A 72,089-nucleotide genomic window follows, 5' to 3' on the forward strand; every position below is an offset into this window, starting at 1 on the left:
AATATGTATTGTGTCTGTGAAGAAATAATTTAGCTTTTAGGGGCATAAAAGTCGATCAATATTTAGGAGATATTTTCGTCGTTCAATATTTAGCGTGAAACATTCGTACTTTTATAATAATATAGATAGTCAGATAGATAGATATAGATATAGATATAGATATAGATATATAGATTAATTCATTTGGGAATTCTGTCGGTTGGACTAAAAGTGCTCGACTTTTGTTAACTTAATTACTTAAAAGGATCAAATGTAATATAGCTAATACAGTAGGGATAATGTCACGACCCGAAATTTCCCACCGACGGGACCGTGATGGCGCCTAATATTTCACTTGCTAGGCAAGCCAACGTTAGAGAATCATTTACCAAATTCTTATTTCTATTCAATAATTAACATTTAATTAACTACAATGAAATATAACAAGTGCGAAATTTCATAAATCTGTATTAACTACTACCACAGGGATCTGGAGTCACAATTCACGAGCATTCTAGAATTTACTATAAGTAATAATCTGAAAGAAATACATCTGTCTGAATGAAAGAAAACTATAGGACATAAAATGATAGACGGGGACTTCAAGGTTTGTGAACGCCGACAGATCTACCTTGAGTCTCCGGACAGCGGACCAACAACGAATCTTGATCAACCTGAGCCGGTATCAAAATCTGCACAGAAAGTGCAGAGTGCAGCATCAATACAACCGACTCCATGTACTGGTAAGTGTCGAGCCTAACCTCGACGAAGTAGTGACGAGGCTAAGGCAAGGTACCTACAATCAACCTGTATAATTTAACAGTGTATACGCAAATAACAGGAATGAAGAACTAAACAAGAAATGTCGGGAGGAGAAACATATTGAGGGGAATACAAGATAAAGAACTATAACAAAATAATCACCGGAGCAGTCAATATACCATGAATCAACAAGAATATTGAATACAGTAAAGAAAAATGCACGGCATCACCCTTCGTGCTTTTACTCTCAATCTCACCATAAAATTAATAGAAATGATGCGGCATCACCCTTCATGCATTAACACTCTCCCTTACCATAATGCAATGCATAAATAACAACAGGGAGATAGAATAACAAGTACAAAACTTACTTCAATATTTGGTTCCATATTATCAATCTCAACTTGAAATAAAAACTCAATTATCACCAGAAAATTTCCGTAAACATGATAAGAACGATAATTTGAACAACATTAGTATAACACATAGCAATTTGACATAAGAAAAGACAATATACGAAAAACAGAGAAACATGGAAAAACAGGTAAGTTGGCGATGCATAGGTACTCGTCACCTCACATATACGCCGCTCACATGAATTTTCACTTAGCAAATAATCTAAGGTTCCTAATTCCCTCAAGTCAGGGTTAGACACAACACTTACCTCGCTCCGAAGGCCACTTAATTCTCAATCACAGCTTTTTCTTTGGAATTCACCTTCAAACCACTCGTATCGATTCAAAAATGACTCAATAATATCAAATATTGCTAAAGGAATCAATTATATTGAATAAATTAAAATTTATAATTTTTCCTCCAAAAAGTCGAAAAATCAACCCCGGGCCCGCTTGGTCAAAACCCGAGGTTCAGACCAAAATCTTTTTACCCATTTACCCCCGAGCCCGAATATGTAATTAGTTTTGGAATCCGACCTCAAATTGAGGTCTAAATCCCCAAATTCCCGAAATCTCTATTTTCTACCCTAACCCCTAATTCTACCATAAAAACTCTAGATGTTTGGTTAAAAATTCAAGAAATGTAATGGGTAATTGAAAGAAAATGGTTTAGAATCACTTACCAACACTTTGGGGAAGAAAAATGGCTCTTGAAAATCGCCTCTACCCGTTTGGTTCTTCAAAAATGTTGAAGAAATGGCTTAAACCCGTATTTTGATTTTGTTTTATGCACTGGGCGACAGTGTGCATCGCGTTCGCGAGGCCACTGTCGCTTTCGCGAAGGGTACTGGCTGCCAAGCCTTCGCGTTCGCGAGACCCATATCACGTTCGCGATGGTTACGCCCCTCTGGCCTTCGCGTTCGCGAGACGTTGCTCGCGTTCACGATGGTTACTCCCGACTGTCCTTCGCAATCGCGTTAGCGATGAAGGAACGACCAACCCTCCCCCAGGTCCCTAAGTGCTTCGCGTTCGCATTGATTCGGTCGCGTTCGCGAAGGGTAAATCCCCCATCACTTCACGTTCGCGACCAGACCTTCGCGTTCGCGAAGAAGAAGTTTCAGCCTCATCAGATTACTCTTCGCGTTCGCGAGAGGACCTTCGCGAACGCGAAGAAGGATATGACAGATACCAGAATCTGCAGAAAGCCAGATTTTTCCCAAGTCTAAAACATCCCGTGGCCTATCCGAAACTCACCCGAGCCCTCGGGGCTCCAAACCAAACATGCACACAAGTCCAAAAATATCATACGAACTTGCTCGTGCGATCAAATCGCCAAAATAACATCTAGAACTCTAAATTTAGCACCAATTCAAATGAAATTCTCAAGAACACTTCAAAATCTATAACTTCTCAACTGGACGTCTGAATCACGTCAAATCAACTCTGTTTCACACTAAATTTCACAGACAAGTCTTAAATATCATAATGAGACTGTACCGGACTCCGGAACTAAAATACGGACCCGATACAAAAAATGCCAAATATCAATCAATTCTTAAAAATAAATAATTTCCAAACTTTTAATTTTTATCAACAATTCATAACTCAAGCTAGGGACCTCCAAATTCGATTTCGGGCATACGCCCAGGTCCCATAATTCGATACGGACCTACGGGACCGTCAAAGCATGGATCCTGGCCCGTTTGCCAAAAATATTGACCGAAGTCAACTAAAATTAACTTTTAAGGCAAAAATTCTTATTTTCATTAGTTTTCAACATAAAAGCTTTCCGGAAACCTGTCCGGACTGTGCACATAAATCGAGAAGGGTAAAAATGAGATTTTTAAGGCTTAAGAGCGCAGATTCGAATTCTAAAATATAAGATGACATTTTGGATCATCACAGATAAAAATAGACTTACCCAATCTTAAGGGGTCCTATGGGTTAAAAATACATAAATGGGGTGTACTCTTCTCACCAACCCAACCATGGTACCCGAAATTAAGCCAAACATTAAACTACATTTTTAAGCCCCACTAGCCAAATTAAAAAAATATACATACTTGATCTATTAAAATCGAGAGTCTCTTTAGTTGTTTTACAAACGAGATCAGCTAATTTAGGTCAATTGTTTCGTGTAAGATTCTCATTGAGGGAATGGGTGAAAGGTGACAAGTGCAATACGAGCAAGAAAGCATTTAGGATTTTTATACAAATACTTAGTTAGATTTACTGTTTACTTTTCCTAACCGATATATAAAGATTATATATATTATTATACATGAATTTTATATACATACACACACATATATATATATATATATATATATTATACAACCATCGGCTATTTTTAACTTAAATATGTGGGTTGGCGGCTATTATATTAACTTTTTAAAGCATTTTGTGCACAATCATAGCTAGTCTAACTCCCGAATTAAGAAAAGAAGAAAGAAAGAAAATTTCCTATAAAATATATTACTTACTAGAGAAAGTTTTCCTACGCAGAAAATAAATTATTCTCTGGAAGGTGTAGTGAATTGGATAATACGTAAACATATGGTAAGAACATATTTTGGAAGTGGATAACTAACTCTCAAATTTAGAATTAGGGAAAATTCTTGCTAGTTAAGTAATTATGCTTTCTAGTCATAGAAGCTGAGAAAGTCGGACCATAGTCTAACTAGTTATTCAAAAAAATTATTATTTACTTATTTTCCACGTATATTGTTGCATATATTATTTGCCAAATTCAAAATTTGTGGAAAAGAGATTATTAAGTTTTTATTATTCTAATATGTATGCATTCTTTATCAATTATGAATATCTCTGTATTTACCCGGTGCGGATCTAGACTGATCAAACTGAGACCGTGAATTTTGAATACCGAATGATTTAAGAAGAAAACCAAAAAATAAAAAAATCTATGTACATTTATTATTATTGGGTAGTAGTTATAACCATGTGCGATATAAATATTACGTTGAACAAATAGTACAAGAAGTACCCTTATTATGAAGACATCGTGCAAAGTCGCCCCACGAAATAATTTTGTTATTTCACCGCTAAAATATATTAATTGCAGATGTAATTTTCCGATATGAAATTCATATGAATTCAATATTTTTATCACGAAACATAAATTTATATAAAAATTTATTAAAATTACAATAGAAATTAGATGCGAATTCATATTTTCTAATATATAATATGTTTTAAACTTATAAAATTTTAAATTTTGTATCCGCTTATAGAGGCACATGGTGATGTCTTTTATGACTTTACCTATCTTTAAACCATTGATATTAGATAATAATCCCGAGATTAGATACAAGATTATTTTATCTCGCATTTAACTGAATTTTTAAATCTGAGATTACAGTCCCGAGATTAATTAATCTCACAATTGGGTATTAGTCTATCCCACATTGAGGGTAGGATAATAATTCGAGATTAATTAATCTCGAGATTAGCACTAAAATGACAAAAATGTCCTTTTTCAAGGTTCTTCCCAGTCTTTTAAACAATCCAAGGTTAAAATTGAAAATAAAATTTATTCAAACTTAATTTAGTATATACCAAACACATGTTTAAATTACCCGTATATCTCATTTTTAGTTTAATGAGTCAAACCTCTTCCCAAAAAAATATATTCACTAAATAACCCCGGTACTATTTAATCCCCGTAATATAATCTCATCATTGTAATCCCGGAATTATTTGTTCTCCTACCAAAGTATCAGTCTTCGTCTCATTGGCCATCTCTAACTCCATAATAACTGGATATCGGATTTTATACAGCAACTTTTTTCTTTTACTTAGACACTGCTTTCAAACAGTACTCTATAGGACATTATGAGTAATTGATAACCAACTATTATTGTAATGACATTGTACAATATCCCCACACAAGCCTAAGCACTATACTATTATTAGTTTGTTCATGTTGTACTGCAGAAAAGAGGATTTTTCATTTATTTTTCTTTTCCAATGATGGTTATTTCTTTTACTAAATCAGAAAATTAAGAGACAAAAAGTTAGACATAACATTTATGATTCACCTAATTTTACTAAGTCTAAAATAGAGGAAGTACCCAACCCAAACGCACACGCAAGTATATGTGGTCGTACAAATAATATAGGATTGTAAGTCCAAATATCGTACACACAAGGACTTGTGATTAACTATCAACTAAATTAAACCAAACAATTAATCTATTCAAGTGAATCGTAAAATATGAATATCTAACTAAAATTTAATCTAGACTAACAAATTAAGAGATTAAAGAAAACAACGACAAGCTTAAAGACGAATTCAATGTGAGTGAATATTGTAGAGTTAGGGGTTGGCTAACAATCCCGTTGAGTTTTTCACTTAAATCGTCTAATTAATTTATCTGATTTATTGGTTGACACGGTTAATATTGCTCGTAGCTTTCTCCCGAAGTACAACTCGCCTATTCAAGCTAATCTAATGCCTATATTCCTATCGAATTAGAATTAACAAGAACGCATTAATAATTCTTGTATAGTAACCAAGCAAGGCATTTAGGTATATTCCTATCCTAACCACAAATACGCCCCCCCTCAGAGTTAAGATCTTGCTCTACTCAATCTTATATGCAATCTAGAATTCCCTCTCCCGAGTTCAATCCTAGATTCATAGATAGTATTCAATTGGTGATCAATCAATCAAATAATTAAGCGCAAGATTGAATAAATAAACTAATATGATAAACTAATAAGAACAATTCAAGTTTCAAACTACAACATTCATGTAGCACCCAAAACTCTAGAACTAATAAACTATGAGATTAAAGGAAGAGAAGAGAAGAAAAATTAGTTGAAAGCCTCCTCCAAGCGTGGTGTTCTTGCCTCCGGTCGCAAAACTCCTCTAAAAATAGTGTTTAATGAATATTTATATGTGTAGGCAAAAGACCTAAACGAAATAACCAAGTCCAAAAACCAAATAGAAGACAAAATAGGCTTTAAAAATCTGGAACGCCTCGCTACAGTCCTCGCGTCGCGAGGCAAAACGCACGGTCCACCTCGCCTCAGCCTGTGCGCCACAACCTCCATAGCGAGCAGCAAATCTTGTGTCGCATGCTCTATAGCGAGCAACAAATCTCGCGTATACTGACTGCTGCTTCGTTTCAATTCTGTTCTGCTTTGCCTACTTTCAATTTCACGTTTTTGTTTCTTTATTTTTCCAAAATCCTTTGCTAGACTCTAATATTATCTTTCTTCTTTTAATTTATTTTTAATCATCAAATCATGATATCAAAATATTTTCCATCATCAAATAATCACGAGTCATTCTTGTAGTGCATAAAATACACACAAAATTTCTACTTTGCTCCCAATTTCGTCGTACCTATACATAAAATAACCTCAATTAAGCCCAAATATAGTATAGTTTAGCATTAAAGACCCAAAATATAATATAAGTAATTCACTAAAAATATGAAATTATAGCCAAATATCACTACCCAACACTTAAACATTGCTCGTCCTCGAGCAACCAAACTACACCCTATATAGACACGACCTTATTAAATAATTCTCCTAACTCATCACACCAAGAATCTTTAAAATAGACTAAGCACAAGAGTGTAACATCTTCACCTCAAGATTTGACTCACAAGTACCACGCATTATTCACCACTCACTCACTTACTCTAACATAGAGGTCAATGACATTGTCTTTCCTTCATGAATCAAGTGCCCTCACACAACAAAAGAGAGTAGTTTCATACACAATAAAAATTTAAGAACAATTAGGAACTCAATATATAAAGAATTCACTCACTCTCAGAAATAACATTCATATGCCACAAAAGATGCGTCATAGGCTTGCTTCAAGCTCATTCAGTTTAGGATCAAGTAGGACTTTAATTGGTTATAATGTAGGCTGCGGGTCGGGAAGGATATATTTGGATATAAGAGTGACTACACCTCCCTAAGCACTTTAATACATACACTTTAACATCTAAACCCCACACTTATGTCAAACCATAACTCCACCTTCACATCAATGTATATTAACTCCATACTTCTTTAAGCACAATTACATGAAGAGTCACCTCTATCAAGGAATATTTTTCACAGCAATTCAACTATTTGTTTTATTTCTTTTTCAATTCAAGTGGCTTTTATTTTTTTTCAAAGCAGTGCACCTTTCTCCTTATTTTATTAGTTCCACTAAAAAGCCAAACCAACCACCCCACACTTTAACTTTTACAAAGTTCATAACAATTCAATGCTCATGAGAGGTGAAAAGGTTCAAATAGATGATTAATTCAAACAAATGGGTAAGGCTTGTAATGTGGTTGCCAAAGAAACAGGATTACATGCTCAAAGGGGTTAACTACGATACATAACAATTAGGCGAGTAAACTATATATATCTGGCTCAACAAAGAAACGCCTATGTCACTTCCAAGACTGAACAACGCTACTATTTCACTTTGCAAACACACGGGGCAAGTTCTAGATATCAAATGTAATGCACAGAATAACACACAAACCTCACATATACATGGCACATAACTCACTCAGGATTGGACTCATCAAGACACTCTAGTCAAAGCAAGCAAAGTTAAGATCATACAATTTAAGGTACTTATACAAGAGTCAAAAACTGAGCCTAAGCGTCACAACCAAAGTACTCACTATTCTCAAGGCATAACAAAGTCAAGAGACATTGATTCAATTCAATTCATCTCACAGTGTCTCCTACTCCTAAAAAAATAAAACTAACTACATTCGATTCAAATAAAACCCTTGAAAAAGAACCGCGTCACAAAGAAAAACCAAGAGGGAATTATTACACTACATAACAAAAGAAAATCTTTTTGTCTTTTTTCTTTCAACTTAAATCCCTCAAGAAACCTGTCGAATGAGATCCATCGTCGGAAGAAGTCAAATTTTTCTACTTTTTTCGTTTATTTATTTATTTATTTGACAAAAACTACTACACTCAGAAAAAGTACTACAACTAAGATAAGATAGAACAGAAAATCACCCAGATAATCTCCTCACCCCACACTTAAAATTGTGCAATGTCCTCAATGCACCCTATAAATAACAAGAGCGTAAAAGAGACTCTCTGGTAGGCCAAAAGCCAAAGAATTTACAGCTCACAGGATACTCAGACTTCTCCCAGGTATGGTCCTTTGTGTGGGTACCTCACACTTAGTTTCAACCACCTGCTCGCTTTTGCACATGCCTAATGGCTTTGACTCCATGATCCTACTCCTACAAAATACAAAAATAACACTACAACGATAACACAATAAAAAAAACTAAACAAAAATAAAAATATATAATTGGGTTGCCTCCCAACAAGCGCCTGAATTAATGTCGCGGCACGACGCCATCACTTTCACCACTTTTCCTTCCACTTTGAGGAAATAAATTGCACCTCCGATTTTGCATTAATTTTTCTATCACGTTCCTGGGGCGGTGGTGTAAAATAAAGGAACCAAGCAATAGCTATCGCATCTTGTACTTCTTGGCCTTTAAGTGAGGGATGTCGTTTTGTCTCCTTGGTATGACAAATTTCAGAATATAAACACTTTGTTCTTCATCCATTGACTCCTCCATATGCTCAAATGGATCAATACTCATGTCACCAACCAAACACAATGTTGAAAAATGGTTAGAATGAGGTCCAATGCGGTCCAACTCTAAAATTGCATTATTTTTGACATCCTCTATTTTGCACTCTTCCTTAACCTCGGTATCATCAACAAAAGCATGATCTAATGATTGGTATTCTCGTTTTTGCTCTTCAATTTGGCCTAGAAGATCTTTTTTAACTTCACACAACTCATCACTAAATTGTTGGGTGTTACACGCATCAACCTTTGCACTTAATTGAGCCTCTAAGTCGCGAATAGAATTGCCAAATTGGTCGATCTCTTTTCCCAGTTCAGCTCTTCCTTCTATAAAGTGTTGTATTCCATTTGTAATTTTCTCACGGAAACCTCCATATTCCTCTAATAATTTCTTATGCATATCAAGAATGCGAACATCATGTTCCACATCATCAAATCCGTTACTCCTGTCAAACTCACACGAATTATTAGAATTAACATAAGAAGGGATTGGAGTAGGATAACAACACTTAGGACAATTATTCCAATTACCACCACAAATAGTACAGTATTGAGATGGTGCACACAACTCGGTCCTGGGAATATTTTTACAATATTGCCACAAGTGGGGTCCTTTACAATATGGACAAGGATCACAAAAACAAGAATACTTACTATCCCACCACTTTTCATTCAAAGATATCATGTAAAACAAAATGTATTACTAACTACACTAAGCTAAAATTAAAAACTTAAATAGATAAAAAGTAAAAATCTAATCTAGTAGAATAGTTAATTTCTAAGTCCTCGGCAACGACGTTAAAAACTTGTTGCTCCCAAACGCACACGCAAGTATACGTGGTCGTACAAGTAATATAGGATTGTAAGTCCAGATATTGTACCCACAGTGACTTGTGATTAACTATCAACTCAATTAAACTAAACAATTAATCTATTCAAGTGAATCGCAAAGTATGAATATTTAACTAAAATTTAATCTAGAGTAACAAATTAATAGATTAAAGAAAACAACGACAAGCTTAAAAACAAATTCAATGTGAGTGAATATTCTAGAGCTATGGGTTATCTAACAATCCCGTTGAGTTTTTCACTTAAATCGTCTAATTAATTTATCTGATTTATTGGTTGACAAGGTTAATATTTCTCGTAGCCTTCTCCCGAAGTACAAGTCGCCTATTCAAGCTAATCTAATGCCTATATTCCTATGGAATTAGAATTAATAAGAACGCGTTAATAATTCTTGTATAGTAACCAAGCAAGGCGATTAGGTATATTCTTATCCTAACCGCAAATCCCCCTCCCCCTCCCTCTGCCCCCCCTCAGAGTTAAGATCTTGCTCTACTCAATCTTATATGCAATCTAGAATTCCCTCACCCGAGTTCAATCCTAGATTCGTAGATAGTATTCAATTGGTGATCAAGCAATAAAATAATTAAGCGCAAGATTGAATAAATAAACCAATATGATAAACTAATAAGAACAATTCAAGTTTCAAACTACAACGTTCATGTAGCACCCAAAACTCTAGAACTAATAAACTATGAGATTAAAGGAAGAGAAGAAAAGAAAAAATAGTTGAAAGCCTCCTCCAAGCGTGGTGTTCTTGCCTCCGGTCGCAAAACTCCTCTAAAAATGGCATTTAATGACTATTTATATGTGTAGGGAAAAGACCTAAACAAAATAACCAAGTCCAAAACCAAATAGGAGACAAAATAGGCTTAAAAATCCGGAACACCTCGCTACAGGCCTCGCGTCGCGAGGCAAAACGCATGTTCCACCTCGCCTCAGCCTGTGCGCCACAACCTCCATAGCGAGCAGCAAATCTTGCGTCGCATGCTCTATAGCGAGCAACAGAGGCGGGCCTACATGGAGATAAGAGGGGTCATCGGAACCCGTTAGCCTCGGCAAAAACCATATATATATATATTTGTATATACATCAAGGATCCCTCAAATAATTTTGATGTGTCCCCTCAAGTAGAAAAGCGGAACTGCTCCGTTGGTTTAATAAGTTGCATTATGTCCTCCCTCACCAGAAGACCTGGGTTCGAGGCCCAATACCAATTCTCTTTTTTTATTTTATTTGTTTTTCTCTTTGAATTCAACATAGTATAGTATCATGTATTTAGTGGTCAACTTGTTTTATTTTTCTTTATCTTTTCTAAGTTAAATGAACAATAATTTAGTACTAGTACCTTGAAGGGGATAAAATGTTCCATTAGCAAAAAGCCAATCACCTTCTTTATCCTTATATCTAAGTTTATAAGCATTATCACTTTCTTGACATGTATAAAATTAAGTAATTCACCAAAAAATTTCCCAAAACAGTAATTAAAAACTCCAAAAATCCTTCTGCTTTCAAGGATCACTTCGGCAAAGTAACAAATATCTATCGATTCAACAACAGTGACTAAGACTCTGCTTGGATTGCTTAATAGGCCTTTAATCTTAATCTTATTTGACTAAGTTTTTTTTATATTTTTGAACATTTTTTCGGTCACTGACTCATATTCATTAAGTTTTCAAGGAGTTAGTGCGCCAAATTTTATCGTTATTAGCTGACATATCTATGTCAAAGATAGTGATGCCCCCGTTGCGCTCAAATCCTGGATCTGCCTTTGGCGAGCAACAAAGCTCGCATAGCCTGACTGCTGCTTCGTTTCAATTCTGTTTTGCTTTGCCTACTTTCAATTTCAAGTTTTTGTTTCTTTCTTTTTCCAAAATCCTTTGCTAGACTCTAATATTATTTTTCTTCTTTTAATTTATTTTTAATCATCAAATCATGACATCAAAATATTTATCATCATCAAATAATCATGAGGCATTCTTGTAGTGCATAAAATACACATAAAATCTCTACTTTGCTTTCAATTTCGTATTCAACGTACCTACACATAAAATAACCTTAATTAAACCCAAATATAGTATAGTTTAGCATTAAAGCCCTAAAATATAAGATAAGTAATGCACTAAAAATATGGAATTATAGCCAAACATCAACTCCCCTAGGGATACAATATGAAAACCAAATTTAAAAAGATAAGAATTATATTGCGATTATTTTGTCTTTTAATTTATTTATTTTTTGTAAGTAGCGTATTAAAAGGCACTAGAACATGATGCAACGTATCCAAATTATAAATTTCATCAACTCATTTTTAACATAATAATATGATATGATCATATTATCTCGTCGTTAGGGGTCAAACTCGTACCTTTTTTTTCCTTTCAAAAGGCTTGACACCGTCTATGCACCTTCTATAATTATCCTTATTCTTCCAACATTCTTCATCACCATACTAGTAGTGAAATTACTTAAGTTGTACAATGTTTAGGATGTAACTTATATTTTATAGGTTGTCAATAAAGATTTTGACTAAAAATAGTTTGTACATAAATATATTATTTGTTCTGCTTCTTCTTTTTCTCCTGTCGATCCAGTTTTCGAGTATCAAATTCTTAAATATGAACTTTGCTATGGTTACTTGTATATATGTCACGACCCAAAATCTCACCTGTTGTGATGGCGCCTATCTCAATACTAGGCAAGCCGACAATCTCAATAAACCACCATATCTTTTAAAATTTAAAAACATAATAATTAAACACAATCCACAAATCTCGCAAATACCGATACAACACTCCCCAAAACCTGGTGTCACTGAGTACATGAGCATCTAAATGAATATAAGGTCTGACTGATAAAATCACTGTCTGAAAATATAGAACAGTACAATAACTAAAAAGGAAGGGAGTCAAAATCTGCGGACGCCAAGAAGATACCTTGATAATCTCCACAGAATAAATTCCGAAATCTAGAAACCGCCGTATCCGGGAGCACCTGAATCTGCACACGAGATGCAGAGTGTAGTATGAGTACAACCAACTCAATAAGTAACAAGACTAACCTTTGGGCTGAAAGAAGTGACGATATCCGCAGGTACAGTCCAGTATAGAAGTAACAATACAAATATGTAGCATGCTTTCAAGTTCAACTGTTACTCTCAGTACAAATAAAATAGATCAATTCTGAACAATGTGAGAAATATGACATCTCTGTATCTACATGCCAATGTACATGCTGTATGTGATGCACCTTAGTAAAAACTCCGTGTACTCACGATCTAAAATACTCAATCACTCAGTACTGTATATGGCCAATCCAACCCAGGAAAGATCCATCCCAAAATATATATGTATATCCATCAACTGACAGTCAGTCACCCAGTACTGTATAAGGCCAATCCAGTCCAGGGAAGATCCATCCCAAATATATATATACTTCGGGCAAGATCCATGCCCAGGAAAAATCCATCCATCAATATAAATTCTTCGGGCAAAATCCATGCCCAAGGAAGATCCATCCCTCAATATAAATGCTTCGGGCAAGATCCATGCTCAGGAAAAATTCATCCCTCAATATAAATGCTTCGGTCAAGATCCATTCCCAGGGAAGATCCATCCCTCAATATAAATGTTTCGGACAAGATCCATGTCCAGGGAAGAGCCATCCCTCAATATAAATCAACCACGCTCACTGGGAGTATGTGCAGACTTCGGAGGGGCTCCTTCAGCCCAAGCGCTATAAATCAACCGCGCTCACTAGGGTGTGTGCAGACTCTCGGAGGGGCTTCTTCAGCCCAAGTGCTATATAAAGCCTATACCTACTATAGGCGGGCAGTCCCGATCCATGTAATAATAAAGCCTATAAGGCATGCTGCAGGCGGGCAGTCCCGATCCATATAATAATAATGTATAAAGCCAATATGGCCTGCTGCAGCACGCAACTCGATCCCATAAATATCCTCACAATTGATGAATATAACTGAGTGCGAAATATATATTTTTGAAACAATTAATTCAACAGCAACACGACCCCATGAGTCCCAAAAATATTGGCACGTAGCCTAAACATGATCTTAAATAAAAGCCGCAGTTCAATTTTCCTAACACGTGAAAAATGTTCAGATAATAACATGATTCTTTAATTATTTTTTTTTATAACTTCACAGAATTTATTCAAGTCACAATTTCAATGGTGCATGTCCACACACTCGTCACCTAGCATGTGCGTCATCTCCAAACAATTCATACAACATGAAATTCAGGGATTTATACCCTCAGAACCAAGTTTAGAAGTGTTACATACCTCAAACCGTATAACTCTTTATTTCGCTATGCCGTTGCCAGGAGAATTTTTCTCCATAAGCCTCTGATCTAGCCACAATCAATTCGATTCAGTCAATACCAATTATTATAATAATTTCATACAAAAATACTAATTTTCCAACAAAAATCCGAAATTAACTCAAAACTCGCCCGTGGGGTCCACATTTCGGAACCCGATAAAAGTTATAAAATATGAACGTCCATCCAACCACGAGTCCAACCATACAAATTTTACCAAATTCCGATATCTACTCGACCCTCAAATCTTAAGTTAAAGTATTTGAAGATTTCTACCATTTTCAACTCAATCTTACCCATTTGAACTCAACAATCTTTCCATAAACCTTATTGGTATGTATAAATAATGCTATTACACCCAAGAATCATATTCTAAATCACCCATCTTTACCCAAACTCGAAATTGAAGACTAGGGGTTAGAACCTTACCTCTTGGGTGAAGATCTTGTGATATTTCCTTGTTGGATTTCAAAGTTTGAACAAGATCTTGATGAACAAAGCACTTGAGCTTCTTCCTCTCTCAAGAACACTCTCCCTTCTCTCTAAAAATGTCAGATTTTTGCTCCAAAATATGTCCCAAAGCCTATTTATCAAAATGGAGTTGGGTTATGAAAAAAAAAATTAACCCTCTGTAAGCAGGTCTGCGGTTGCATAATGGACCGCATAATGGGTATGCGAGTCACAAAATGGTTGCAAAAATTGGTGCCCACAACTGGGCTGTTCTAGTCCATTCTGCAACCAGTTTGCGATCACAGAAGCACTTTCGCGATCGCAGAATTATTCAGCGATCGCAGAAATATCGCAGAATCTCATTTTTCTAGCCTTTGGTAATTTGGTCATAAACTCTTGTAGGAATGTCCAAATGACGAACGGTTTGAAGCGTTAGAAACTAGAATCAAAGATATTTCATTGGATAGGTAATACACCATATAACACTTCGTATCATGAGAGTTAATCTCATTTGAATTAAATCTTGTGCGAATCCACTTGAAACTTTAGTCTATTATGAAATTTTCAACTTCTACATTCGATGCCGAAACCTATCAAATCAAGTCTGATTGACCTCAAATTTTGCACACAAGTCATAAATGACATAACAGACCTATTTCAATTTCCGTAATTGGATTCTGACCCCGATATCAAAAAGTCAACTCCCCGGTCAAACTTTCCAAAAAATCAACATTGGCCATTTCAAGCCTAATTCCACTACGGACCACCAAATAATTTTTCGGACATGCTCCTAAGTCCATAATCACCATACGGAACTATTGGAATTATCAAAACTCTATTCCGGGGTCGTTTACTCATAAGGCAATATCCGGTCAACTATTTCAACTTAAGCTTCCAATATGAAATTCATTCTTCCAAGCTAACTCCGAAATACCTTAAAACTAAAACCGACAATTCACACAAGTCATAATACCCCGTAGCAAGTTATTCAAGACTTCAAATAGTTGATAGGAGCGTAAATGCTCAAAACGACCGATCGGATCGTTACAATCTCCCCCACTTAAACATACGTTCTTCCTCGAACGTGCCAAGAATTGTTCCTAAGCCTTTAAATCATTGTTCCTCCTTACCATGCACATACCTGGGGGTGATCCCACGTCACCCTATTCTATATAGGCCTGACAACATAATACAACTGAAAATCATTAATTTAATCTTAGCCCAAAACTTGGAGCCCAATTTTTAACACCCAGAATTCTTTCCAAGATCTGAATCTCACATCTACACCGTATAAGCCTGAACAAGCTGTATCCAGCCATAACCATAATCCCAAATATAATCACATAACATACTACACAACTTGGATACTCGTAGCACTATTTCTAATCACAGTAACTACTCAAAACCAACCAAGTACTAGTATAAAATCCCGCATTCAATAGAACCTCATTCCAAAACTTTCGTACATTGTCAATGATGAAAGATACAATCAAAAACTCATAACCACTCATGAGATCAACTAGCCATGGAGCTCTCTCGCCCCAACCAGGACCATAATCCTCTCCTAAGCCAGCTTTCAATATTATCCTCCCGAATATACCATAATCAAGCCTGATAGTACCCATTCTAGGTCCGATGACCTTATATTATTAAACACAACTATCCCACAGACACGCACATCAATATAACTCAGGCCACAACTGCAAAATATTTGTAGCCAAATATGGAAAATGTCTCAAAGAAGAGAACCATATTGTGAGTTCAACAAGCACCACCACAACTACAATTCTATAAGCTCGTTATATATAGTAAAACCGAGACACACAAATTTAATAGCAGTAACCGGCTCTTCTAGATCTCACATTAGCATCACTCGCACGGACAACTCATGTGCTATAGTATCAATATCTGGACCCGCACATACAACTCACGTGCCAATAATATCAGTATATGGATCCGCACGGACAACTCATATGCCAATAATATCAGTATATGGATCCGCACGGACAACTCACGTGCCAATAACATAATCCGCCGGGCATGGTCACATGCCTCCAGTCCAAGCATATCATAGAGGAGCAATCAAATAAGTATACATGTATATGATAAATGAAATAAGATTCACATGCTCCTGGACTAGTATAAATAACACGACATAGTGTAAGCATGTGCAAAGTCTGCTGTCACACTTCAAATTGGCAAGTTAACGCAAAAATAGTAACTACCCTGTTTATTCAGGGGAATTAACCTCTTTGTAACCTCAAATGTAGCCCAGATAGTTCTCAACAAAGGTACGAACACGAGAAACATTATAACTTTACGCTTAACAGTCAACTCTAGGCATATCATAGCCTAAGCATTATTTCGAGTATGAGTACTTGCCTCGATGCCTGCACATTGGCTCAAACCTCACTATATGCACACTTATAGCGCGCAGCTATCACAAATAATTAACGCAACTAGTGCCTCCACTAAGTTAAAAATAAAATACTCACTTCAAACAGGCCGCAACTTGAAACAATATATTTCTGAGAACTCCCAGTCTCTAAATTCATCAAACATATGAATCATCGTAACTGATCCCAACTCCAGCACTAGAATGCCTAACTCATCTTCCATTCACGATCTTCCCATGAGGAATACTTTCATAATTCTTTCGTGCCACATAGAAATAATTTGAATATTAGCAGTCTATCAACCAGGTGAGTACTGCAATACCAATGACATCCGTAAATCAAAACACAATGCGCCTTTTGAAATGTGCACCCTTCTCAGGGATTACCGAGCAGTTATAACATTCATCTAAATATATAGCCGATTCTGGCAATATACAAATTTTGAAAAATTTTTAATCGACACATATACATTTTTTAATCCATTATAACTTTTTCAAAAGTCACCCACTATGCTCAAATCTAAATTGCACCGCTCAAATGGGCCGAAAGGCACAAGCCCCATTATCACAACAACCCCCAAAGAAGTAACCATGCCTTAACACCACCAATCAAATTCATACTTCATGCGCACTACGTTCTTCAAAATAACAATTTAATCATTGCATGATTTTCGTATTTATATAAAGTGCCATGTAACCTGCATTCAGGAATTTTCTTACTCGAGTCATCCTCGATCTCCATCTCTACAAGTCATAACTGATCCACAAGTATGCCTCCGACCAAAACTAAAATTTAACACATAACCATGAAATCAAATTGTCAATAGCAGGCTCCCCCACTTGGCTTAAAGCCATAGAACAAAACATTTCATAACTCACAATATCCATACTCTATTACTGTCATAATACTGCAATCAGTTCAACAAAAATTCTTCACAAGCTTAGGTAACACAAAACCATAGAATACTTCAATTCATCTGCTAAGCTCTCCTTCATTCTCGTGACGGTCAAGTCAACTTTTTTAACTAATCCAAACTCAAATCTCAACACATATATCCCGCTGGGAGAAAAGAAACTCCCTATTCACATCATAAGGAACACACCTACATAGATTACTGCGTAGGAGGTAACCCACCCCCTTAGTCTCAAATTGGCATCTTGTTATACCCTTTCGCAGCCACAATTACTATGAAATCACTTAATATTTCTGAGTCCAAACTCATTAACCAGACACGAGAATTTAATTTGCGCCAAAATTTAACAACGTGAAAGATCTTTCAAAACATTCACACTCGAGATTGTACGTCACATCAAAACGAAAATAAAGCACCCAATGACCTTCCTTTACATTTCAAGGAAACACTTCTCGTCACATTCAAATCGTTTAAACACATCCTGCGGTTACATCATACTCATCACAAATCCATTCAACCACTCATCGAGCAACAAATTCCACTCGTAGGGACATTACCCGACATATGAGTCTAAATGTACACGTTACAACTAAAGCTACCAAGCCTAAACTGCGTTCTAAACCTGGCCTCAAGTCCTCCAGACTGGCCCATTACCAGAACACGGAATACACATCTCAAACATCGTTCATGAAATCACAAGACGACGATGCACAGCTGATACCGCACGCTCATATGCGCATACGAATGCGTGGAAGGAATTCAAAGAGTTATGTTTCAAGCTGAATCAATTCCGCATGATATAATATAAGAAGGGAATTTTTTTTTCCTAAGGGTTCGACAGCCTCTCGAAGATAAGTACAGACGTCTCTGTACCGATCCGCAAGACTCTACTAAACCTGTTCATGACTCGTGAGATCTATGTCACCTAAAGCTCTGATACCAACTTGTCACGACCAAAAATCTCACCTATCGTGATGGCGCCTATCTCAATAATAGGCAAGCCGACAATCTCAATAAACCACCATATCTTTTAAAATTTGAAAACATAATAATTAAACACAATCCACAAATCTCGCAAATACCGATACAAACACTCCCCAAAACCTGGTGTCATTGAGTACATGAGCATCTAAATGAATACAAGGTCTGACTGATAAAATCACTGTCTGAAAATATAGAACAGTACAATAACTAAAAAGGAAAGGAGTCAAAGTATGCGGAAGCCAAGAAGCTACATTGATAATCTCCACAGAATAAATTTCGAAATCTAGCAACCGCCGTATCCGGGAGCACTGGATCTGCACACGAGGTGCAGAGTGTAGTATGAGTACAACCAACTCAATAAGTAACAAGACTAACCTTTGGGCTGAAAGTAGTGACGATCTCCGCAGGTAGAGTCCAGTATAGAAGTAACAATACAAAAATGTAGCATGCTTTCAAATTCAACAATTACTCTCACTACAAATAAAATAGATCAATTCTGAACAATGTGAGGAATATGACATCTTTGTATCTGCATGCCAATGTACATGTTGTATCTGATGCACCTTAGTAAAAACTCCGTGTACTCACGATATAAATACTCAATCACTCAGTACTGTATATGCCCAATCCAGCCCAGGGAAGATCCATCCCAAAATATATATGTATATCCATCAACTAACAAACAATCACCCAGTATTGTATAAGGCCAATCCAGCCCAGGGAAGATCCATCCCAAATATATATATACTTCGGGCAAGATCCATGCCCGGGAAAAATTTATCCCTCAATATAAATGTTTCGGACAAGATACATGCCCAGGGAAGATGCATCCCTCAATATAAATGCTTCGGGAAAGATCCATGCTCAGGGAAGATTCATCCCTCAATATAAATACTTCGGCAAGATCCATGCCCAGTGAAGATCCATCCCTCAATATAAATACTTCGGACAAGATCCATGTCCAGGGAAGATCCATCCCTCAATATAAATCAACCGCACTCGCTGGGGATGTGGCAGACTCCGGAAGGGCTCCTTCAGCCCAAGCGCTATAAATCAACCGCGATCACTAGGGGCGTGTGCAGACTCTCGGAGGGGCTCCTTCAGCCCAAGCGCTATATAAAGCCTATATGGCCTACTATAGGTGGGCAGTCCCAATCCGTATAATAATAAAGCCTATAAGGCCTGCTGTAGGCGGGCAGCCCTGATCCATATAATAATAATGTATAAAGCCAATATGGCCTGCTGCAGCACGCAGCTCGATCCCATAAATATCCTCACAATGGATGAATATGACTGAGTGCGAAACGTATATTTTTAAAATAATTAATTCAACAGCAACACGACTCCATGAGTCTCAAAAATATTGGCACGTAGCCTAAACATGATCTTAAATAAAAGCCTCAGCTCAATTCCCCTAACACGTGGAAAATATTCAGATAATAACATGATTCTTTAATTTTTTTTTTACAACTTCACATAATTTATTCAAGTCACAATTTCAATGGTGCACGTCTACATGCTCGTCACCTAGCATGCGCGTTATCTCCAAACAATTCATACAATACAAAATTCAGGGATTTATACCCTCAAAATCAAGTTTAGAAGCGTTACTTACCTCAAACAGTGTAATTCTTTATTCCGCTATGCCCTTGCCACGAGAATTGGTCTCCAAAAGCCTCGTATCTAGCCACAATCAATTCGATTCAGTCAAGACCAATTATTGTAATAATTTCATACGAAAATACTAATTTTTCAATAAAAATCCGAAATTAACTCAAAAATCGCCCGTGGGATCCACATCTCAGAACCCGAAAAAAGTTATAAAATATGAACGCACATCCAACCACGAGTCCAACCATACAAATTTCACCAAATTCCGACATCAACTCGACCCTCAAATCTTAAGTTAAAGTATTTGAAGATTTCTACCATTTTCAACTCAATCTTACCCATTTGAACTCAACAATCTTTTCACAAACCTTATTGGTATGTATAAATAATGTTATTACACCCAAGAATCATACTCTAAATCACCCATCTTTACCCAAACTCGAAATTGAAGACTAGGGGTTAGAACCTTACCTCTTGGGTGAAGATCTTGTGATATTTCCTTGTTGGATTTCAAAGCTTGAACAAGATCTTGATGAACAAAGCACTTGAGCTTCTTCCTCTATCTAGAACACTCTCCCTTCTCTCTAAAAATGTCAGATTTTTGCTCCAAAATGTGTCCCAAAGCCTATTTATCAAAATGGGGTCGGGTTATGAAAATAGAAAAATTAACCCTCCGTAAGCAGGTCTGCGGTCGCATAATGGACATCATAATGGGTATGCGGGTCGCAAAATGGTCGCAAAAATCGGTGCCCAGAACAGGGTTGTTCTGGTCCATTCTGCAACAAGTTTGCGATCGCAGAAACACTTTTACGAAGAATCTCATTTTTTCAGCCTTTGGTAATTTGGTCATAACTTCTTGTAGGAATGTCCAAATGACGAACGGTTTGAAGCATTAGATACTAGACTCAAAGTCCTTTCATTTGATAGGTAATACACCATATAACTCTTCGTATCATGAGAGTTATGCTCATTTGAAATTAAATCTTGTGCGAACTCATTTGAAACTTTAGTCTATTATGAAATTTTCAACTTCTACATTCGATACCGAAACCTATCAAATCAAGTCCGATTGACCTCAAATTTTGCACACAAGTCATAAATGACATAACAGACCTATTTCAATTTCCGGAATCGGATTCCGACCCCGATATCAAAAAGTCAACCCCCCGGTCAAACTTTCTAAAAATTCAACTTTCGCAATTTCAAGCCTAATCCCACTATGGACCACCAAATAATTTTTCGGACATGCTTCTAAGTTAATAATTACCATACGGAGCTATTGGAATCATCAAAACTCTATTCCGGGGTCGTTTACATATAAGTCAACATCCGGTCAACTATTTCAATTTAAGCTTCCAACATGAAATTCATTCTTCCAAACTAATTTCGAAATACCTTAAAACCAAAACCGACAATTCATACAAATCATAATACCTCATAGAAAGTTATTCAAGACTTCAAATAGTTGATAGGAGCGTAAATGCTCAAAACGACCGATCGGGTCGTTACAATATATATTTTCTCTCAAACCCTTGATTTTCCTTTGAGAAATTTAATTTCATACAATTCTTTTTCATTTTCCGTTGTATTATAATTTTATTTCGACAAGTTGGTCCTAATGCTTTAGTTATCTTTTTACCAGTTATTATTTAATGCTTATCATAGACAACTGCGTGAGATTATTACTTTTTAAAAGGGAAAAAACTGAACCACAGAAGAATTTTGATTGGTGAATGGCAACAAATGATCACATGGCATGGAAGGTCAATAATAAAGATCACATTAGTCATGAGTACAATAATTGTATGGCATTGTTGTCTATTATTTAAAAGAAGTGTGTTGCATATTGAGAGTTTTGAGAAGCCATAGCAAAGTATTTGCTTTTTCCTACACACAGGCTATCTGCTATTTCCATGTTATTTATTAGCATATATTTGAGGAACAATAGCTAAACCAATAGGCAGATATAGGGGTGGAAAACGGGCTGGTCGGATCGGATATGGGACGGGTAGATATATCTACCATAGATATATAGTACTGCTGGTAGATAATATAATACTTCTTCCCATTTATATTATCTGTCTTTTGAGATTTTTTTACATCTATTCAGAAAAGTATTTAATAGTCTTTATCATAAGAGTATCGTTTAAATTACCTCTTCTATGTGAGAGTACATCCTAAAGTAAACAATACTCACTCCGTCCCAACTTATGTAATACACTTGAGATTTCGAGAGTCAAATAAATTCTTTTAACCGTAATTTTTTATATGATTTTTATATTTTGAATATTAATTATTGTTTATAGTATTTATTTATATATAGTTCTCAAATATATAAATTTTATTTCAAATATTTAAAACTTTTTATATTCAAATTTATGGTCAATATTAGAAATTTAGTAGTTTCCATTACTCTAATCCACTTGACTGAAAAATACAGCTTGTAAAAAAGGAAAAGTAAAGATTGAGAAGAGTTAAAGAAGGCCAGAACAAAAAAGTGCAAACTTTTTTTTTCTATAGCAATTTGCAATTTGTCTTTATTTAGCACCAAAAAGTCAATTTGTTTGCTGTTTAGAGCTGGAAAAGGTAAAGCAAAATAAAAACTACTACAAAGAAAGGTTGTTTCAAGTCACACTGCTGTTGATTTTGATGTGTAACTACAAGCAATAACTTCTTAATTGTCCTCTTACCTGTCTATCTTTAGTTTATTATACGTCAAAAAAGAATTATAAATAGATTATGTCTATTACAAGAGAACAAATGTGAGACCCCAACTGGGCTAAAAATTTTGGAAAAATGACGATGTATAGCCGCACTTGAAATAATAGCCGAAAAATATATATATATATATATATATATATATATATATATATATATATATATATATATATATATAGAGGGTGTACAAAGAAAACCGATAAATCGCACCAAACCGATAATCCGAGTCAAATCGGGAAAAAAACCCGATCGTGGGTTGGTTTGGTGTTGGAAAAAAAAATCCGACTATAATTGGTTTGGTTTGGTTTTAACTAAAAAAAGTCAAACTGAAATCAAACCAACCCGATATTACATTTATTCAATTTTTAAAAATATTTTATACATATAAATATTTAGTTTTAATATAATTTATAAATATTTCATAAACTTTTTCACAGTTTTATCTTTAAACATATTATTTCAGGTTTGGACTTAACATTCTTGAATGTGTTTAACCAAAAATATATCTTTCGATCAAAATCTAAGTTTAGAAGAAAATGGATTTCTGATAACCAAGTTTTGCTTCACTTTCTCAATGATATCAAAGGAAAATAACAAGAACAAATAAGGAAATAATTGATTGCCAAGTCAAGGTCAAGAATTTCGAGAAAAGCAGAAAAGTAAAGTATATATTTCAATATTGCATCAGATGTCCTTACAAATAGAATTCTATGCCCTTATATACGAATACACAATAGTAACGGTTTTCCCCTATAATTTGGGCTAATTATGGGCATTAATGATATTGATTGCCCATTATTTTGGATTCTCATAACTGATGCATTTATTGCTATAAATGCCTTACATCTGTTACGATCCCCCTTCTTTATTTCTTTCCGGTCCATGTATCTTTCCTTCTTTCTCCTATTTATTGATTCTCTGTCAGCCACTAGGCCCAATGCCGTCTCGTGGGTATTTCTCCTCGTGCCTTCTCTTTTTCTATCAAATAACATTGCCACGTGTCGCTATATTATTGTTCCACGTATTATGCCATGTCAGCGGTCTAATATTCCATGTGTAGTTCTTTTTCACCACCAATACAGATAGTCCCCTCACTTTCTTGAATATTCTCTACTGAATATTCGAGAAAGTAGAATGTTTTTTATGGCGGAAATTCTCTGCCGCCGTTTTTTCGAATATAATCATACCCTTTTCTGAACCGATGTGGCATTCATCACTTTCAGTTAATGATCATGCCACGTGAGTTTTATCAACTGGTCCTTCAGTTCTTCAGTGTCTTTTAGGGTTTTCCTGCAACCGCATCAGTCACGAAGTGACGGTTCCATTATGACGCTTCATAATGACCTCAATAATCGTGTCTTCTTATAAATACTTCACACATTTTTTCCGATTTTCTAAAACCTTTCCTTATTCGTCTTCTTGTCTTACTTTTTCCTGCATCTTTTCCTTGCGTTTCTTTGATTAATCATGTCTTCCCTTGATCCTCGCAAAATTATCATTGTTGATGAGCTTGCTTCTTCCAATGTACCTATTAGAAGTAGAAGAGGTAGTAGATTGCGTAGCCTCGGTTCTATTTCTAACTGTGGTTCCCCCTCTTAACGTAGTGCTGCTAATACATCTTCTTCCAGACCCAGAGCTTTTGCAACCCCAAGATCTTCTTCTAAAGATAAAGATACAACTGAGGCTCTACGTGAACCCACTGTTGATGAAATTGTTCCTCAAGGACTATCCTTTGTGACTGATAGTGAATCCATGAAGAGTCAAGTTTTTTCCATGGCTGCTTCCCTTGATCGTGTTGATCGTTACCCAACTTTGATTATTGCTGGTCTTCTCGCTCTAGTTCGAAGAGAATGTAATTGGAAACCTGATTTCCCAATTTTAGCTCCTAGCACCAACCAAAGAATAACTTCATACCAAACTGGTTATTCCTTCGTTTATACATATCCTTTTACCCTAGGCTTTAAACCTCTTATTGACCCGGTAATCATTGAGTTCTGTCGTTACTTCAATGTGTGTTTAGGATAGATTGGTCCCATTATTTGGAGAGATGTTGCATGCCTCCGTTATTTGTCAAACTTGGCTTCTATGCCCTTTACTTTTCGTCATCTACTCCATCTTTACTCCCCTAAACTATTTTGTGAAGGAGTTTTTTCCCTTATGGCCAAAAGCAAGAGAGTATTAGTTAGCCCTGAGGATGATAGAGATCGAGGCTGGTATGCTCGCTTCGTTGCTGCTCCCACTAGTACTTTGGTGGGTGAAGAAAATATGTCTTTTCCAGAAAAGTAGAATTTTGCACGTAAGTATTTGCATCTTACCTTTTTTCCTTTCTCAAAATTGATTCTCAAGTATTTTCATCCCTACTTTTTCAGCAACTATGGAGGTTTTTTAGGAAATCCCCAACTTCCGTGCTTGGGTAAGAAAGCTGCTATCTGTTGCCCCTATAGAGAGAAGATCTTGGAAGTATCTCTCTCAGAGATTTGGGTGAAAAGTTAAAACACACGGTACTCTTTCCCGCTTAGTCTTCTTTTTTTCCTTTTTGCTAACTAAGAGTTTTTCACTGTGACTCTTTTTTTTTGTTAGGATTTCCCATTCATGGTGTTAGTCCCGCTTCTGTTTCATCTGCAAGACTTATGGTGAGTCTTGCTCAAGAAAGGATTCTGAGCTCTTCTTTAAAGAGAAAAGTAGACGGAGCTCGTAGATCTGAAGGTGAAGAGGAACAAGAAAAGGGTTCCTTAGTGTGCAGGCCTCGGGCTAGGAGGCGCATTATTTCAGATGATGAAGCCACCCCTCCTCCAAGTTCAGTTCCTTTGAATGAGCCTGAAAGTGCTACTTTAGTGAGTTCTGATGAAGAGATGGATGCTCCCCCTCGTGACTCCACTTATCAGCTATTTTTCTGTGGTTTTGATAGTGAAGATTTTGGTCCCTTTTCTGAAGAATTATCCCTTGCTTCTCTTCCAGCGTCAGTCCCCACTCGTTCTCAATCTACCGTTCCTGTTGCTGCTGTTACTGCTCCTTCCGTGGTTGCTTGCACTTCCTCAACTGTCCATGTTGCTACTACTTCTCATGTTGAAGTTGGTAACTTCTGGTAGCAATAAGGTGATAAAAAGGTTACTATAGAAGTCCCTGAAGGTGGTAATCTGTTGAAAAAATCTGGTCAAGCCGGCGTATGGTTGAAACCTCTACTTGGCCCAGTTGAGAAATCAAAGTTGGAAAGCCACAGTTCCTTGACATGGATGAATGACATTGTTCATTCATCTTTAAAGGTTCAAGTCTTAACTTTTTTCCTTTCTTTCCCTCATGGTTATTTACTTTTGTTTGGCAAACGCTTCTTTCTTTTCATTTGTAGATCAACTTGATAAGCTCTGAGAATTGTTCATACTGAGCAGCTAGTCAATGATTATCGTATTGAAGTGGATAACTGGAAGGAACAATACGAGGGTCTTCAATTAGAGAAAGAAGTTTTAGCTGAAGAGAAATGTGCTTTGGAACAGCAAGCAAGGATGATGGCGGCGGAATTGGCAGTTGCAAAAGCTTCTTCAAGTCAAGTTGGCAAAGACAAAGACATCCTCGAGTCTTCATTTGCAGAGAAACTTTCTAAAGCTACCGATGAGATAAGGGGTTTGAAAGAACTCCTAAATTAGAAGTATATTTATGCCGGGGAGCTAGTTCAAACACTCACTCAGGTTCAAGAGGACCTCCGTGCCTCCTCTGATAAGATCTAGTTCTTGGAGAGTTCCTTGGCCCCTTTGAAGGCTTCTTATGATGCTTCTTTGATTGAGAAAGAAGAGTTGAAGGCTGAAATTGACTAGTGGGAGAAAGATTACGAAGCCCTTGAAGATAAATTGACACTTGATGTAAGTTGGGCTTTTTTGAATACCTGCCTCGAGACTTTAATGGAGGCTAGCCAGGAAGGCTTTGACTTGAATGCTGAGATCGCCAAGGCTAAGGAAACAATTGAAAAAACTCAGCAAAGTTAAAGCTTTTCCTCACCTGAGGTCGGCGTTCCCGAAAGTGATGAGCTTACTCCTTGTGAAGTTGGTGTTCAAGCTTCTTCTGTTCAAGTTGAATCTTCTCCCGCTGCTGATGATGCCATATTGGATTCTGCATTTTTCGGTGATGATAATGCCATATTGGATTATTCCCCTTAGTGTTCTTTCAGAACTTAGTTTGTTTTTGAACTTTTGATGGGAAGTTTTTGTTTTTACTTTTTTGGAATAATGGTTAGTTTCTGCCCCTGGTTCGTTTTGGGGTTTGTTGGTCAAACAAACATTTTGGTTTTATATAAGTATATACTTAGCTTTAACCAAATTTAATATATGATCTTTCGTTTAATTTGAGTTTACTCTTTGACTTGCATTTAAAAATGCTTTAATATTTTGTGATTTTGGCATAGATACGAATTTTATAAAAGAGAGCCCTTTCACACTAATGAAGAAGACTTCTCAACTTCATATTGGTGTAAGTAAATGAGAGAAGTAGGAAAATACATATTTTTAAGAAATTTCATAAATAATTTGAGGAAGTTTCATGTTTTGAACTTTCAAATTACATAACACTTTACAAGTATTCAATTAACTTTTTTTGCGACATCTACAACTCTTTCATAACTGTTTTACAACTCTTTCATAACTGTTTTTCTTATAATAGATTTCAAACAATTCTAGGGTATATCTTGCAACCCATGACTAATCATTTCCCTTAACCTAAGTACTCGCAAGATCTTGTAATTTGTGTCCACGAGTTTACACTTTATCAAAACTTATTACAAAGGTTTTTGAATCAGGCTTGTTTTTTGGCTCTTGATTGGCTCTTGACTTTTGATTTTTGGGTTGATCCAGGCTTGAATTCTGACTTTTACTCTTCTTTAGTATTCTTTAGTCTTCTTTGACTTTCATTCTTCTTTGCCTTCATATCTATAGTCCCCCAAGTGTTAGAGTTTTGAAGTATGAAATCTCGAGCACTTGATTATTCCTTCCATTTGGTCCATTTCCTGAAAAGGAAAATACATACGGGACTCGGAGATATATTTTTAGATGATGACTGCTTAACCCTTTTTATTTCCATCAGAAAGGTTCTAAACCCATACCGGAAATAATTTTGTATCCCGTGTGTCTTTCAGGTCTAATATCATCATTTGGTGTGGGTTAGCTTTGTGCCTATCATCTAAAATAGTTAGTATAATTAAAAAAAACTAAACCATACACGAATGATACCTGACCGGGGGATCTTCCTTTGCTTAGAAGTAATACTTATTTAAATGAACAGCATTCCAATTTGATGGGAGTATTTTGCCTTCCATTGTTTCTAACTCATACGCACCCTTTCCAGCAATGCCTCGAATCCTGTAGGGTCCTTCCCAATTTGGACTCAACTTTCCTTCATTGGCCGCTTTTGTCGATTGAAAAACCTTTTTGAGGACGAAGTCCCGAATCTTGAAGTATCTAAGATGAGCTTTTCGATTGTAGTATCGCCCAATAATTTGTTTCTGCGTTGCCATCCTTATTAGAGCCGTTTCTCTCCTTTCTTCAAGCAAATCTAGATTTATTCGCATCTCTTCCTCATTTGATTCTTCAGTTGCTTGGGTATATCTTGTACTCGGTTCACCTATTTCAACTGGGATTAAAGCTTCAGCACCATACACAAGTGAGAATTGAGTTTCCCCCGTACTTGTTTTTGCTGTCGTTCGATAAGCCCATAAGACTCCTGGTAACACTTCTGGCCACTTACCTTTTGACTCATCTAATCTTTTCTTCAAGTTATTAATAATAACTTTGTTTGTCGATTCGGCTTGTCCATTAGCCACCGGATGATAAGGTGTTGAAGTTATCCTTTTAATTTACCAACTATGAAAGAATTCTGTGATTTTCGCACCTATGAATTGCGGGTCATTATCACATATGATTGCTTTTGGAACTCCGAACCGGCATATGATGTTTCGCCAAATAAAGTCTCTGACTTCTTTTCCTCGCACCTATTTGAAGGCACCTGCTTCTACCCTTTTGGTAAAATAATCTGTTAATACTAATAAAAATTGTATCTTTCCTTTGGCTTGTGGTAGTGGACCCATGATATCCATCTCCTATTTCATAAAAGGCCATGGTGAAATAACCAGATGTAATAGATCTACTGGGCGATGCATGTTGTTGCCATAATGTTGGCATTTGTCACATTTGGCCACAAAACTTTCCGCATCTTCTTCCATTTTTGGCCAATAATATCCTGCTCTAATTAAAGTTCTTAGCTAAGATCTTCCTCTTGCATGATTTCCACATTGTCCCTCATGTACCTCTCTCGTCACATATTCTATTTTAGAAGGTCCGAGACATCTTGCTAGAGGCCCTCCGAACATCTTTCGATACAAGTTGCCATGAACCAAACAATAACGGGCAGCTTTTCGTCGAAGTGATTGAGCCTTTATCTTGTCTTCAGGTAAAATCCTGTGCTGCAGGAAATTAACGAATTCGTTCCTCCAATCCCAAGTTAAATTATAGAAATTTACCTCTTGTTTATCTTAATCAAGTGCCGAATGAAACAAATGTATTACGGTAGAATTTTCTTTGTTCGTTACTTCTACAACAGATGCGAAATTAGCTAACGCATCTGCTTCCGCATTTTCCTCCCTGGGTATTTGCAAGATTTTCCACGATTGGAATTGTCTGATTAATTCTCGTGCCTTTTCCAAATATTACTGCATCCGCGCCTCTCTAGCTATATAAGTCCCCTGCATTTGATTAACTACAAGCTGCGAGTCACTTTTGATTATGATCTGCTCTATTCCGAGCTCTCGTGCCAATTCTAGACCTGCAATTACAGCTTCGTATTCTGCTTCATTGTTAGTAATGGGATGGCACTTTATTGCTTGCATTATGGTTTCTCCTGAAGGTGGGTTTATAACAATGCCTAAACCCGCTCCTTTAACATTCGAGGAGTCATCAGTAAATAGAATCCAATTACCCGGATTAGATCCGGAGAATACCTACAGTTCATTTTCTGCTCCAGGAACTATCCCTAGGCTGAAGTCTGCCACAAAATCCGCTAAAACTTGTGATTTTTTCGCAGTTCTAGGTTGGAACATGATATCATATTCACTGAGTTCTATAGCCCATATGGCTAACCTACCTGATAGTTCTTGCTTATGCAATATATTCCTTAAGGGGTATGTCACGCCCCGAACCTAGGAGCGAGACAAGCACCCCGTGCCTCACCTAACCTGGCGTACCAAATTGCGACTAAGGGACTCTGAACACATAATGTCATACTTTGGCCATGGGGCCACCTTGCAAGACAATTTGCGAAGCAAAATATAAAACTGAATGGAAACTAGCACTAACTAAATATCAATATAAAGCTAGGCCGACAAGGCCGTCATAGCTACTACAGCTGACAAACCACTAATTTATACAAACCCAACATACTGCACTAACCAACAGGATATGCCTACAAGCCTCTACTGATAGATGTACTGTGATCGGAACAGGGCCCCGACCTACCCATAACATATATACAGATATACATAAGATGTACACAAAACTCTAGTCCTGGCAACTCCGAAAGACGTGGAGCTTACCGATCAGGCGGAACTCGGAAAACACCTACTGAGGAGGTCTACCCGTCTGTCTGTCTGAACCTGCACGCATGAAATGCAGCGCCCCCAAAAAGGGACGTCAGTACGAAATAATGTACCGAGTATGTAAGGCAATAAAATAACTGAAATCTGAAACTGAACTGATAATATGATAACTGAAATTAACTGGGAGTCAAAGATGATCTGGAGATATACTTACCTGCTGATACTGACTCAACTCCTTCAATATAGTAAGTAAAATAATTGTACGGCCTTATAAGGCTCGGTATATATAACTGCTCTGCCATAGTAGGCTCGCTTATAGGCGCTCGGCCATACTAGGCTATGTATCTCGACCATGCTGGGCTCGCTCATAGGCGCTCGGCCACAGTAGGCTCGATATATAACTTTCCATCTGATCAGAGGTTGCCCAATAGGGCCTGCCCATCGATTATAGCTCGATGGTAATGAAAATACTGTAATACTGTATATATAGGCTTGCTGCTCTCTTGACTGAAAGAAGACAATACTAAAATTGAATATAGAGTCTCGATAAGGAATAATATTGTAACTTATGAGACTAGAATAGTGTGAATAAATTCATGAATATGAACTTCTCTTTTTGTCTCATTACTAACACATGTAGCTACGAGATCATGCCAAAATGAAGGAAGGCTTAGCCTTAACATACCTTATCACAATCTTTTCAATCACCAAGTTGAACTCACCTCTTCGCACCTTAATCTACAAGAATGATAATAATACTATCGTTAAGTTACGAAAGGTACAACTATCGCACAACGAACGACAAACCTATTTTGTATTAAAACGGGCAGCATCTCCCCTATAATATGCCCTTCCTCCAACTTCAAGATAACACCAACAATACAAGGACAGAACAATAACAACATATATACATCATTTTCCAGCCCTATATACACCATCAAATACTACAAAACAGCCCAACACACCCCAATCTCTTCGTACACAAAACGACCACCGTAGTAGTGTCAAACGACCCGAAAATGTTATGACGAACGACCAGCCAACCACCCTACATTTATATGGTGTTTATAAACCCCCTTCCTCCTCCAAAACTCCACAAAATAGTAATAAAACACGCAGCCCAACAGCAACACAAAACAGTCCACAAAACAGTCCGCTACAAGTGAATAACTCGAACTCACGGCTTCCGATCACCATCCCGTGAGTTCTTACAAGTATAGAACGACTTACCATGAATTTACAGAAGAAAAAATGGATGAAAGAGAGCAGTAAACTCACCTTATTTGTTGGATAACTCAGCTCCTATCTTGGTTCTTCAAACTCTAAGTTTTACCTCCAATTGGAACTTGAAAGGGAGAGAAAATCAATTAGGGTTTGTGGGAAATTTTTGGGAGGATTCTTTGCAGAGCTTATGTCTGGTTATTATGCTCTATTTTAAGTCTAATATATGAAGAAAATAGGCCCTTAAAAGGCCTCTTTGGACGACCCGAAATGGCCCATTTTTGGGCTTTCATTTAAGCAAGTAGGTGACACACCTACTTGTCACCTAGCAGCTTGTGCAGTATCGCAAAAATGCACATATCTCTCTACTCCGATGTCGTATTGACAAATGGTTTAATGCGTTGGAAAATAGACTCATAGATCTTTAATTTGATGTGTGGAACACACCATAACTCTAAGTATATTGGGAGAAAATTGCAGTTACATTTGACCCAAAGTTTCAGTAAAACTTATGAATGTAACTTGTGATGACTTTCATCGACTTTTGTTCCACAACTCGCTTGACTTAAAAACATAACACACGGATGTAATACGACTAATATAAATCATAACATAATCTCTTTATCATGTTAATCACCCTAGTCTCACCCCAAAGGTACATGTTATAACATTCCCAACTTGTCGACTTTCGATGAAACATTGTTTTATTTAATTGCTTTAGCTTCTGAACTGTCCAACCCTCTTTGTACTTGTTGTTCATGATCTTCAATATTTGTAACCTCAGAGGTAACATGATTAACTTACTTTATATACTTTTAAATATTATCTCATTTTTTTGTCCTACATTAGTTTGCTTACGACGCATTTTTACATACGAAAATATAGGGTGTAACAGGGTAGGCGGTCACTACAGAGATAGGGTAATATTGAAAATAAGGCCTCAACTTTCTAGATACCATAATTAGTGCTAAAGCAAGTTTTTCTAAGTGAGGATATCGAGTTTCAGCATCCAATAAAGATTTACTAACATAATAGATTGGAGATTGTTTACCTTTGCCTTCACGTACTAATATTGCACTTACCGCCATTTCTGATACAGCAAGATAGATAAGTAGCCTTTCTCCATCCTTTGGTTTAGCCAGTAGCGGTGGGTTTGACAAGTATGCTTTTAGATTTTTGAGCGCTTCTTGACATTCATCAGTTCACTCGAATTGTTTTTGCTTTTTCAACAGTGAAAAAAACTTAAAACTTTTCTCCGAAGACTTAGAAATAAACCTTCCCAAAGCTGTTATCCTACCTGTCAGCCTTTGCACTTCCTTTTTGCTCGTGGGTATGTCTGATATTTCTTCAATGGCTTTGATCTGTGCAGGGTTTACTTCAATACCTCGGTTAGAAACAAGAAAACCTAAAAACTTACCTGAAGCTACGCCCAAGGCACATTTTTCGGGATTTAACTTCATATTGAACTTGCGGAGAATCTGAAAAGTATCTGACAAATGTTGGATATGATCCCCCGTTTGTTCTGACTTGACCAGCATGTTATCGATGTAGACTTCCATAGTTTTTTTCAGGTGTTCTTGGAATATTTTTGTTACCAATCTTTGGTACGTGGCTTCAACATTCTTTAATCCAAAAGGCATGACTTTATAACAGTAAGTCCCCTTGTCTGTGATAAAGGAAGTTTTTTCCCCATCTAAAGGATCCATCTTTATTTGATTATATCCTGAATAGACATCTAAAAAACTCAACAACTCATGTCATGCAGTAGAATTAATTAGTTGATCTATATGCGATAAAGGAAATGAGTCTTTAGGACAAGCTTTATTTAAATCAGTATAATCTACACAAACTTGTCATTTTCCATTCTTTTTTGGTACTACTACAGTATTAGCTAACCAGTTAGGATATTTTACCTCTTGTATGGACCCAATTTTTAAAAGTTTTTATACCTCATCCTAGATCACCTGATTTTTGAAGGATCCTTGCTTCATTTTCTTCTGTTTGATAGCTGGATAAGATGGATCTTTATTTAGCTTGTGAGTCATCACCTCCAATGGTATTCCTGTCATATCTGAATGCGACCAAGCAAAGCAATATGCGTTAGCTTGTAAAAATTTGACAAGTTTAACTTTCATTTCTGGGCTTAGCTTCGTTCCAACATAAACCTTTCTATTTGGGCGTTGCTCGTAAAGTGTGATAGCCTCGAGTTCTTCTATTGTTGTTTTGATGTTTTCATTTTCTTCTGGCTCTCGAATGACATCAGGCCTTGAGTCTACGTCCGTTTGTCCACCTTCAGTTGAGGTTTGTGCTGATGTGTCCTCAACTGAGTTATGTAATTGCTATCTTTTATCTGTACCATCGTTCGCTGTGCTTGAATCCGTCACTGAATTGATACTTCTAGAAGCCTGTTGATCTCCACGGATTTGTCTAATCCCCCATTGAGAGGGGAACTTAATAACTTGATGTAACAACCCGGCTGGTCATTTTGAGTATTATAACCCCGTTCCCCAATTTACTGCTCAATTTATGCCTTACAATTGATTTATGACTTATCGGGTTAGTTGGTTCGGGTTCGGAAGGATTTCGGAGTGAACTGAGACACTTAGACTCATAATTGAAACTTAAGTTGGAAAGGTTGACCGGATATTAACTTATGTGTAAACGACCCATAATTTAATTTTGATAATTCCAATAGCTCCGTATGGTAATTTTGGACTTAAGAGCGGGTCCGAAAAATTATTTGGAGGACCGTAGTAGAATTAGGCTTAAAATGCCGAAAGTTGAATTTTTGGGAAGTTTGACCGGGGGTTGACTTTTTGATATCGAGGTTGGAATCCGATTCTGGAAATTGGAATAGCTTCGTTATGTCATTTATGACTTATGTGCAACATTTGAAGTCATTCCGGATTGATTTGTTGTATTTCGGCACAAGATATAGAATTTGAAAGTTCAAAGTTCATTAGGCTTGAATTGAGGTGCGATTCGTGATTTTAGCGTTGTTTGATGTGATTCGAGGCTTCGACTAAGTTCGTATGATATTTTAGGACTTGTTGGTATATTTGGTTGAGGTCCCGAGGGGCTCGGGTGAGTTTCGTGGTGGTTTCGGACCATTTCTAGGTCATTTTTAATTGCTAGTTTCTGCCTATAGAGGTGTGCATCGCGATCGCGAAGAGCAAACAGAAGTTTGGGACCTTGCGAATCGCGATCGCGCTTTTGCGATCGCGTAGAACAAATCTATACTGCACTGACCCGACTTTGGAAGCTTATATCTCGCAATCTATAGAGAATTTGGAGATGATCCAAAAATGAAAGTTGTAGCTCTTGATGTTTAGTTTTCAGAAAGGTAACCATTTGTGATTTGGTATTGTGTACAAAAGGTTATGGTAGATACACTATAGGCTGTCTGGGAAGAGTTTGGAAATCTCTGTTGCACAAGGCTGACTTTGAAAGCTTATATCTAGAAATTTATAAGTAATTGGGAGATGAGCAACAAATGAAAGTTATAGCCCTTGGTGTCTAGTGTTCAGAAAGTTAAACCATTTGCAATTTAGAGTTTTGTACAAAACGTTATGACCATTATACTAGAGGCTTTCTGGAAGAGTTGGGGAAGTTTGTTCTTCGCGATAGCAATTGGTTTTCCGCGATCGCGAAGAACAATTTTGGGGCTGAAAAATTTTGTGCTTTGCGATCGCGAAGAGTAAATGCCTGGACAGAAGATATATTTTGAGGTTTCGGCCATTTTGATACATTTGGATCTATAGAGGTCGGATTGAAGCGATTTTTGAGGCGATTTTCACCATATGGATTGGGGTAAGTGTTCTATATCTGAAAGTGATTATACTTCATGATTATATGGTTATATTCATCATTTATTTCGGATTTAAATGGGAAAAAATCAAGATTTTTGCAAAATCTTGCAAAAATAAAAATTTAAGATTTGGAGGTCGAGTTGTTATCGTAATTTGATAAAATTGGTATGGTTGAACTCGTATCGGAATGGGTGTTTGGATTTTGTAACTTTTGTCAGGTTCAAAAACTTGGGCTCCACGGGCAATTTTTGAGCTAAATTTCAAATTTTTATGGAAAATTAGTATTTTCTTATGGAATTAATTTCAATAAATTTTATTGACTAAATCGAATTAATTGTGGCTAGATTCGAAGTGTTTGGAGGCTAATTCACAAGGCAAAGGCATAGCGGAGTGAAGAATTACACGGTTTGAGGTAAGTAAAACTTCTAAACTTGGTTCTGAGGGTATGAATCCCCGAATTTGTGTTATACAAACTGTTTGGAGGTGACGCGCACGATAGTTGACGAGCGCGTGGACGTGCACCATAGAAATTGTGACTTGAATAAATCCTGTGAAGTTGTAAAGATTAACAAATCATGTTATTATCTGAATACGTTAGAGAAATTGAGTTGAGGCTTTTATTTAAGATCATGTGTAGGCTACGTGCCGATATTTTGGTACCCATGGGGTCATGTTGCTGTTGAATTAATTATTTTAAAAATATACATTTCACACTCACTAATATTTGTCCATTGTGAGGATATTTATGGGATTGAGCTGAGCAACGCAGCAGGCTATAATAGCTTTATACAATATTATTATCAGCAGGCCTTACAGGCTTTACTATTTAATGGATTGGGGCTGCCCGCCTGCAGCAGGCCTTATTGGCTTTATTATTAAATGGATCGGGTGCAGCAGGCCTTATTGGCTTTGATATTAAATGGATCGGGGCTGCCCGCCTGCAGCAGGCCTTATTGGTTTTATTATTATACGGATTGGGACTGTCCGCCTGTAGTAGGCCATATTGGCTTTTTATCACGCTTGGGCTGAAGGAGCTCCTTCGGAGTCTGTACACACCCCTAGTGAGCGTAGATGATTATATATATTCGGGATGGATTTTCCCAGGGCATGGACTTGCCTTACTTATTTATATTATAATGAATTTACCTAGACATGGATCTTGTCTGTATCATTTATATTTGGGGATAAATTACCCCAGGGCTGGATTGGCCTTATACGGTATTGAATGACTGACTGTCAGTCGATGTGTATATATATACGGGTTGGAACACCCCTGGGCTGGATTGGCCATAAACTGTACCGAGTGACCGAATAATTTGTGACCAGTATTTACATGAGGTCTTTCTACTGGGATGTCATATTCCTCATATCATGCAGTATTGATCTATTTCATTTGTACTGAGTTTAACTGTTGAACTTTAAAGCATGGCTACATTTTGTACCATTATTTATACTGGACTGTTCCTGCGGATCTCGTCACTACTTTCAGCCTAGAGGTTAGTCTTGTTACTTATTGAGTTGGTTGTACTCATACTACACTCTGCACCTTGTGTGCAGATCCAGGTGCTTCCGGACACGGCGGCTATTAGAACTCAGTGTGTTACCAGTTGGAGACTATCATGGTAGCTGCCTGGCATCCGCTGACTTCGTCTCTCTTTCCTTCAGTTATTGTACTGTTCTATACTTTCAGACAGTAGTTTTATCAGTCAGATATTGTATTCATATTAGATGCTCATGTACTCAGTGACACCTGATTTTGGAAGTGTTATATTTGTATTTATGAGATTTCTTCCACTGAATTTAATTATTTTGTTTTCAAATTTAAAAGATATATTGGTTTATTAAGATTTTGGGCTTGCCTAGTATTGAGATAGGAACCATCACGACTGGTGAGATTTTGGGTCGTGACAAGTTGGTATCAGAGCTTTAGGTGACATAGGTCTCACGAGTCATGAGCAGGTTTAGTAGAGTCTTGCGGATCGGTACGGAGACATCTGTACTTATCTTCGAGAGGCTGCCGAACCCATAGGAAAAATTTCACTTTCTTGTATTCTATCTTGCGGGAATTTATTCAGCTTGAAATATAACTCTTTGAATTTCTTCCACGCATTCGTGTGCGCATGTGAGCGCTCAGTATCAGTTGTGCATCACTGGCTTGTGATTCCATGAATGAGGTTCGAGATGTGTATTCTGTATTTTGGTGGTGGGTCAGTCTGGAGGACTTGAGGCCAGGGTTAGACCGCAGCTTAAGCTCGGTAGCTTCAGTTGTAATGTTTACATTTTGACTCATATGTCCGGTAATGTGCCTACGAGTGAAATTTGTGGCTCGATGAGCGGCGGAAGTGACTATATGATGAGTATGATGTGAATGTGGCATGTGTCAGATGGGTTGAATGAGACGACTAAAGTTTTCTTATGACTCAAGAGTTTGCTATTAGGTACTTGATTTCTGACTTGATTTGACGTATAGCCTTGAGTTGTGAGTGTATTGAAGGATCTTTCACGTTGTTAAATTGTGGGATAAATTAAATTCTCATGTCTTGTCAACGAGTTTGGACTCAAGAAGAGTAAGTTATTGTGTAGTAATTGTGGTTGCGAATGGGCATTTCTAATGTTGATGGCTCGAGAAAGATGATCTTCGAGGAGGCTTAGAGTCGGTAACATTTTATTGGTTCAGGTGCGACAGATATGCATTTTGATTCGATGCAACAGTTGGGCAGCAATGTATGAAGGAAGACATAACGGGAAGTGTTTCACGGTGGTTGAAGTACTAGCAGGTCAAGTAGGAGAAGTAGAGGTTGAGAAGTTGCTTAAAGGAGATGGTTTAAGCGAAGTAAGAGTGGCAGATTAGCATATGGATTTTATGGTAGGTGGTTGCGCGCCTTGAGAAAGTATAGAACAGTTTGGAATCGTGATAGAATGTGGTTTGGCCTACGGACTTTATTTGGAGTGAGTGTTACGGTTGTGATATTTATGGGGTAATTATGATGTTGATGAAGCTTCTGCGAGGAATATTACTTTCTACCCGGTAAGAGATCGAGTATGTGACTGTGGCTGGTGATTCATAATGTTCATGAAAAGCGTAACAAAAGACTTCGAGAAGTTTGGCAGGTTAACGGTGCGAGATCGTGGTAATTGAGAAGGAGAAATCCTTGTGGGTTCTAAGTTTATATAATTGCAGCATAAAGCTAAGTGGGGGAGCCTGGTATTGACAATTTGATTTTATGGCTATGTGTTAAATTTTAGTTTTGATCGGAAACATACTTGTGGATCATTTATGACTTGCAGAGATGGAGATCGAGGATGACTCAAGTAAGGAAATTTCTGAATACGGGTTATATGGCTCTTTATAGAAATACGGAAATCATGAAATGATTAAATTGTTATTTTGAAGAACATAGTGCGCACGAAGTACGAATTTGATTGGTGATGTTAAGGCATGGTTACTTCTTTGGGGGGTTATTGTGCTATTGGGGCTTGTGCCTTTCGGCTCGTTTGGGCAGTGCAATTTAGATTTGAACAAAGTGGGTGACTCCCGAGAAATTTCTAATGGGTTTGAGAATTATATATAGCAATTGAGAATGTTTTCGGACTTATGTATGGATAAAATCTGAGATTTGCATTTAAAGGTGTCGGTACTTGCGGTAATTCTGCATGACTATGGATTCTACATTTTAGTGCAAGAAAGGTAAAAAGGAACAATTTTAAGTCCACATAAGGTCTTTTTAGTGTGGGGGTCTCGGTTGTGGTACTTTTGTGGTGCTTAAGAAGAATACAGTAGCTTATGGGCCTTAGGGCGGTATGTTTTTATGTTAGGATGTCTTGTAGTGAGCTTTGGGTAAGAATCGTAGTGTTCTGACAAGGAGAAGTGACAACTGGAGGGTAATTCAGACGAAAAAATCGGAGAAAATAGGACAACCGGGTATGTAATTTGCTGGTGACCCAGAGTTTATAATGAGATTCTTGTGCTTGTCACATGATGGCATGATAGATGTGGTGTATTGTGCGGGATTTAGATTTATATGTACAAGGTGAAAGTTCATTCTTGAAAGGAAGATCACGAATTCTGGACAGAATGGCCAGTGTTATATATTTAGATGAATGTTATAGTTGCTTGGTAATCCCTGAGAAGGGTGCGCTGTTAAAAGGGGCATTGTGTTTTGATTTACAGATGTTCATTGGTATTGCGGTACTCTCCTGGTTGATAGACTGTTGATATTCAAATTATTGATATGTGGTACGGAAGAATTATGAAAATATTCCTGGTGGGATGATCGTGCTGAAGGATGTGATAGTCATTCAAATGTTGGAGTTGTGAATAGTTATGATGGTTCATGTGTATTTATTTGATTTCTCCTTTATGATATGCTTGAATTAGAGGCTTGTGACCATGCCAGGCGGATTAGGTTATTGGCACATGAGTTATCCGTGCGGATCCATGTACTGATATTATTGGCACGTGAGTTGTCCGTGCGGGTTCAGATATTGATACTATAGCACGTGAGTTGTCCGTGCGAGTGATGTTAATGTGAGTTGTGTGTCTTGGTTCTACGATATATAATGAGCTTATAGCATTACAGTTGTGGTGGTGCTTGTTAAAATTACGATACGGGTCTCTACTTTGAGACATCTTCCATTTTGGGTACAAGGTTGCGCAGCTGTGGATTGAGTTGTAGTCAATAGGATAGTTGCGTTTAATAATATAAGGTCATTGGACCTAGAATGGATACTATTAGGTTTGATTCCGGTATATTGGGAGGATAATATTGAAAGTCGGCTTAGGAGACGATTGTGGTTCTGGTTGGGGCGAGAGAGCTCCATGGCTAGTTGATCTGATGAGTGGTTATGAGTTTTTTATTGTTCTTTCATCATTGGCAATGTACGAAGGTTTTGGAATGAGGTTCTGTTGAATACAGGGTTTTATACTAGTACTTGGTTGGTTTTGAGTAGTTACTGTGATCATAAATGGTGTTACGAGTATGCGAGTTGTATAGTATGTTATGCGATTTTATCTGGGATTATGGTTATGGTTGGGTACAACTTGTTCAGGCTTATACAGTGGGTAAAAGTGAGATTCGGGTCTTGAAGAGAATTTTGGATGTTAGAAATTTGGCTCCAAGGTTTTTGGGCTAAGGTTAAATTAATGATTTTCAGTTATGTTGTGTTGTCAGGCCTATACAATTTACACATAATAGGGTGGCGTGGGATCACCCAGGGTACGTGCGTGGTAAGATGGAATAGTGATGTGGTGGCTTGGAAACAACTCCTGGCACGTTCGAGGACGAACGTATGATTAAGTGGGGGATAATGTAATGGCCCGGCCGGTTGTTTTGAGTATTATAACCCTGTTCCCCAATTTACTGCTCAATTTATGCCTTACAATTGATTTATGACTTATCGGGTTAGTTGGTTCGGGTCCGGAAGGATTTCGGAGTAAAATGAGACACTTAGTCACATAATTGAAAACTTAAGTTGGAAAAGTTGACCGGATATTGACTTATGTGTAAACGACCTCAGAATTTAATTCTGATGATTTCAATAGCTCCGTATGGTGATATTAGACTTAGGAGCATATCCGGAAAATTATTTGGAGGTCCGTAGTGGAATTAGGCTTGAAATGCCGAAAGTTGAACTTTTGGGAAGTTTGACCGGGGGGTTGACTTTTTGATATCGAGGTCGGAACATGATTCTGGAAATTGGAATTGCTTCGTTATGTCATTTATGACTTGTGTGCAAAATTTGAAGTTATTCCGGATTGATTTGATGTATTTCGTCACAAGATATAGAATTTGAAAGTTTAAAGTTCAATAGGCTTGAAATGAGGTGCGATTCGTGGTTTTAGCGTTGTTTGATGTGATTCGAGGCTTCGACTAAGTTTGTATGATATTTTAGGACTTGTTGGTATATTTGGTTGAGGTTTCGAGGGGCTCGAGTGAGTTTTAGGGTGATTCTAGACCATTTCTAGGCCATTTTTAATTGCTGGTTTCTGCCTACAGAGGTGTGCATCGCGATCGCGAAGAGCAAACAGAAGTTTGGGGAACTTGCGAATCGCGATCGCGGAAGCTCTTTCGCGATCGCATAGAACAAATCTCTGCTGCACTGAACTGACTTTGGAAGCTTATATCTCGCAATATATAAGGAATTTGGAGATGATCGAAAAATAAAAGTTGTAGACCTTGATGTCTAGTTTTCAGAAAAGAAAACCATTTGTGATTTGGAGTTATGTAAAAAAAGTTATGGTAGATATACTATAGGCTGTCTGGGAAGAGTTTGGAAATCTCTGTTGCACAGGGCTGACATTGGAAGCTTATATCTAGAAATCTATAAGGAATTGGGAGATGAGCAACAAATAAAAATTATAGCCCTTGGTGTCTAGTTTCCATAAAGTTAAACCATTTGCAATTTAGAGTTTTGTACAAAAGATTATAACCATTATACTAGAGGCTGTCTGGAAGAGTTGGGGGAGTTTGTTCTTCGCGATCGCGATTGGTTTTCCGCGATCACGAAGAGCAATTTTGGGGCTGAAAATTTTTGTGCTTCGCGATCGTAAAGAGTAAATGACTGGACAAAAGATATATTCTGACGTTTTGGCCATTTTAACACATTTGGAGCTATGGAGCTCTGATGGAAGCGATATTTTAGGCGATTTTCACTATATGGATTGGGGTAAGTATTCTATATCCGAAAGGGATTATACTTCATGATTATATGGTTATATTCATCATTTATTTCGGATTTAAATGAAAGAAAATTAAGATTTTTGCAAAATCTTCCAAAAACGAAAATTTAAGATTTGGAGGTCGAGTTTTTATTGGAATTTGATAAAATTGGTATGGTTGAACTCGTATCGGAATGGGTGTTCGGATTTTATAACTTTTGTCGGGTTCCGAGACGTGGGCCCCACGAGCGATATTTGAGCTAAATTTCGGATTTTTATGAAAAATTAGTATTTTCTTATGGAATTAATTCCAATAAATTTTATTGACTGAATCGAATTAATTGTGGATAGATTCGAGGTGTTTGGAGGCCAATTCACAAGGCAAAGGCATAGCAGAGTAAAGAATTACACGGTTTGAGGTAAGTAACACTTCTAAACTTAGTTCTGAGGGTATAAATCCCCGAATTTGTGTTATACAAACCTTTTGGAGGTTACGCACACGATAGTTGACAAGCGTGTGGACGTGCACCATATAAATTGTGACTTGAATAAATCCTGCGAAGTTGTAAAGATTATGGAATCATGTTATTATCTGAACATGTTAGAGAAATTGAGCTGAGGCTTTTATTAAGGATCATGTGTAGGCTACGTGCCGATATTTTGGTATCCGTGAGGTCATGTTGCTGTTAAATTAATTGTTTTAAAAATATACATTTCACACTCACTAATATTTGTCCATTGTGAGGATATTTATGGGGATTGAGCTGCGCAACGTAGCAGGCCATAATGGCTTTATACAATATTATTATATGGATCGGGGTTGCCCGCCTGCAGCAGGCCTTATTGGCTTTATTATTAAATGGATCGGGGCTGCCCGCCTGCAGCAGGCCTTATTGGCTTTATTATTATACGGATTGGGACTGCCCGCCTGCAGTAGGCTATATTGGCTTTACATCACGCTTGGGCTGAAGGAGCTCCTCCGGAGTCTGTACACACCCCCAGTTAGCGTAGATGATTATATATATTCGGGATGGATTTTCCCAGGGCATGGACTTGCCTTACTTATTTATATTGTAATGAATTTACCTAGACATGGATCTTGTCTGTATCATTTACATTTGGGGATAAATTACCCCAGGGCTGGATTGGCCTTATACGGTACTGAGTGACTGACTGTCAGTCGATGTGTATATATATACGGGTTGGAACACCCCTGGGCTGGATTGGCCATAAACTGTACCGAGTGACCGAATAATTTATGACCAGTATTTACATGAGGTCTTTCTACTGGGTTGTCATATTCCTCATATCATGCAGTATTGATCTATTTCATTTGTACTGAGTTTAACTGTTGAACTTTAAAGCATGGCTACATTTTGTACCATTATTTATACTGGACTGTTCCTGCGGATCTCGTCACTACTTTCAGCCCAGAGGTTAGTCTTGTTACTTATTGAGTTGGTTGTACTCATACTACACTCTGCACCTTGTGTGCAGATCCAGGTGCTTCCGGACACGGCGGCTATCAGACCTCAGTGTGTTACCAGTTGGAGACTATCATGGTAGCTGCCTGGCATCCGCTGACTTCGTCTCTCTTTCCTTCAGTTATTGTAATGTTCTATACTTTCAGACAATGGTTTTTATCAGTCAGACATTGTATTCATATTAGATTCTCATGTACTCAGTGACACCGGGTTTTGGGAATGTTATATTTGTATTTGTGATATTTCTTCTACTGAATTTAATTATTTTATTTTTAAATTTAAAAAGATATGGTGGTTTATTAAGATTTTGGGCTTGCCTAGTATTGAGATAGGCGCCATCACGACTGGTGAGATTTTAGGTCGTGACACTTGATGTAAAGTAGATGGAACATCATCCATATCATGAACCCAAGGCTTGCCAAGAATCATATTATACGCCATGTCCGTATCTATCACTTGGAATTTCGTATCTTTGACAACTCCTTCTGCAAATGTGGCAAGCATTATTTCTCCTTTTGTAACAACGCTTGAATTGTCAAGTCCAGATAAGGTACGTGCTTTGGGCACCATTTTGTCATCAGCTTGCATCTTGTTTACCACCCTCAGAAGGATGATATTTACGGAGCTACCTGGGTCAATCAAAACTCGTTTCACATTAGTATCATGTACAAGTAAAGATATTATCAGTGCATCGTTGTGAGGGGTCATCACGCCATCTGCATCTGCATCATCAAATGTTATACTGTCTTCTTCCAAAACTTGGCGAACTCGCTTTCTGTGGGTAACTGTGACTTTTGATGTCTTTTTTGCAGCCGTATATGTCACACCATTGACCTCCTCACCTCCGCTTATCACATTAACCGTCCTTTTTGGTGATGGAGGTTTTGGTGGCTCTTGTCTATTCTTCGTATACGTTTGCTTACCCTTCTCACTATACAAATCAGTTAAATAACCTTATTTTAGAAAATGCTCTATTTCACCTAGTAGCAATCTGCAATCATCTGCTATTTTATGGCTGTGGTCGTTATGAAACTCGCACCAAAAATCTGGATTTCTTCTGCTAGGGTTCGATCTCATTTCTTTTCGCCACCGTACCTTATCTCCCATATGTCTTAAAACAACTACCAATTCAGAAGTGCTAACATTGAAATTGTAATCACCAAACTTTGCCTTTGTGTTAACATTGTTGTCCTGAGCATCTCGCTCTTTCTCGAACTTGGATGATGAACCCGCGTCTCTGTCTCTTGATCTAGAACCATCCCTTAGATTTTCTTGTTTTGAGCGTGAATCCCGTCCTGCTGGTCCCATATAAGGTTCATACATGTTCTTACCGAACTTTTTTTCGGTTTCTGGTCGCCTCAAACTTGTTCTTTCATCACCCATTGACTGAGTGATAGTGTCTTCTTCTATTCGCAGCTTCGTACTGTACTTGTTGTACACATCATTCCAAGTTGTAGCAAGGAATTCTCGTAAGCTTTCCTTAAGTCTCCTCGTGGCTTCCGAGCTTTTTTCATTTAAGTTTCTCGCAAATGCCATGGTCGCCTAATTGTCAGGTATGCATGGTAACATTATTCTTTCACGTTGAAATCTATCCACAAATTCCCTAAGTAACTCCGTATCTCCTTGTTTTATTTTGAAGATGTCTTCCATTCTCTTCTCAACCTTTTGAGCTCCCGAGTGTGCTTTTATAAATGAATCTACAAGCTCAGCAAAAGAATCAATAGAATTTTCTGGTAAAAGAGAATACCATGTTAGTGCTCCTTTCGTAAGTGTTTCACCAAATATTTTGACCAGCACTGACTCAATTTCTTTCTTGGTTAAATCATTGCCTTTCATGCCAGTTGTAAACGCAGTTACATGATCCCGTGGGTCGGTCGTTCCATCATACTTTGGAATATCGGGCATTTTAAACTTCTTCGGTATCGGCAAGGGAGTTGCACTTGGCTTCCAGGGCTGTTGTGAATATTTGTCAATATCCACTCATTTAATCACGGGTGGCACACCGGGTATTTGTTCTATGCGATCGTTCTGTTCCTTGAGTTGCTTCTGCAAAGTTAGTACTAAACTTTGTAAATTAGAATTATTTGGTGTACCTGACCTTCCATCGCAAGATTCACTAGGAGTTCCTCCGCTTCCCGAATTAGCAAGTCCCGAACGTGGGTTTTCTATAGTTGCAGTGTTGTTTGGAAGTGGAGTTGGTGGCGTAGTTGGCAATCCACTGACAAAAGCTTGAAGAGCATTGTTGACGTGTTCCACAATTAGTTATTTTAATGCGTCCTCGGCAGTTTGCCCGTCCTCTTGTTGATCATTCGTGTGCGATGTTGATCTTTGAGGTGTCCCCTCCCGGTACTGTCGAGGTGAGTTTTGAGGTAAAGGGATTGGAGTTCCTCCCTCCTGTTGGTTTTGTTGGCTCAGTTGGTTGTTGTCGTTGGCAGTTGACATGATTGTTTGACAGAAAAGTGAATTTGAAAAGTGAAAAGATCATCAGATTCCCGGTAACAGAACTAATTTGTTTAACCAAAAATATATCTTTCGATCAAAATCTAAGTTTAGAAGAAAATGGATTTTTGATAACCAAGTTTTGCTTCACTTTCTCAATAATATCAAAGGAAAATAACAAGAACAACTAAGGAAATAATTGATTGCCAAGTCAAGGTAGAGAATTTCGAGAAAAGCAGAAAAGTAAAGTATATATTTCAATATTGCATAAGATGTCCTTACAAATAGAATTATATGCCCTTATATAGAAATACACAATAGTAACGTTTTTCCCATAATTTGGGCTAATTATGGGCATTAATGATATTGATTGTCCATTATTTTGGATTCTCATAACCGATGCATTTATTGCTATAAATGCCTTACATCTGTTACGATTCCCCTTCTTTCTACTATTTATTCATTCTCTTCCGGCCGTTAGGCCCGGTGCCATCTCGTGGGTATTTCTTCTCGTGCCTTCTCTTTTCCTATCAAATAAGATTGCCACGTGTTGCTATATTATTGTTCCATGCGTTATGCCATGTCAGTGGTCTAATATTCCACGTGTAGTTCATTTTCACCACCAATACAGAATGGTCCAATAAATTTTATAGCTCATAAAGGTAGTAATTAAAATAAACTTCACATCAATACTAGTGCTAACAAAGAAAATTCAATTCAATACTAGAAATGACAATAGTGTTGGATATCTATTTTTTAGTTTTGCATTGATTTATAATGAAAATGCATGTATTAGTTTATCTTTTTCTTTAGTACTTAGTTGTGTAATTAATATACTTATAGTTGTATTTATTTTAGCATGACTTATATAGTACTTTTAGATTATATTTATTATGGATTATTACTTAGTAATATTTTCTTTATGAATTTTATTATCTTTGTTATTGAATATTTTTGTACAATGCTATGACTCATCTCATATTATTTGTATTATTTTCTTGCAAAAATACATTATATAGTTGTATCCTACTAGGACTAAAGAAATATATGGAGCACAAGTTATATATTTTGTGCTATGAAGACTTATCGGAAGAAAAAAAAATCGAAAACCCGAAAAAAAACCGAAAAACAAAGATTGAATAACCCGACTTTGTTAGTTTGATTTGGTTTATAGATTTAAAAATCCGACACCATTGATTTAGTTTGGTAATTAAAAAATTCGAACCGACCCGACCTATGTACACCCGTATGTATGTATGTATGTATGTATGTATGTATGTATGTATATTTCTGCATGTTATATACAAAAAATATATAATTTTTATATACTTTTGCGGCTACCGGATATAAATAGTTTCGATCGCGGGCTAATAGTGATCTTTGCCTAGATTTTCGGGGCATGTGCACAAATAGCCATTTTTAGGGATGCTATTTAGATATTAGCTAGTACGTATTTTGTCCTGAAATTTTAAACTAATAATTTTAATTTCAGGACAACTCAGAATATTTTTGTTCTAAAAATTTTAACTAAAAAACTGAAATTCAGAACGCACTGACTAATTCCTAAATATCATCCCTTTAGAGTGGCTACCTGATGTCATTTCTATTAGATTTTCTTGTCCATCGACATTGAAAATATTGAAGTATACCCAACTTGAAAGATACTCTAGACGGAATTTTGGTAACTAATTATCACAGAATTTCAACTAGCTACTTAAAAATATTTTAAATTGGAATGAGACCGAAAAAGGTGGATATAAAAGTGTCTTCATATTAAAAGATGGATAATATTATTCTGAAATTATTGAAAACTAGTCAAGCACATCTCAAACCAAAGTTTTGATATCCCAAAACTTGTTCGGCCTTATGAAATGTGCAGAAATATCCATAAGTATTATGTATACTCAAAGCGACAAAAAGTATTTATTATATAAACTTAATAATGTAGCATAATAGAAAAGCTTTTGTGTGCTAGCTATTAGTTACAAAAAGGGTAAATTCAAAATATTTAGGGAAAGTGACATTGTATAGCCGCTCTCAAAATATTAATGCATTAGGATATGATGTCTACATTACACCCCTTGGGGTGTGGCCTTCCCCGGACCCTGCGTAAAGGCGGGATGTCTTGTACACCGGACAGTCTTTGATAGTCACTCTCAAAATAATAACCGAAAAAATATATATTTTTGTATATATACATTTCTCTATGTTATATACGAAAAATATATAATTTTTTATATTTTTTTGCGGCTATCAAATATAAATAATTTCTGTCGCGGACTAAAAGTGATATTTGCCCTATGCAAGTTAAGCGAGGCTATTTAAGAAGCTTTGGTTGTTAGATTTAAGAAGAAATCAAGAAGCTAGTATCTTAGCTGACAACCATGAATAATCAAAGTGTGAATTTAAATTAATAAAGCATTAACAGAAGCCATAAATTTAACACACAAAATTAATTCTATGGTGCGAACCAAACTTTATCACAATCCACTATCCAGTCCATTATGCAAGCAAAATGAAAAAATAAAAAAATAAAAACTGGCAAATTCAACCATACCCAATAAAAGAATTCTAGACTTTAATGCATACTGAAATAAAAGCCTAGCTATTTCTCTACCGTTACGTACAACTTTAGGCAGACAAAAATTATTTTTTCTTCTTTTAACATAGGCGGATAAAACTAAATTTCTGCACGAAATATTGAATTCTACGGACCAAAAGAACAATTATTTTTAGTCGAAATCATCTTTGACATAGTTGTTTGAAAGCAAATGGTTTTGTCATATCAAGATCGAAACTTGCATTGTTTTTTTTATGAGAAGAGATAAACTGCTATTAAAGAAAACACGTTCTCATAATTATGTATGCATCTCAACTCTGAATGAGGCAAACTGGTAGTAGTTGAAGCTATTTAATGCACATCATTAATGTAAGAGCAAGACACTGAAGTTTTACTGCAAGAAAATGCAAGTATATAAAGCCCTTTACCTCTTAATGCCATTTGCTCAAATCAGTTGTCAGAAAACAGAAAAAGGTCACGCAATTCAAAATTATTCCTTGAAGATGATAGGTCGGGGATTAAGGGTGGGGGTGTTAGCATTGCTTTGTTTTCATGTTTTTGTAGGGAGTGTGGCTCTCGGTAGAAATGTGAAAGATGAGGATGAGAAGTTTCTGTTTAAGGGAGGAGGATTTGGTGGTGGTTTTGGTGCTGGTGGAGGTGTTGGAGGTGGATTTGGTGGTGGGGGTGGGGGTGGTGGAGGTTTTGGTGGTGGTGATGCAGGTGGTATTGGTGGTGGAGCTGGTGGTGGATTTGGAAAGGGTGGTGGAATAGGTGGTGGAATTGGAGGCGGTGCAGGAGGTGGGGGTGGTATAGGTGGAGGCATTGGTAAAGGTGGTGGTATTGGAGGAGGAGCTGGTGGTGGTGCAGGAGGGGGTATTGGTGGTGGAGCTGGTGGTGGATTTGGAAAGGGTGGTGGAATTGGGGGCGGTGCAGGAGGCGGGGGTGGTATAGGTGGAGGCATTGGTAAAGGTGGTGGTATTGGAGGAGGAGCTGGTGGCGGTGCAGGAGGGGGTATTGGTGGTGGTGCAGGAGGTGGTATTGGTGGAGGAGCTGGAGGTGGCAAAGGAGGAGGAATTGGTGGTGGTGCTGGTGGAGGATATGGAAAAGGTGGTGGCATTGGAGGAGGTGCAGGTGGAGGGAAAGGTGGCAGCATTGGTGGCGGAGTTGGAGGAGGAGCTGGTGGTGGTGCAGGAGGCGGTATTGGTGGGGGAGCTGGAGGTGGCAAAGGAGGAGGAATTGGTGGTGGCACTGGTGCAGGTGGAGGATATGGAAAAGGTGGTGGCATTGGAGGAGGTGCAGGTGGAGGGAAAGGTGGCGGAGTTGGTGGTGGTATAGGAGGAGGAATTGGCAAAGGTGGTGGAATTGGAGGGGGAATTGGAAAGGGTGGAGGTATTGGAGGGGGTATAGGAGGAGGAATAGGAAAGGGTGGTGGCATAGGTGGAGGAGCCGGTGGTGGTATCGGAGGCGGAATTGGAAAAGGTGGTGGTATTGGAGGTAGTATCGGCAAAGGTGGCGGCATTGGCGGAGGAGTCGGTGGTGGAGTAGGCGGTGGAGCCGGTGGTGGTGTTGGAGGTGGAATTGGAAAAGGTGGGGGAATTGGTGGTGGTATTGGCAAAGGTGGTGGTGTTGGTGGCGGCATTGGTGGAGGAGCCGGTGGTGGTGTTGGAGGTGGGATTGGAAAAGGAGGTGGCATTGGAGGTGGTATTGGCAAAGGCGGCGGCATTGGCGGGGGAGCTGGTGGTGGTGTTGGAGGTGGAATCGGCAAGGGTGGCGGCATTGGAGGTGGAATCGGCAAGGGTGGCGGCATAGGTGGAGGAATTGGTGGTGGCGTAGGTGGAGGTGCTGGAGGTGGAATTGGCAAGGGTGGTGGCTTTGGCGGAGGAATTGGTGGTGGTGCAGGAGGAGGAGTTGGTGGAGGTGCCGGTGGTGGTTTAGGTGGAGGATTTGGAAAGGGAGGCGGCATTGGTGGAGGATTTGGTGGTGGTGCAGGAGGAGGAGCTGGTGGTGGCATTGGAGGAGGTGCCGGAGGTGGATTTGGAGGCGGATTTGGTGGAGGAGGTGGTTTAGGTGGAGGAGCCGGAGGTGGTTTTGGCGGAGGAGGTGGTGGAGGAATTGGAGGATATCACTAAACATCCTCCAGTTAATGAAGTAAACATAGAATTAAGCATGTATACCATTGCTATTGTCATTAAATTTTCGAAATTACTATTCATGAGTAATATTATATGAAATGAATCAAATTTCTCTTCTATTCGTTAATAATATGCTTACATGTAATATTCTCTTCCTTTATCATTGCACGTCAACCTCTATCGATGCATGGAACTGAAATACATGTTTGCTTTATGTGCAAGAAACACTGGGACCAAAATGAATATCATAAAACAGAAAACTAATTACATCCAAATTTCAACAGCTTTGGTTGTTCTTCCCATTTTTTGATAAGTTTGGAAGGGGGACTGGACTGGAGTAGTTCAAATTCTTAGCTAATTGGCACACCATTTCGATGTGGTCTCTTTTGCATTAGGAGGCAACAAATTTATCATTTCATTGAGAATATTACTACTAGCTAGTATTTTAAGTGCTGCTCTTTAATGGAGTGATAGGTATAATAAACTTTTGTAAAAGTTAATGTAAGTTTCACTGTTCTTTGTTGTTGCCCTCTATATTTCTTCGCAATGAAAGGTAAAAGCTATAAATGAGGCTTAATTTAGAATTCGAGGGAGGGATTACTTAAATGTCTTGAATTAATATATAGCGTGACGGATATTTCAAGATTGTTAAAGAAGACTTTTTCATTAAAATACAAACCAACCAACATAATTAATATGCACAAGTTGGATGGGATCATAAAATTCAGGGGATTTGACTCTAAACCGTTTCATTCAATATTAATTGCCTACGCAATGCACACGTCGAATTGGAACATCAACTCTCTCGTCCAATAAAAAGAGGAATGAGAGACCTGAAATTTGGGAGTGGCCACAAACTTGGTGTACTCTTCGACTTGAGACACTTTTTATGTTTCAAATTGAATTTATAATCTGATGGAAAATACTCGAAAAAGAATAAACCAGATTGTCTTGTCGACGGGCGGACGTACATTTAATGAAGCGATTTTACGCTACACTATTTTGTCGGAAAATTTTACTAAATATGTATTAATATTGTGAGGAAACGAATAAGAATGACACCGCTTTGACATATATTATCTTTTGGCGTGTTGGTTATGTACTTGCTCTAAGAGTCAGAGGTTCGAACCTGATCTAGCATGTTTGGCAAATATTTGAGAGAGCCTTTATGGTTAAAAATTATGATTAAACATAATTGAATTGTGGACCTCTTCTAACTTAAGACTCAACAATATCAATAGACTAAAGTTATTTCTTGTTTAAAAGTATGATAGTTAAAGTTATTTATTCTCCTTCGTTTATAAATTTCCACACTGCTTAAAAAAATTTATTCATACGCCCCTGTTGTCGATTGGCTTTTCTATCTTAAAGACCAGAGAGATATGGATGCAATTTGGACATAGAATATGTATGATAATATGGCTTTTCAAACAGCTGCTCTTTGTATTTTTCCTCGTCAGGAATATGTATGATTTTCAGGTTGATGTACTGATTTTCTTGGAAAGCTTTAGATTTTTCGCAAAGGAATATACAAAGGAAATTGACTAGTATTATCTCCCACTTGGTTTCACTTCAAATCAGAGGCGGACCTACACTTAGGTTAGGGAAGTCACTGGTTTTCAATAATTTTGGAAAAAAATGCATGATATATATCTATATTTTGGGTGTCACTCTAAAACTCAAAGTTTAGCGGGTTCGATTCCTACTACGTTATTTACTCAAATTTTTATACGATAATTGTGCCCCACCACTTTCAAATCATGGCTCTCGCAAAGTCATTATTCTTCATTTTCCTATATATGTATTTCATTCCAAAAAGTAGAAATGAAAAGGAAAAAGGAACGAGGAAGTACAAGTGCAAACCCCACGGAAAGGTGAAAAAAAGGAACCTTTTAATCAAAATTGATACTTTATTTTTAAAAAAGGTTAAAAGGAACTATATGTTATTGTCAAAAAACAATTAATTATTCATTAATTGAGATAGATTATTGCTTGGATGTGGGTTGATTGTCATTATGAAAACCTTCATTTTTGTTATGTGCTGGATTGACCAAAATCAAGAAAGAGATGAAGGAATATTTGAAACGTAATTTTTACAGGTGAAGTGATTAATTATTTAGGGTGTGTTTGGTACGAAAGTAAATATTTTTCATAGAAAAATGTTTTTTATAGAAAATATTTTTATGAAAAATGAGTGGTTTTATCACTTATTTCTCCTTGTTTGGTTGGTGAGTGAAAAAATTTTTCCGGAAAATATTTTTTAGTGTTTGGTTAGATAGTAGAAAATATTTTTTTATGCTACTCTCTTCGTCCCCTTCCCCAAATTTTCATGTTTTTTTGCTCCCTCAAATACCCAACGTTTTCAGGACTCTATTTCAAACCATTACGTTCTTTCTGAAAGATCTCACTGGTGGCCAACCCACCACTTGTGCCCGGCAGTAATACAAAAATTCAAAATATTTTTTTAGAAATTAATTGTATAAAATTTACACTTAGTTTTAGGAAATAAAAGAAAAGGGATTACATCGACTTTTGTTTTAGTCAGAACTGCTCATATGACAAAAATACAATTGTATACGTCACATCGTCAAACCATTTCGTTTTCTTTCTTTAAAAAAAAAATCTATACACACTAGTATTAAATATGGAGAAAAAATGGCTAAACTTTTACTATTTTTTTTAGTGATTAAATTCTGTTTAACCAAGGTATATGATAGTAATACTCATTAATTAACAATGGAGCTAGAAGCCTATAGTTGAACTTGTTTGCAGTGAAAATTAAACTGTGGCAGAAAATGCATTTCTGAATAATCCTCAATGTACTACTATCCATCAGATAACGTTAAAAATCATAAAAATATCAAAGAAAATACTATTAATAATATATTTATTTAAGGTGGGGGTGAAGGCGAGGGTGGGGGTGGGGCGGTGTGAGTTAGTGGGGATGAGGAATAGGTGGGGAAGCTGTGTAAAAGAGTTTTGGAAAATATTTTCCCTTCTCTTGATAGGGAAAATATTTTTCTCCAATTGGAGAAAAATGAGTTCTTGAGGAAAATATTTTCCAAAACATTTAACGGCTTGTTTGGATGGTTGTTACCTATTGTATTGTATCGTATTGTTACTTTAAATACGATATTTGTTTTGATTGTTACTTAAATTTTATTGTATCGTATCGTTAAATCTGTCATTACGTAACGACGAAATGTGACACTTTATGTAACGACTGATTTGATGTGGTCGTGTCGTTACCTTATCTTTTTCTCTCAATTTCTCCCTTCATTATTATTAAATAATTTTATTTTATCATTTACCCTACCTTTTATATAGTAATTTTATCTCGTATCATAATTTTTTTTATAATATTGCAAGTTTATTCTTCATATTGCTAGTGCGTGATATCATGAAATGATGACAAACGACACAATCTATCCAAATATTGTATTCATCAAACGATATAGTACAATACAACACTGTAATGACCCGGCCGGTCGTTTTGAGTATTACAATCTTGTTCATGCTTTATAGTTGTTATATGACTTACCCAGGTAATTGGTTTGGGCCTAGTGAGGTTTTGAAATGAATTCAGACACTTAGTCTCCAAGATGGAAGCTTAAGTTGAAATAGTTGACCGAAAGTTGACTTATGTATAAACGACCTCGGAATAGAGTTTTGATGATTCCAATAGCTCTATATGGTAATTTCGTAGCTAAATTGGGCTTACAATGGCGAAAATAGGAAATTTAAGTTTGGAAGTTTGACAGGGGAGTTGACTTTTTGATATCGGGGTCGGAATTCAATTCTGGAAATTGGAATAGGTCTGTTAGGTCATTTATGACTTGTGTGCAAAATTTGAGGTCAATCGAACTTGATTTGATAGGTTTCGGTGTTGAATGTAGAAGTTGAAAATTCTTAATTTCAGTAGGCTTGAATTGGGGTATGATTCGTGGTTTTAACGTTGTTTGATGTTATTTGAGGTTTCGACTAAGTTCTTATCGTATTTTAAGACTTGTTGGTATGATTAAATGGGGTTCCGAGGGGCTCGGGTATGTTTTGGATCACTAGTTGAGAAACTACTTAAGTTAAGGATTTGGAATTTGACCATGGTCAATATCGGGTCAAGATGACCTCTTTTCGGTATTTTGAGTGCGCGAGCAGGTTCGTAGTGTATTTTATGATTGAAACGCATATACGGTTTGTGTGCGGGAGGTACTGAATGAGTTTTGGGTGCTAAAACGAAAATTCTTTCGTTGCTGATTTTCTGGTGTAAAATAATTACGAAAATGTCATTTTTATCCCTTAAATTTCCAGATTTCATTTAAATCTTCAAAACATCATATCTTCCTCATTTTTAAGGCCAAATTGGGTGATTCAAAAGTCGAACTTGACTAAAATTTCCTAAGAAATCCATTGGAGGCATCAAAAGAGAATTTCATGATTGTTTGGTACACGAAACGAGGCAGAACAACATAAGCATGTAATGATCCAAAGGTTCATTTTTTGTTCTAGAGATCGAAATTCGATTTCGAGACTTTCGGGAGTTTGATAATGAATTATAGGAATGATCTGGAAAGTTTAGTCTAACTTCATCAAGTTGCTATTGGGTTTTTAGCGCGAAACGTGAGTTAATTATTTAACAAGCGAAATTGGTATCGCATTGAGCAAATGAGCTCCGAATTGAGTTTCGATTAAAGGACTAGGTTCGTATTATTATTTGTGACTCATAGGAACAAGACTCATCGAATTCCGAGTTCGTATGATGGAGTTAGAGCTTTTTTAGTGAAAATAAATATTGTTGGTGCAACAGGTTCTGATGCGCACCTTTAGCGACCAGATTTGGCACTTCTAGCGACGGGAATTGAACTTTTAGCGATCAGAATATTATTTTTATTGAGCAGTTTTGTTTTTATAGCTCATTTCAATATTTTTGGACGAAAGAACATGGCTTGGGGCGATTTTTGAGTGAGAAATCACGAGAAATCTTGAGGTAAGTCACTTGTGATCATTTCTACTCCATAATATTGAATTATCATCGAATAATCCGACTAGATTACATGATTTTGAGGTGTAAATCGGGGATTTGGACCTTGGGATTTAAAAATAAGATTTGAGGATTTGGAGGTCGAGTTGATGTCAGAATTTGGTAAAATTAGTATGGTTAGACTCGTGGTTGAATGGGCTTTCGAATTTTATAATTTTTGTCGAGTTCCGAGATGTTGGCCCCACGGACGATTTGCTGTTGAATTAATTGTTTTAAAAATATACATTTCACACTCATTCATATTCATCCATTGTGAGGATATTTATGGGATCGAGCTGCGCACCGCAGCAGGCCCTATTGACTTTATATATATTATAATTATTATGGGATCGGGTTGTATGCTGCAGCAGGCCTTATAGGCTTTATTGTTCTGGATCCGGGCTGCACGCCGCAGCAGGCCTTAAAGGCTTTATTATTATATGGATCGGGGATGCCCGCCTGCATCAGGCCTTATAGGCTTTATTGTTCTAGATCGGGGCTGCACGCCGCAGCAGGCCTTATAGGCTTTATTATTATATGGATCGGGGCTACCCGCCTGCAGCAGGCCTTATAAGCTTATTTATTATACGGATCGGGACTGCCCGCCTGCAGTAGGCCATATCGGCTTTATATTATGCTTGGGATGAAGGAGCCCCTCCAGAGTCTGTACACACCCCAGTGAGCGTAGATGATTATATATTCGGGATGGACTTCCCAGGGCATGGACTTGCCTTATTTATATAGTGATGAAATTTCCCTGGACATGGATCGTGTCCATATCATTTGTATTTGGGGATAAATTATCCCAGGGCTGGATTGTCCTTATACGGTACTGAGTGACTGATTATTAGTCGTTGTGTATATATATACGGGATGGAATATCCCTGGGCTGGATTGGCCATAAACAGCACCGGGTGACCGAATGATTAGTGACCAGTAGTACATGAGGTCTTTCCATTGAGATGTTACATTCCTCATATCATGCAGAATTGATCTATTTTGCTAGTACTAAGTTTAACTGTTGAACTTGAAAGCATGCCTACATTTCTGTACCATTATTTATGTATTTGACTGTACCAGCGGAGCTCGTTACTACTTTCAGCCTAGGGGTTAGTCTTGTTACTTATTGAGTTGGTTGTACTCATACTACATTCTGCACCTCGTGTGCAGATCCAGGTGCTTTCGGACACGGCGACTGTTAGATCTCACAGTGCTATCCGTTGGAGACTATCAAGGTAGCTGCCTGGCGTCCGCTGACCTTGACTCTCTCTTTCTCTCAATTATTGTACTGTTCTAAGTCAGACTTTGTATTCATATTAGATGCTCGTGTACTAAGTGACACCGGATTTTAGGGAGTGTTTATATCTATATTTGTGAGATTTATTCCGCTGAATTTAAATATTATGTTTTCAAATTTAAAAGATATGGTATTTTATTGAGATTGTCGGCTTGCCTAGTATTGAGATAGGCGTCATCACGACAGGTGAGAATTTAGGTCGTGACAAGTCGGTATCAGAGCCTAAGTTACATAGGTCTCACGAGTCATGAGCAGGTTTAGTAAAGTCTTGCGGATCGGTACGAAGACGTCTATACTTATCTTCGAGAGGTTGTCGAACCCTTAGGAAAAATTTCATTTTCTTGTATTCTGTCGTGTGAATTTGTTGATTCCGAAAATTAAATTTTTGTTATTCTATTCTCTCAAGATGGTGAGGACACGTACTACCGGATCAGACAGTTATCCACCAGTGCCACCAGTTAGGGTCACGAGAGGCCGCGGTCGTGGTAGAGGTCGAGGTGTAGCTCTTACAGCAATTAGAGCAGCACTTGTAGCACCACCAGTTGCTCTAGCTCAGGAGCAAAATTCAGATATAGTTGAGCCGGCGGGGCCAGCTCAGGTACCGTTTGTGCCCATTGTGATTCCACAAACGAGGTTCGAGATGAGTATTCTGTATTTTGGTGATGGGCCAGTCTGGAGGACTTGAGGCCAGGGTTAGACCGCAGCTTAAGCTCGGTAGTTTCGGATGTGAGAACTTATGTGTTTGGACTTGTGCGTCAGTAGTATCCCTATGAGTGGAATTTCTCAACATTATAAGGAACACACCTACGTAGATTACTCCGTAGGGGATAACCCACCTGCTTAGCCTCAAATTGGTATCTTGTTATACCCTTTCGCAGTCATAATAGCAATCGAGAATTTTTGTCGGATTTGTGTATGGATAGAATCTAAGATTTACATTTAATGGTGTCGGGACGTGCAGTAATTCTGTTTGACTATGCATTCTACATTTCAGTATAAGAAAGGAAAGAGGAATAATTTTAAATTCACATAAGGTCCGTAAGAGTGAGTGTTACAATTATGGTATTTATGGAGGTACTTAAAAAGAATACAATGGCTTATGGGTCTTAGGGTGGTGTCATTTTATGTTAGGATGTCTTGTAGTAAGCTTTGGGTAAGGATCGTAGTGTTCTTACAAGGAGAAGTGTCTGGGAGAAAAAACAAATAGGACAACTTGGTAGTAGGCTAGACCAGTATGGTAATGATATGCTCAGTTCTTTTGGGTAATTATGATGGGGTGAGGTTCTACAAATATTTGGGTGACCTGTGTGGCTTGGTAGAAAATAGGAAGATTCAACTCTAATAGCTCGGTTATGTACAAATGGGTTTTGAATAGTCCTTGATGGTTTATATTATGGTTCGAACCAGATATGTTTCTACCAGTGTGGAGGACATGTTGTGTATTGTGATTTCCTTCTGGAATTTGTTGGTGACTCAGAGTTGGTAATGAGATTCTCGTGTTTTTCACATGATCGTGCATGAAAGATATGTTAGTCATTCGAATGCTAGAATTGGGATCAGTTATGATGATTCACGTGTCCTATGAATTTGGAGACTGGGAGTTCTCAGAAGCATATTGTTTCAGGGTTGCGGCCTGGTTGAGGTGAGTATTTTATTTAAACTCAGTGGAGGCACTAGTTGCGTTAATTATTTGTGATAGCTATGCGCTATGAGTGCGCATATATATATGGTTTGAGCCCATGTGTGGGCGTCGAAGCAAGTATTCATACTTAGAAGAATTCCTAGGCTATGATATGCCTAGAGTTGACTGTTAAGCGTAAAGTTATAATATTTCTCGTATTCATACCTTTATCGAGAACTATTTGGACTACACTTGAGGTTACAAAGAGACTAATTCCCTGAATAAATTAGGTAGTTACTATTTCTGCGTTAACTTGCCGATTTGAGGGGTGATAGCACACTTTTCACCTGCCTACTCTATGGCGTGTTATTTATACCAGTCCAGGAGCATGAGAATCTTAATTCATTTATCATATACATGTGTACTTATTTGATTTCTCATGTATGATATGCTTGGACTGGGGGCATGTGGCAATGCCATGCAGATTATATTATTGGCACGTGAGTTGTCTGTGCGGATCCATATACTGATATTATTGGCACGTGAGTTATCCGTGCGGGTCCAGATATTGATACTATAGCACGTGAAGTTGTCCGTGCGAGTGATGTTAATGTGAGCTCTAGAAGAGCCGGTTACTGTTATTAAATTTGTGTGTCTTGGTTCTACTATATATAATGAGCTTATAGAATTGCAGTTGTGGTGGTGCTTGTTGAACTCGCAATACGGTTCTCTTCTTTGAGACATTTTCTATTTTTGGGTACACGGGTTGCGCAGTTGTGGCTTGAGTTATATTGGTATGGCATGTTTGTGTCACGACCCCAAATTCCATCTATAGGCTGTCGTGATGGCACATAGTCTCTATGACTAGGTAGGCCTATCAATGCGGAATAATAATAAATATCTGAAATAAATAAATTACAATTCAAACAATTTCAACTCCAAAAATTTGGTAGAAATAAGTCACAAGCTTCTAAGAATTTATTCTTAATGTCTCTATATAACAGAGTCTAAAGAAAATAAGGAAGCAACATAAAAATGATAGAAGGGGACTCCGGAGTCTGCGGACGCTGGCACATATACCTCGAAGTTTCCGTACGCAGGTAACTCACTGACGTCTAGGCTGGTAAGATGTACCTGGATCTGCACAAAAAGATGTGCAAAAGGGTAGTATGAGTACACCACAGCGGTATCCAGTAAGTGCCGAGCCTAACCTCGGTAGAGTAGTGACGAGGTCAGGTCAGGCCCTACTGAAAAATAATAATTTCATGATAAAATGTTTAACAACATAATGAAATAAAATGACTATGGAAATGAATCAAGTAGTATGTCACATTTAATGGCATCAAATAATTGCAATTAATTTCTCGTGGAAACAAAACAAACTTTCCTTTCAACTTCAAGAAAATCACAACAAATAATCAAAAGCAAATGCGGCCATAAATCAATATCAACAAGGGCACTCCCGAGGTACCGCCTCGTAGTCCCAAATCATAAATAAATTTACAATATCTCATTTTCTTATATCACCGCGGGAGCCTTCACATTTAATTTTAAAGAAATTATTTTTCCCGAAATAGTATCCCGCGTTTTACCCACCCTTATTACACCGCATGACTTCTAGTAGTTCCCCCTACTAGCCACGCATATCAAACCACCTTATCTCACCGCATGCATTTCAATACCCAGACCTTATACAACCGCATGTGTATCAATATCACAATATATCACAATTTGCATCTCAAGTGCTCAAATAATTTAACTTCCCATCATAATTCAACAACAATATTTTTCACAATAAAGAGCTCACGGCTCATGCCAAAGTAAATCATCAATAATATATATATATATATATATATATATATATATATATATATATATATTCACAATAAAGAGCTCACGGCTCCATCACAATGAGTACGAAAATCTTACACAAATATTCAGGAATAAATAATTCAACAAAATAATATTTCAAAATCTTTAATACGTTGCTTCAATACCAAATTTAAAATGTCAAATACTTCAATTTAATAATATTTAAATTAAAGAAAATCAATTTCAAATAATGTACAAAAGAAAAGAAACCAAGTTTCAACTAAACAGGTAAAACAATTAGCAGAAAAAGATCAAGCAAATTTAAAGTATACAAATCAAATCAATGATGGAGAATATAACAAGATTTAAAAATTAAATCAATATGCAACCGTGATCTTCACAATTTAAAAATATAATCCTTCACATTTAGTTTGTGTACACACTCGTCACCTCGTGTACACGACTTTCATCACATTATAATTAATACCAATCCTAGGGGAAATTTCTCCCACACAAGGTTAGACAAGTCACTTACCTCGACTTGCTCCAATTTAACCAAGTAGTATGCTTTTTTCGGTCGACTCGTATCTAGTCATAATTAATTCGATACAGTCAACAAAATGTATAGAATTAATTCTATAAGAAAATACTATATTTTTTAATAAAAATCTGAAATTAACTCAAAAATGGCACGTCTCGGAATCCGGCGAAAGTTATGAAATATGAGCGCCCATTTAACCACGAGTCTAACCATACCAAAATGACTAAATTCCAATAACGATTCGACCCTCAAATCCTCAAATCTATCCAAGAAGGTTTTCAAATTTTTTCAACTTAAATCACCAATTAAATGTTAAAAACAGTGATGGATTCGGGTTATCTAACCAAGATTGAGTTAAGAACACTTACCCCAATGTTTTTCCTTGAAAATATATCAAAATTTGCCTCCTCTCAAGCATCAAGTTGTTAAAAATGGCGAAAGGGGACGAAGCCCCACTGTTTTTATAACTTACAGATCTGTTCAGGGTGACCTCGATCATAGGAGTCCGATCATGGGGAGTCCGATTATTGCCCTCGATCATGGACCTCGGTCATGGCCTTCGATCATGGCCCTCGACCCTGGGGCTCGATCTTGGGCCTCGATCCTGGGCCTTCGATCACTTGCCTTCGAGCTTGCCTTCGATCATGGCCCTCGAGCCTTGCCTTTGATCATGGCTCTCGAGCCTGCCTTATTTGAACTTATTTGAAATCTCAAATCACATAAAACGATGCTAAAACCACGAATTATGCTCCAATTCAAGCTTAATGAAACTTAAAATTTTCAACTTCTACATTCGTTGTCGAAACCTATCAAATCAAGTCCGATTGACCTCAAATTTTGCACACAAGTCATAAATGACATAATGGAGCTGTAAAAATTTTCAGAACTGGATTTCGACCCCGATATCAAAAAGTCAACTCCCCGGTCAAACTTTCAAACTTTAAATTCCTATTTTAGTCGTTTCAAGCCTAAGTTCACTACGAACTTTCAAATAAAATTCTGATCACTCTCCTAAGTTCAAAATCACCATACGGAGCTGTTGAAATCATCAAAATTCTATTCTGAGGTCGTTTGCACATAATTCGACATCCGGTCACTATTTGAACTTAAACTTTTAATTTTTCATCAAAATTTTATATCTCGGGCTAGGGACCTCGGAATTTGATTCCGGGCATACGCCCAAGTCCCAATTCATGATACGGACCTACCAAAACTGTCAAAATACTGATCCAATTCTGTTTGCTCAAAATGTTGACCAAAGTCAACTCAGTTGAGTTTTAAAGCTCTAATTCATATTTTAATCTATTTTTCACATAAAAACTTTCCGAAAAATTTTACGAACTGTGCACGCAAGTCGAGGAATGATAAATAGTGCTTTTCTAGGTCTTAGAATACATAATTAATTATTAAATTTAAATATGATATTTTGGGTCATCACGGTTTGTGGGATAGTTGTATTTAAAAATATAAGGTTATTGGGCCTAGAATGTGTGCTATCGGATTTGATTACGGTATATTTGGGAGTATGATATCGAAAGTCGGCTTAGAAAGTAATTATGGTTCGGGTTGGGGCGAGAGAGCTCCATGACTTGTTGATCTAATAATTGGTTATGAGATTCTGCGTGCTTCTTTAAATATCAGCAGTGTACGAAGGTTTTGGAACGAGGTTTGGCTTGATATGGGGTTTAATACTATTACTGGGTTAATTTGGAGTAGTTACTATCATCGAAAATGGTGCTGCGAGCATGCAGAGTTGGGTAGTATATTACGTGATTATATCTAGGGTTATGGTTATGGTTTGATACAGCTTGTTCAGACTCATACAATATGTAGATGTGAGATTCGGGTCTTGTAAAGAAATTTTGAATATTGGAAATTGAATTCCAAGGTTTATGGGCTAAGGTTGAAGTAATGATCTTCAATTACGTGGTATTGTCAGGCCTATATGGAATACGGTGGCGTGGGATCACCGCCGGATACGTGCGTGGTAAAATGGAATAGTGATTTGATGGCTTGGAAACAACCCTTGGCACGTTCGAGGACGAATGCATGTTTAAGTGGGGGAGAATGTAACGACTCGGCCGATCATTTTGAGTATTACAACCCTATTCCCCTATTTACTGCTTAATTTATTCTTTACAGTTGTTATATGACTTTCCGAGGTAATTAGTTCAGGCCCGGTGAGGTTTTGAAATGAATTGAGACACTTAGTCTCCAAGATAGAAGCTTAAGTTGAAATAGTTGGCCGAAAGTTGACTTATGTGTAAACAACCTCGGAATAGAGTTTTGATGATTCCAATAGCTCTGTATGGTGATTTCGGACTTAGGAGTGTGTCCGGATATTTATTTTAAGGTTCGTAGCTAAATTAGGCTTGAAATGGCGAAAATAGGAAATTTAAGTTTGGAAGTTTGACCGGGGAGTTGACTTTTTGATATTGGGGTCGGAATCCGATTTTGAAAATTGGAATAGGTCTGTTAGGTCATTTATGACTTGTGTGCAAAATTTGAGGTCAATAGGACTTGATTTGATAGATTTCGGCATTGAATGTAGAAGTTGAAAATTCTTAGTTTCACTAGGCTTGAATTGGGGTATAATTCATGATTTTAGCGTTGTTTGATGTGATTTGAGATTTCGAATAAGTTTGTATCGTGTTTTAAGACTTGTTAGTATGATTTAATGGGGTTCCGAGGGGCTCATGTGTGTTTTGGATCACTGGTTGAGAAACTAGTTAAGTTAAGGATTTGGAGTTTGACCATGGTTAGTATCGCGTCAAGATGACCTCTTTTCAGTGTTTTGAGTGCGGGAGAAAGTTCGTAGTGTGTTTTATGATTGAAATACATATATGGTTTGTGTTCGGGGGGTTCCGAATGAGTTTTGGATGTAAAACGAAAATTCTTTCGTTGTTGATTTCCTGGTGTAAAATAATTACGAAAATGTCATTTTTATCCCTTAAATTTTCAGATTTCATTTAAATCTTCAAAATATTATATCTCCCTCATTTTTAAGGCCAAATTGGGTGATTCAAAAGCCTAACTTAACTGAAATTTCACAAAGAATCCATTGAAGGCATCAAAAGAGAATTTCAAAATTGTTTGGCACATGAAACGAGACAGAACAACATAAACATGTAATGATCCAAAGGTCCATTTTTAGTTCTAGAGATCGAAATTCGATTTCGAGACTTCCAAGAGTTTGATAATGAATTATAGGAATGATTTGGAAAGTTTGATCTAATTTCATCAAGTTGCTATTGGGGTTTTAGCGCGAAACATGAGTTAATTGTTTAACAAGTAAAATTGGTATCGTATTGAGCAAATGAGCTCCGAATTGAGTTTCGATTAAAGGACTAGGTTCGTATTATTATTTATGACTCATAGGAATAAGACTCGTTGAATTCCGAGTTTGTATGATGGAGTTAGCACCTTTTTAGTAAAAATAAATATTGATGGTGCAACAGGTTCTGGTGCGCATCTTTAGCGACCAGATTTGGCATACACTACTAGAAATCCGGTAAAACTGACCAAAAAAACCGACCAACGTTGGTCGGTAATGGCCAAAAACCGACCAAAATGCGAACATTTATGTGTGGACGGTATTTTTATGGTCGGAAAGGAATACCGACCAAAGTTGGTCGGAAATTACCGACCAACTTTGGTCGGTCAATTAAATTCAAAAACAATATTTCAAAACAAACCGACCAAAGTTGGTCGGTTCTTTCCGACCAAAGTTGGTCGATTTTTTAATTATGTAATAAAAAGATTCACCATATGGGAATCGAATCGGGGTTTGTACTGTGGCATGATACTATTCTACCACTAGACCATTGGTACATTTTGTTTTAAGATTGTCTTTTATTTGATTTATACTCTTTAATTGTATTTTCGCACGAAAATAACCGACCAAAGTTGGTCGATTTTATTAAAAAGTAAAATTACCGACCAAAGTTGGTCGGTTTTTTTAAATAACCCGCCGAATTAACAGACCAATTTTGATCGGTTTTTTAATATTAATTTTTATTTATTTTAATTGAAAAACCGACCAAAGTTGGTCGGTTTTTTGAAACATAAATTTTGCGGGACTCAAAAATAGTTTCCCGCATTTTTGCGCCAAAGAAAACCGACCAAAGTTGGTCGGTATCGTAAAAAAAAATATTTTGAAAAACCGACCAACTTTGGTCGGTTTTTTGACCGACAAAAGTTGGTCGGTCTACCTTGGTCGGTTTTTACCGAATTTCTAGTAGTGATATGTAGCAACGGGAATTGTGCTTTTAGCGACCGAAATAGTGTTTTTATTGAGTAGTTTTGTTTTTATAGCTCATTTCAATATTTTTGGACTAAAGAACACGGCTTGGGGCGATTTTTGAGCCAGAAATCACGGGAAAGCTTGAGGTAAGTCACTTGTGATCATTTCTACTCCATAATATTAAATTATTATCGAATAATCCGACTAGATTACATGATTTTGAGGTGTAAATTGGGTATTTGGACCTAGGAATTTTAAAATAAGATTTGAGGATTTGGAGGTCGAGTTGATGTCGGAATTTGGTAAAATTGGTATGGTTATACTCGTGGTTGAATGGGCTTTCGAATTTTATAACTTTTGTCGGGTTCCAAGACGTATTTTTGAGTTAAATTCCGGATTTTTGTTGGAAAAAATAGTATTTTCTTATGTAATTAATTCCAATAATTTGCATTGACTTAATCAAATTAATTGTGGCTAGATACGAGGCTTTCGGAGACAAATTCACGAGGCAAGGGCATTGCGGAGTAAGAAATTATACGGTTTGAGGTAAGTAACATTTCTAACCTTATATCAATTGTTGGAGGTGACACACATGCTAGGTGACGAGCGTGTGGGTGTGCACCATAGAAATTGTGAGTTAAATAAATTCTATGAAGTTCAAAATTTTTAAGAAGCATGTTATTATCCGTGTATCCTCCACGTGTTAGAAAAATTGAGATGAGGCTCTTATTAAAGATCATGTTTATGCTACGTGCCGATATTTTAGGACCCATGGAGTCGTGTTGTTATTGAATAAATTATTTTAAAAATATAAATTTCACACTCAGTCATATTCATCCATTGTGAGGATATTTATGGGATCGAGATGCGCGCCGCAGCAGGCCTTATAGGCTTTATTGTTATGGATCGAGGCTGCATGCCGCAGAAGGCCTTATAGGCTTTATTATTATATGGATCGGGGTTGCCCGCCTGCAACAGACCTTATAGGCTTTATTATTCTGGATCGGGGCTGCACGCCGTAGCATGTCTTACAGGCTTTATTATTATATGGATCGGGGTTGCCTGCCTACAGCAGGCCTTATAGGCTTATTTATTATACGTATCGGGACTGCCCACCTGCAGTAGGCTATATCGGCTTTATATTACGCTTGGGTTGAAGGAGCCCCTTCGGAGTCTGTACACACACCCAGTGAGCATAGATGATTATATATTCGGGATGGACTTCCCAGGGCATGGACTTGCCTTACTTATTTATATTATGATAAATTTTTCCTAGACATGGATCTTGTTCGTATCATTTGTATTTGGGGATAAATTATCCCAGGGCTGGATTGGCCTTATACGGTACTGAGTGACTGACTGTTAGTCGTTGTGTATATATATACGAAATGGAATATCCCTGGGCTGGATTGGCCATAAATAGTACCGAGTGACCAAATAATTAGTGACTAGTAGTACATGAAGTCTTTCCACTGAGATGTCATATTCCTCATATCATGCAGAATTAATTTGTTTTGCTAGTATTGAGTTTAACTATTGAACTTGAAAGCATGCCTACATTTCTGTACCATTATTTATGTACTGGATTGTACCAGCGGAGCTCGTCACTACTTTCAGCCCAGAGGTGAGTCTTGTTACTTATTGAGTTGGTTGTACTCACACTACACTGTCATGACCCAAAATCCAACTAGTCGTGATGACACCTAACCCAACCCGTTAGGTAAGCCAATTACCAACTATCTGATTACAATAAAATTAATGAGGTAATTAATTAAAAGAAAATATCTAAAACCAATACTTTTCCCCAAGAACTGGTAGTACAAATCATGAGCTTCTAAGAATAGAGTTTACAAAGCTGGTATGAAATAAATACATCATCTGTTTGAGAAGTACATAAACAGAGTTTTATGAATCTAAGGCTACCATGAACAAGAGGCAGCTACAACCAGAATGCAGATACATCTTCAAATCCAGCTCCCATCAAAAACAGCAACATCAACAGCCAACATCTGCACGCAAGGTGTAGAAGTGTAGTATTAGTACAACCTACCCCATGTACTGAGTAAGTAACAAACATAACCTTAGGTTGAAAGCAGTGATGAGCTTTAACCAAGGTCGGGTCCAAAACCAATAGTCCACAACAATATCCATAAAATAAATCTCATAACAACAGAATTGAGGCATCACAATGAATAACTCAATAATAAATTGCTCAGTTTGTTCACAGTTCCAGAAAAATAAATATTTTTATTTTCAAATATAATAGTAAAACTCAATTCTTTTCACTAAAATCGCCAAAATATGAGTAAGTCTGAAAACTGTGATTTTCCCAAAATCCTTTCAATAATAAATGGGATGTTTCATTTTTCTTCCAAATAACCCGTATAAAATAATTGCATCACTGTGCCCATCTGTCAACATGTATGAGAAATCATGAATGATGTGATACCGTACAGCATGAGGAAAAATCCATCTCTATGCATGTATGTCATGTGTGCATGTCAATGCGATGCAACTCAGTGATAAAATTATATGCATACTCTCGGAGTATCATTTCGCTCAGTCCTCCCAATCACTCAATCCTCTCAGTCACTCAGTCCTCATAGTCACTCAGTCCTCACAGTCACTCATGCCTCACAGTCACTCAATCCTCCCAAATCACTCGGCACTTGCGCTCGGCACTCGTACTCAGTAGGTACCTGCGCTCACTTGGGGTGTGTACAGACTCCGGAGGGGCTCCTTCAGCCCAAGCGCTATAATCTGCACGGACAATTCACTTGCTATAATAAAGCCAATATGGCATGCTGCAGCGTGCAGCCCGATCCCATAATTATCCTCACAATTAGGCCCTCGGCCTCACTCAGTCATCAATCTCTCTAGTCTCTCAGGCTCACAATGTCATGAAAATAGCCCGAAAATGATGATATGATGTATCAATAAATAATAACAGAGACTGATATATGATATGCAATGAAATGAATATGACTGAGTATGAATTTTCAATTTAAAATAAATAATTCACAGCAATATGACCTCTGTGGGTCTCAATAATACTGGCACATAGCCTCAACATGATTTTTAATACGAGTCTCAACTCAATTTTCTCTAACACGTAGAGAATGTACAAATATCAACATATTATTCAACTTCACAGTTCCATGGAATTTGACTTAGTAACAATTCCTACGGTGCACGCCCACACGCCCGTCACCTAGCATGTGCGTCACCTCAAAACCAATCACATATCACAAAATTTGGGGTTTTATACCCTCATCTCTAAGATTAGAAGAGTTACTTACCTCAACCCGTGTAATTCTTTATTCCACTATACCCTTGACACGAGAATTGGTCTCCGAAATACTCGTATCTAGCCACAATTAATTCGATTCAATCAATACCAATTATTATAATTAATTCCATAAGGAAATACTAATTTTTCCAATAAAATCCAAAATTAACTCAAAAATCGCCCATAGGGCCCACATCTCGGAACCCGACAAAAGTTACAAAATATGAACACTCATCCAACCACGAGTCCAACCATACAAATTTCACCAAATTCCGACATCAACTCGACCCTCAAATCTTTAATTAAAATCATTAAGGATTTTTACCATTTTCAACCCAATCTTTACCCATTTGAACTCAACAATCTTTCCATAAACCTTATTGATATGTATAAATAATACTATTACACCCAAGAATCATACTCTTAATCACCCATCTTTACCCAAACTCGAAATTGAAGACTAAGGGTTAGAACCTTACTTCTTGGGTGAAGATCTTGTGATATTTCATTGTTGGATTTCAAAGCTTGAACAAGATCTTGATGAACAAAGCACTTGAGCTTCTTCCTCTCTCTAGAACACTCTCCCTTATCTCTAAAAATGTCAGATTTTTGCTCCAAAATAAATCCCAAAGCCTATTTATCAAAATGGAGTCGGGTTATGAAAATAGAAAAATTAACCCTCCGAAAGCAGATCTGCGGTCGCATAATTGACCGCGGAATGGGTATGCGGGTCGTAAAATTATCACAAAAATTGGTGCCCAGAACTGGGCTGTTCTGGTCCATTCTGCGACCAGTTTGCGGTCGCAGAAGCAGTTTTGCGATCGCATAATTGGTCGCAGAATTGCATTTTTCTAGCCTTTGGTAATTTGGTCATAACTTCTTGTGGGAATGTTCAAATAATGAACGGTTTAAAGCGTTAGAAACTAGACTCAAAGATCTTTCATTTGATAGGTATAGCACCATATAACACTTTGTGTCCTAAGAGTTATGCTCATTTGAAGGTCTTGTGCGAACTCACTTGACTTTAGTCTATTATGAAATTTCCAACTTCTACATTCGATGTCGAAACCTATCGAATCAAGTCTGATTGACCTCAAATTTTGCACACAAGTCATAAATGATATAGCAGACCTATTCCAATTTCCGGAATCAGATTCCGACCCCAATATCAAAAAGTCAACCCCCCGATCAAACTTTCCAAAATTTCAACTTTTGCCATTTCAAGCCTAATTCTACTACGGATCTCCAAATAATTTTTCGAACATGCTCCTAAGTCCAAAATCACCATACAGAGCTATTGAAATTATCAAAACTCCATTCCGGGGTTGTTTACATATAAGTCAACATCCAGTCACTATTTTAACTTAAGTTTTCAATTATGAGACTAAGTGTCTCATTTTAATCTGAAATCCTTCCGGACCCGAACCAACTAACCCGATAAGTCATAAATCAATTGTAAGGCATAAATTGAGTAGTAAATGGGGGAATGGGGTTATAATACTCAAAGTGACCGGCCGGGTCGTTACATTCTCCCTCACTTAAACTTATGTTCGTCCTCGAACGTGCCAAGAGTTGTTTCCAAGCCATCAAATCACGGTTCCATCTTACCACACATGTACCCAGGGGTGAACCCACATCACCATATTCCATATGATCTTGACAACACAATACAACTGAAATCATTGATTTAACTTTAGCCCATAAACCTTGGAATTTAATTTCCAACCTTTAGAATTTCTTTCAAGACACGAATCTTACATTTACACCCTGTATGAGTTTGAACAAGCTGTATCAAGCCATAACCATAACCATAACCACAGACATAATCACCTAACATATTACACAACCTGCATGCTCATAGCATCATTCCTGACCACAATGACTACTCCCAAACCAACCAAATACTAGTATTAAACCCATATCGAACCAAACCTCCTCCCAAACCTTCGTACATTGTTGATAATAAAAGAAACACGCAAAATTTCATGACCACTTACCAGATCAACAAGTCACGGAGCTCTCTCTCCCCAACCAGAACCATAATCCTTTTCTGAGCCGACTTTCAATATTATACTCCCGAATATACCGAAATCAAACTTGATAGTACCCATTCTAGGTCCAATGACCTTATATTACTAAACACAATTGTTCCATAGACATGCCGCACCAATATAACTCAGAGCCACAACTCGTGTCATCCGTGCACCAATACACAACAATTCAAATATACTCAGTCATGAAAAATGACTCAAATGAGAGAACTGCCCCGAAATATTAACAAGCACCGCCACAAAGAATTGCTGAAAAATCCATCACACACTGTAGAACCATCACACGATTCTAACACAAGGCTCATACCTTAACATAACTCCGCTACAATACGTGACCCCATCCAAACGATGGTCTATATTATATACCTCGAGCTACCTCGCTCAAAAATCAATAACCACAGAGAGTCAAATGATAAAAATGCCACACAAGACCTGAAAGAACATAACCATTACGCAATCGATCATGCAATACCCAAATACTGATCACACTCAAATTCCGCTATACAGTTCAAATAGAACCGCACCATCTGTGCACATAACCAATGAATCACAACTCCTCGTAGCATAAAGGAGTAACTCACAGATCATTTCAGAATACGAATAAGTTCAACATCAACCGAATGACACATCCCTCAACAATAGCAGTACAGAGCCAACTATTCCGGCATGGTGTAGAATACACATCTTAATTGGGCCTACCTATGGAACCCCCAAATCAACTCGGGTTACCCACAAATAGATACAAATCCCTCCGAAAATCCATAATGACTGAATCATAACACATTTTATCATCTGGCTAGCTCCGGCCACAACTTCACAGTCCACAACAATGAAACAATCTACTCCTAAGAACTCCCAATCTCCAAATCCATAGAACACGCGAATTACCATATTTGATTCCATTTTCACCGCCCGAATACCTAACACCTCTCTCATACACGATCATCCCATGAGAAGTACTTTAAAAGTTCTTCTGTGCCACTTGGCAAAAATTTGAATATCAACAGTCTATCTACCATGTGAGTACCGCAATACTAATCTATACATCTGTAAGTCAAAATATGATGTGCCCTCTGAAGTCTGCCCCCTTCTCATACAACACCAAGTAGTAATAGTATCCATCTAGTTATTTGGAACTGTCCATGCTATCCAACATTCGTTACCTTCTCTTCAAGACTGTACTGCCACCTCGTACCTGTAAATCTAACTTCCGCACAACACATAACATCTATCTTTCCATCATGTGAAAAGCACAAGAATCTTATTATAAATTTTGAGTCACCAACAATTTACATGCCCTATTAATTAGAACCCTTTCTCTTGCTTCTTCCAAGAG

General features: G+C 37.4%; 2 protein-coding genes across 3 annotated transcripts; one reads left to right on the forward strand and one right to left on the reverse strand.

Annotated features, from left to right (window-relative positions):
- Positions 1-28,245: 28,245 nt before the first annotated feature.
- Positions 28,246-33,506, reverse strand: LOC138898440 (uncharacterized). The gene is made up of 3 exons (XM_070184507.1): positions 33,098-33,506; positions 29,699-29,921; positions 28,246-28,837 (listed from the first exon to the last, which is right to left on the reverse strand). The coding sequence occupies exons 1-3, from the start codon at positions 33,504-33,506 to the stop codon at positions 28,246-28,248; spliced, it is 1,224 nt and encodes a 407-aa protein (XP_070040608.1).
- Positions 33,507-49,139: 15,633 nt separating this feature from the next.
- LOC104109480 (glycine-rich cell wall structural protein) lies at positions 49,140-51,001 on the forward strand. Of its 2 annotated transcripts, XM_070185800.1 has the most exons (3): positions 49,140-49,644; positions 49,807-49,929; positions 50,104-51,001. In XM_070185800.1, the coding sequence occupies exons 1-3, from the start codon at positions 49,155-49,157 to the stop codon at positions 50,877-50,879; spliced, it is 1,389 nt and encodes a 462-aa protein (XP_070041901.1). In that variant the 5' UTR covers positions 49,140-49,154; the 3' UTR covers positions 50,880-51,001. The 2 variants fall into 2 exon arrangements, with proteins under 2 accessions (XP_070041901.1, XP_070041900.1); XM_070185799.1 differs by having other exon boundaries at positions 49,807-51,001.
- Positions 51,002-72,089: the final 21,088 nt, after the last annotated feature.

Source organism: Nicotiana tomentosiformis, chromosome 9, assembly GCF_000390325.3.
Source record: "Nicotiana tomentosiformis chromosome 9, ASM39032v3, whole genome shotgun sequence".
Lineage (NCBI taxonomy): Eukaryota > Viridiplantae > Streptophyta > Magnoliopsida > Solanales > Solanaceae > Nicotiana > Nicotiana tomentosiformis.

Bases quoted from the DNA above. Each gene is read 5' to 3' on its own strand.
- LOC138898440 (XM_070184507.1), bottom strand. From the start codon at position 33,506: ATGGATCCTTTAGATGGGGAAAAAACTTCCTTTATCACAGACAAGGGG. The intron at 29,922-33,097 runs GTAGGATAACAG...CGAATGTTAAAG, and splicing joins GGAAGTGCAAAGGCTGACAG to GAGCGGGTTTAGGCATTGTT. The intron at 28,838-29,698 runs GTAATATTTGGA...GTAAATTAAAAG, and splicing joins GCTAGAGAGGCGCGGATGCA to GATAACTTCAACACCTTATC.
- LOC104109480 (XM_070185799.1), top strand. From the start codon at position 49,155: ATGCAAGTATATAAAGCCCTTTACCTCTTAATGCCATTTGCTCAAATC. The intron at 49,645-49,806 runs GTGGATTTGGAA...GAGGAGCTGGAG, and splicing joins TATTGGTGGTGGAGCTGGTG to GTGGCAAAGGAGGAGGAATT.